A 72,089-nucleotide genomic window follows, 5' to 3' on the forward strand; every position below is an offset into this window, starting at 1 on the left:
GTACTTGTAAGTGTACTATTTCAGTACTTCTTGGGACTAAATTGGCCGTACACGTATAGGCTGAACATACAGGGTGATTCAAAAAGATTCATCCGATTTCAAAGCGCCGTATTTTTCCAGCCGTGAGGCGCAGAGGAACCAATCACAATCCAATTGTAAGAGGGGTTCATAGAGTTTCTGACTGTCAGTGGAAGATGGCTCCCTTCAGTCTGAGAGGAGATGAGACCCCTGATCAGAAAGCGTTCTGCGTTCTCCACTTCAATAAGAGTGAATCCGTCATAACTGTGTGATTTTCGTGGGCAGTGAAGCTCCAGCAGCTCAGAACGTTCGGCGTTGGTTCCACAACACTGGATGATCTCCGAAATCGCACTGAAAGAGCCGTGAGTGCAGCGACACCCGACACGCTCAATCCAGTATGGGATGAATCTGACTGTGGCGTTGATGTTGTCTGTACAGCTGGAGGAGCTTCAAACTGAGACCTTGTACAATTACATAATAAACTTTATGCTCATTTAAACCATTTACAGTTCACTGCATTGATCTGTAATGATTTACAAGGGAAATAAATCATTTTGAAATCGGATTAATCTGTTTGAATCACCCTGTACTGTAATACTTGTATACTCGTAAGTATAAGCCAAGTATACTGAAGTATAGTTTTGTTTAGTATATCTCTGATAAGTATATAAAAGTACACTGACTTTTAGTTTAGAAGAAGCTTACTAATAGCACCCTTGAATAAACTTCTTTTGTAAGGGTTCTCTGTATGCACATCCAGCAGTAATGTGAATAAGAACCTTCTTTAAGACCTGCTCATTAGAATATGAAGCCACGCCCAGACATTTCTCAGGTAGGTCTGATAAATGATCTTTAAGCCATGTTTAATTAAATTTCTATCTTGTTTTTTTTTTTCATTAAAACTTTGCTGGCTGTTTAAATAACACTCACTTTTAGTATCATACACACATTTTAATATATTACACTGTATTCACTGTGACTTTGATTGTTATTACCCACGACTACTTCTTCTTCTTCTTCTTACTATTATTATTATTATTATTATTATTATGACTATTAATGTTTTATTATTACTGTTAGTGTTATTATTATAACATCACTGTGCGCAGCAATCTCTATAGGCTGGTGCTCACCACAGTAACACGTGGCTTGAGAAACGGAGGGCTGTGATTGGTTACTGAGTTCTTAATAACACAGCTATAGACCGGCTGCCTTGTTTTTGCACCATTGGTGACATCACTTCCTGTCTCTGCTTCTTTCTTCTCAACTTCTCCAGTCTCTGATGCTGGCTGATGATTGCGTGTTGGAGGAGGTTCAGCACTGTGATTGGTGGAAAGGTTTGAGTTCTGTGCTTTGACTCTGCCCACTGCATTCCCACAATCCTCCTTGGGTGATTTTGGGCCGTTATCCTCAAAATGAATTTCCTCATAGATGCGCAGCTCCAGTCCTGATTGGTCAGAAAGACACGGCATGTGATTGGCAGATGGAGTCACGGTTGGCTGAGTGGGGGCGGAGTCTAACGGCTGATCGGCTACAGTGCTTCTGTAATCCTCTGTGTGATTTTGATTGGGCATTTCTGATTGGGCACTGTGGCTCCGCCCACCATCTTTATGCAACTCACCCTCAGGAACACTGGAGTTGTTCTGCTCATCTTCACTAAACGTGTGATTGGCTGGTTGATCTGAATGCTGATTGGCTGCAGTGGGAAGCGGCTGCTCTTCATCCTGAATGTTGATGGGAATAAACTCCTGCCATTGGCTGGTGGACAGAAACCACTCTGTCCTTTGATTGGTGGAGGCGGAGCAGTTTGAGTTGTGTTTCGCTAAACTCTGAGCTGCGTGATTGGCTCCCTGAGACTCAACAGTAAGTGTTGAAATGTGATTGGTGGAAGAACTCTCCACCTGAACTAAAGGAGGGTCTTCGGCTTCATCTCTCTGACACGCCTCCGCAGATGGGCGGGGTTTTAAGCTCCTGTTGCCATGGATACGGCCTCTGTTAGCATGCAGGATGGCAGAATCTGAGAAATACAGGAGCTGGAATGAAGACAGGTTCCACACAAAGAAGCCTAAACAAAAATAAGCACTGACTGCAGTACATGATCTGGGTTACACACCACACAGCAACAAAAAGGCTCCTGTATGGATGATTCTACTGAGCTGGTTCTGAGTTGAAACACATTTGGGTCTTTGAACTGATCTTGGACTTTAGATTAAAATCCTTTTGCTTTGAGTGACTCTAAACCTTAATTATGTTTATTTTATTATAACATGTGATTGAACATTCCATTTTGTCTCTACCAAAACAATCATAACTCTACCAAACTTCACCTTTGTGTTTTGTTAGTGACATGAAAACATGGTTTGACTTTTTAAAATTAAAGTCATGATAAATTTTAAATCTTTCAACTTCACTTTAAAAGAATAAAAAATATCTAAAAAAAAAACAAAGTATGTGTAAATTTAGTGGTTATGTTTTGGGACAGACACCTCCCAATAAAAAGTACCCTCCCTGAAAGTCTCTGACCCCTTAACTGTATTTCAGCTTCAAAACCGTCCTCTTTACTCTGTGCTGTTCCTCCCTGTAAATCCTCATCCTGATGCCCCTGTTGCTCTACAGTCTGGTTAAGGTTCTCTCTGTTTCTGCTCTGTTATCCCCTATTTGGCCATTTTCTTTTATATTTGTCTGTAATGTGTTACTTGTGTTCTGTTTGTTTGCCTGTTATTTTTAAGTTGATGGATTTAGTAAAGCGAGCTCGAGTTTGAGAATCATTAATAAGCGTTTCCGTAGTGATGACACTGTAATGAGCAGGGTATGTAGATACTGCAGGAGTGATGGTGAATACCTGAGTGTTCTCTGGTCTGGAGGAGCTTCAGAGGGTGAACTGCCTCCATACCGCTCGCCCTCGATGCACTGAGAAAGAGAGAGAGAGAGAGAGAGAGAGAGAGAGTTCAGAAATAAAGCTGTATGAATATATTTTATGTAATAATGTTATAAATAGTGATTGTCCATAAAAATGTGCAGAAATGTGTTCTCTGTAGAGGATGTATTCATTTGACAGAGAGTGTTCAAACTTTTGCGTATTTTAAATTAAAATATTTAATTAAAATATCATATATCATAATTGTTATTATATTCAGAAGTAAAATACAGAGATTAAAGCATGCAAAAATCGTCATCTTGGAATACCGGGAATGTTATGTTCCTCAGAAAGATGATGAGCAAAAAGCAAAACCAGGTTGCCCAGCAGCTCAGTGTCGGCACTGTGGTTCAAATTTACTGTCACCTCAACCAAAAGACCCATTTCAGCTTAATTAAAACACCGCAGAACATCACAGAGCTCCTCCAGCTTGAACCACACCTGCACACAGTCCTCATTGAAGGCTTCCTGAGGTCTACGATGAACACGATGCTCAGCATCATTCACATACAGGCAGAAACCAGATTCATCTGACCAGATAACACCTGCAAATTCAGCTACTTCCTTTACACTGTGGCACCCAAATACAATCACTCCTTTTAGCCAATCATTAACATCAACTTTCACACATGGATTGAGACATTCACTGCACTGTACCACCTTTTCTCAATCTATGAACCCCGTTGCACACTCTGCAGGTATTTATAGCCCCATCATCCTTGTGCAGCGCCATCTGCAGGAACCTGAAGGTATTACCACCTTAAACATGCAAGGTGACAAATTTTTTGCCCAGGGAGTTTTTTAACATTACCGTCTTAAGTTACAATTGTGTGATATTTCTTTTTGTTTTGATATTTAAAGTGTTTGTTAAAAAAGGCATGTTAGAGTGTGTGTGAGCCTGAACGCAGGTGTGTGTGTGTGTGTGTACCTCCTGAGTACTCTCTCTCTGATGCGTTCCACTCGTCTGCGTTTAGCGTCTCTGTGTTCAGCGCTTGTGTGTGGATCGCGCTCTGAGTGCTGCTGTATGAAACAAAAACACACTCTTTAACACAAACTGCAGTCGTTACAGTAGCAGCACATTTCACACACATTTATCTGAAGTTGTTAACCTGGACTGTGCAGAGTTCTGTCTGACGACGCATGAAATCACGTGAAAAATGAGAAGTCTGGCATCTTATTTTCTAAAGACAGACTACATGTAATAAGCATTCATAACAGTAAAAAGCAGCAAATGTAAGTGTTGGTCCAAGTCATATGACTAGAGTCTACACCTCTGCTCAGTCTGTAAGCCAGACAGAGCTCAAAACACTGATCGCCAGCAGCCAGTTGCACCAGCTGAACGTAAGTTTGATCGTAAGTTGGCTGTAAAGTCCATCCTAAACCTCAAGTTGAGAGTAGTTAGTTTAAAACGAGTGACACACAGAATTTCGGTTGCACCTCAAATAAAATAAAGTGATCGTAGATCAGAACACTTTCGCACAGAATGACGTTTTCACTCTGCAGCCAATCAGTAACAACAAAACAGGAAACATAACGCAGTGAAATCACTCGTATTTCTCTCATTTCAAGCCACATTTACTTCATTAAAGTGTGTCGGTCGTATCAGCTATAATTCAGAAAGAGGCTGAGGTTTACAGTAAAGTTGTGTCCTCAAAGCCTCCGTCTCTGTATGTGTGCTTATTCTGTTCTGCTGCTGGAATTGTTCCAATGTTCTAACTGGGTTCTCGTGCACAATATTTTAATGGCACTTTATCAATGAACAGTCGGTGACGTTATCGAGGCTGCTGCTAATGTAATCGTTGTTTGAATCTGCTGATGGACAGAAAGGTAATGTTAGCTATGTTAGTTTTATTTTTAAAATAATCTGTGTTATGTATTGTATGATAATGAGGTCAGCGTCACACACAGCCTGAGCTCTGATGGAGCTGCTCATATTGCTCTGAAGGTGTTGACTTGTGTGCTTGAACAGAGTCGGTCACCAAGTTTTGGAACAGCCCTGTAGAAAACTCAGTGCCGGACACAAAGCAGGACTCAGGGCTCCATTACTGCCTGTGTTGTGTAAATCTGTGGTATACCGAGAGGTATTTCATTTTCTTTTAAGTTTTCTCATCGATCAAATTGATCAGCCAATTTAACTGATTTTTACAGCAGAACTTACATCGACTACAGGGTGAGTGTAAATTTAAAATTATAACTTAAAGCTACTTTGAAACTATGTTACTCGGTGCAACCGGTTAAATTCTAGTAGCTCATAAACTTTAATGTAGTGGCAGGTTACATTCAGACGAGGCTACGATCAAACTTACATTCAGCTGGTGCCGCTGACTGCAGGTGTGCTGTTGAAGACATACAGCCAACAGTTAGAAGGTCAACATGTAGAAATAAAGCGAAAGTTACTTTTCCTAGTAACTAATTACTTTAATACGCAGTAATTGGTAAAGTAACTACATTTTGAAAGAAGGAACTAGTAACTGTAATTAATCACTAATTAAGTGTTTGTGGGCAGTGTTAGCCTCGTAACTCCGGTTCTAAACCAAAGAAGACAAATTTGGACACTGAACGTGTCTCAGCTGATCAACTAAATCTTGGCTCAGTAGAAATTGATGTAAATTACCCCCCCCCCACCTGAGCCTGGATATACATCATGAGTCGAGGGTCTCCACTCACTCGGCTCTCCCGCGGGTTCTCTTCAGGGGTCTCTGCTGTCCTCCAGTTCCCACTCTGCTTCTCCTGTTCACTCAGCAGCCGGTGGGGTGGGTTTGTGTTAGTTGGGGTCATCCTGGCGCCCGGTGCGGTGGTCAGTGTGTAAATCTGCTCGGGCAGAGGAGGGATCAGTTCAGGCGGGGGGTCCTGCACGCACACTCGCCGGGCGGTCAGAGACGAGGGCAGAACAGCGCTGACCACCCGAAGCACACGCAGAGGAGATGGCTGACCATCCCCTAGGGTGCGGGGCTTATCATCTGCCAGGGGGTGGGGCTTATCGTCCGCAAGGGGGCGTGGCTTATCGTCACGGTTTGGGGCTGAGCTTGTCTGATTGGCCGAGTTTTCCTGATGTTTACTCTTATTGGCTGATCTGTGGTCATGTCTCGGCCTCCTGTCCCTCTTCTCCACCTCCGTCATCATCCCCTTCTGACAGAGAGAGAGAGAGAGAGAGAGAGAGAGAACAGAGAGAGAGAGAGAAGGAGAGAGAGAGGGAGAGAGAGAGGGAGAGAGAGATAGAGAGAATGAGAGAGAAGGAAGACTTAACTTCTAATGCAGCTCTTTTAATAAAACGATAGTTCAACAAAAATTTAGGTTCCCCCAGTTTCCCCTCGTAGCCTGAATGTGGTCGATCAGCTGAGTCGTGTTTGGTGTCTGAAGTTTTCCTCTTTAGTTTTAGCTCTGGAGCTACGAGGCTAATGTAGCTAACAAGTGACAGAAGCTACCCATCGGTTAGCGTGGTGCTAACTGCATGTCTAAATCATCACATGTCTCAGACTGTGTGGAGGTGTTCAGTGTCTCTAATAGCCTTCATTCTGTGGTTTCTGACACTGTATGACTCACTGTGATCTATAAACACGGACTAAAGTACATTGTGATTCCTGTAGTATTGATTTCTGATTGGCTGTATTAAAAAGCTTAATTACCTTTAAAGATGGACCAGACTCCACCCATCCACAGGCTGAGTGAGCTTCTGGATATGACAGAGAGAGAGAGAGAGAGAGAGAGAGAGAGAGAGAGAGAGAGAGAGAGAGAGAGAGTTTTTCAGTAATCACTAATACGGTGTAGGTTAAAATATACACTAGACACTAAAACATAAAATTGCTATTCGATTATTTTTATCATCATTTCAATTTTACTATGATTTTAGTTTAATGAACATCCAGAATGAATTGTACTAGGACTTCATTCCAGATATTTAAATCTATTGGGATGTCATTTTGGAAATTTATTCTATTGGGACCTGATCATGAATATTAATTCTATTGGGCATTAATTCTATTAGGAGCTTATTTTGTACATTAATTTGACTGGGACTTCATTTATGATATTAATTATATTAGGACTTCATTCCAGATATAAATTCTATTGGAACATAATTTTGGAAATTAATTCTATTGGGTTAATTTTATTTGGACATTCTGGACATTCTATTGAGACTTCATTCTAGATATTAACTTCTATGAGGACTTCATCCCAGACATTAATTCTATTGAAACATCATTCTGAATCTTCTTTCTATTGAGTCTTCATTCCAGATATTAACCCTCTGGGGTCTGAGGGCATTTTCTTATATTCGCCTTTAAAAGCTCCTGCATACGACATAAACAATTCTGAATATTGATTCAATCAGCACCTCATTCCAGATATTAATTCTTTTGGGACTTCATTTCAATTATTGATTCTAATGGGACCTCATTCCAGACAATAATTCCATTGGGATATCATCCTGGACATCAATTCTATTGGGACTTCATCCTGGATTAGAGCTTCATTCTCAGTTGTTATTAAATCCTCAGCTGTTCATCGTCTGAAATGTCCTCATGTGTACAGCTCTGCTGACTGTCTGAAAGCTGGGCAGGTTCATCATCATGTGCAGATACAGTACCTGAGGTGTGTGTGTCTCTGAGTGTAGAGGAGTGAGAGGAGCTGCAGCTCGGAGGATCTAATGGAGAACTGCAGAACACCGGCTGAGAGAGATAGAGAGAGAGAGAGAGACAGAGAGAGAGAGAGAGAGAGAGAGAGACAGTGAGAGAGAGAGAGACAGAGAGAGAGAGAGAGAGAGAGAGAGAGAGAGAGAGATTCATCATTGAAATGAACTATGTAAATATTACAGTATGCATGGTTACTTTATGTAAAGAATGTATGTGATGACATTGCTGACTGTCTTTTATCTAATAAGTGCATGTTGATTAAAAACAACAATAAAAAAAAACAAATCGCCTTATCATGACTTTTTATAACAACCCCTTATTTGTAACACAACAGCTAGCTAAACCTGTCCTGGTTAAGGGGCGGGGCTGTGTAGTGTAATTAGTACATATTTTGTGAATTAGAACAGTATTTTTCATTATGCACACTGTACTGATACACAGTTAATAATAAACACTTTTTGACACAGAGTGAAGAAGCCAGCTGTCATTTAAACCAAGTCAAAATGTCATGATAAACGAACAAATGGATACAGTTTTGAAAGACCTGGGGTAAAATCTTTTTACTTAAATACACTGAAAGGTAAGAATGTTTTTTCTTCTCCTGTAATATTACTTTTTGAAATTCAGGAAAGAAGACTATGTATCTCCATTTTTGTCATTTTTTATATTTTTACATAAAGTCATAAGGCCAGTATATTGTGTCACAATTTTGTGAGAAGCAGACAGACAGAAATAATCGAAATTACACTGAATAAAATCTCATTGCATTAACTTCTATTCTAATAATACTATTATTATAACCTAAGAAGGTTTGTTCCTTCTCCTGGAAAAACAAGGTTTAATTCCAACAGCAGTGATAAAGAGATCATTCTACTGAATGATTACAATCTGCCCTCCCACTGTACTTTAAAAAACCAAGAGGAATTCATATCTTAGATATTTACAAGTATTATGTTCTGATTTATTTAACCCAATGTATTAATAGAGATAATAATAAGTTAAATATTTACATTATTTATGGGGTACTTTATTTGTATTTATTGTTTTGAAGTAAATGTGTCCCAAAGTCTGAAAATCAGTGTGGAACATTAAGAATCGTCATATTTTCTGCAGTTCAGCACTTTTTAGTGTTTTAGGGTAAAATATGATGATTTTCTGTGTGAACAGCTGTTCAAAGCTGTGTTTGCTGGTCATGAACTGCTGAGTTTCGGAGCTAAAATTGTCACCAAACAATCACTACTAAAACATTTGGTACAATTCGGTAGTTATGATTGTTTTGGTAGCGACAATATATATATATATATATATATATTCAATTTTCAGTCTGTTACAGTTAACTCTGTGGGATAAGTTGTAATATTTTCTCTCAGGCCCCTTTAATAAACGGTAGGCACTAGAAACAAAGTTTATGTTTTCTTCTGTAGCAGAGATGTATGAGTTATTGTATACAAATATTATTAATTTTGAATTTCACTCACCTTAGGACATGGCTCTGCCCACCCAGGCCTTAGCTCTGCGCTGTGATTGGTGCCTTGCAGGTTGTGAGGTAATGGTGGGCGGGATGGTGCCTCTGGCTCCTCCCCCTTTAGGATGTGAATCAAGTTTTCGTTAGCCTATCTGAGCAGCTGATTTCCTTTCAGCCCCTTAGACTGTATCTCTCTCCTCCATCATACTAACTCTCTTACAGTACAGTATACATCACACTCTACACAACTACACTTACATACAGGAAGCTCAACAATTATTGGCACCCCTCAGTAAAGCTGAGAGAAAAAGTGATAAAACTGAAAACTATGACATAAATCTTGATTTTTATTGTGGTAAAACAGAAGAAAACTTCTTTATTTCCAAAAGCCATATGACATCTATAAATATATACCATATGTAATAACCCCCACCCCCTACCCCACCTCCAAACCAGCTCACCATGTACTGCATGTTCTCCACAGGATGGACTGATGGGTTCTGAAATACAGGAGGAAGAACTGGGGAAAAGAGAGAGAGAATGAGGGGATAAAAAGCAGGTATGGATGACTAGCAGCTCCCGAGCTGGCTATATGTGTTCTTCTACTACAGCCTCCTGTTCCTCTACTACTGCCTCCTTTTTCCTCTACTACAGCCTCCTTTTCCTCTACTACAGCCTCCTGTTCCTCTACTACCGCCTCCTTTTCCTCTACTACAGCCTCCTGTTCCTCTACTACCGCCTCCTTTTCCTCTACTACAGCCTCCTGTTCCTCTACTACCGCCTCCTTTTCCTCTACTACAGCCTCCTGTTCCTCTACTACAGCCTCCTTTTCCTCTACTACAGCCTCCTGTTCTTCTACTACAGCCTCCTGTTCCTCTACTACAGCCTTCTTTTCCTCTACTACAGCCTCCTGTTCCTCTACTACAGCCTTCTGTTCCTCTACTACAGCCTCCTTTTCCTCTACTACAGCCTCCTGTTCCTCTACTACAGCCTCCTTTTCCTCTACTACAGCCTCCTGTTCCTCTACTACAGCCTCCTGTTCCTCTACTACAGCCTCCTTTTCCTCTACTACAGCCTCCTTTTCCTCTACTACAGCCTCCTGTTCCTCTAATACAGCCTCTTTTTCCTCTACTACAGCCTCCTGTTCCTCTACTACAGCCTCCTTTTCCTCTACTACAACCTCCCTTTTCTCTTGCTACCGCCTTCTGTTCCTCTACCGCAGCCTCCAGTTCCTCTACTACAGCCTCCTGTTCCTCTACTGCAGCCTCCTTTTCCTCTACTACAGCCTCCTGTTCCTCTATTACCGCCTTTCGTTCCTCTATTACAGCCTCCTGTTCCTCTACTACAGCTTCCTTTTCCTCTACTACAGCCTCCTGTTCCTCTACTACAGCCTCCTTTTCCTCTACTACAGCCTCCTGTTCCTCTACTACAGCCTCCTTTTCCTCTACTGCAGCCTCCCGTTCCTCTACTACAGCCTCCTTTTTCTCTACTGCAGCTTCCTTTTCCTCTACTACAGCCTCCTGTTCCTCTACTACAGCCTCCTTTTCCTCTACTGCAGCCTCCTTTTCCTCTACTACAGCCTCCTTTTCCTCTACTGCAGCCTCCTTTTCCTCTATTACAGCCTCCTGTTCCTCTACTACAGCCTCCTGTTCCTCTACTACAGCCTCCTTTTCCTCTATTACAGCCTCCTGTTCCTCTACTACAGCTTCCTTTTCCTCTACTACAGTCTCCTGTTCCTCTACTACAGCCTCCTTTTCCTCTACTACAGCCTCCCGTTCCTCTACTACAGCCTCCTTTTTCTCTACTGCAGCTTCCTGTTCCTCTACTACAGCCTCCTGTTCCTCTACTACAGCCTCCTTTTCCTCTACTGCAGCCTCCTGTTCCTCTACTACAGCCTCCTGTTCCTCTACTACAGCCTCCTTGTCCTTTATTACAGCCTTCTGTTTCTCTATTACAGCCTTTTTCCTCTATTACAGCCTCCTGTTCCTCTACTACACTGCAGCCTCCTGTTCCCCTATTACCGCTTTTCGTTCCCCTATTACCGCTTTTCGTTCCTCTATTACCGCCTTTCGTTCCTCTATTACAGCCTCCTGTTTCTCTACTACAGCCACTTGTTCCCCTTACTAATTAGCAGTTTTTGGCTTGATAAAGCTTAATGTGAGCAGACTAACTGTAGTGAACAGTTTACTTCTCACTTATTGGCTCGATTAAGGCTTAATAAGAGCTTTACATTATACAGCATTATGATGTTCCCTATTCTGGACTGTTACCCATACAGGAAGTGAATAACACTCACCCACTGGTCTCTGTAAGCCCAGCATGATCCTGAAACGGCTCCTGTTACCCTTCAGCCCACAGAGAATATCCTCCATCATCCACAACTGCCTCTGAGCCTGAGAACGCTCCTGAGGGAGAGAGAGAGAAGAGAGAGAGTGTACTGAGAATTCACTGCCCTTGTGATGTAATAGAAACCAACACAAATTAAAAAAATTAAAAATTCAGGACATATTTGGTACATAAAGTCATACAAATGTCACAAGTGGGCCTCAGGAGGAAAAAGGCAAGGTGTAAAAAAGTGTAGCGTATTTTCCCTTTAAGCTAAGAGGAACCAAAGGGGGTTGTTAGCTTGGACTTCAGAAACGTCACTATAGACAAAGCACCCAGACTGCCTTATAGAGACACTGAGAGAAGTGCTCTGCTGCCCCCTGCTGGGCTTAGTGACACAGGCTGCAGTAAAAGCAGTGATGATGTCATGCTGTTCAGGAGCAGTGTTTACCTGTGGAAGTCCAAAATGACAGATGTGCTGAAGATGAGATCGAAACACACACAACTCACTCTCCATCCGCTCATAGTCCACCCACACCCTCTCCATCTCCTGGAAACAGAAAGAGAGAGAGACGTACGGAGAGAGAGAGAACAGAGACAGAACACGAAGGAGAGAAAAGAGAGAGAGAGAGGGAGAGAGAGAGAGAGATTATGATTATAGAGAAGAACAGAAGGGTATGAGAACCTCTCCTGTGTCTCAGATCACTCTACTGTACCAGTGACACGTCACACATTCTGGCTCTGATGGTAATCAGCTCATCCTGCAGCAGAGTCTTCTGGGATACTTCCTGCTCTTCCAGCTGCCACTCGTCCAGCTGTAGACGAGTCATCTCCAGTGCAAACTGAGCACGCTCCTGAACACACAGTCAACAACCAGTGAAGAGCATTCTGGCTCTATTCAGTGACTCAGATCAGTTATCATATCAGTTGTTATTGGGGAATCACAGTTGTGGTTAGTGTATGACAATGTTTGGTTAGGGTATCTTTTGTGCCATCGGAGATATGATAGGGGTCTCATTCTCTGGGTGGGGTATCGTAGTCTCTGGTCAGGAAATCACAGTTTTTGGGTGGGGAATAATAGTTGTGTTGGGGGTATCACAGTCTCTAGGTGGCGAGTCACAACCATAGTTGAGGCACAACAGTCTATGGATGGGAATTATATTTGTGGTTGGCATGTCACAGTCATGGTCTCTCTCTGGTTGGGCAATCACATTTTTTTCGATTGGGGTATCACACTCTCTGGTTGGGGAATCACAGTTATGATTAGGGTATCACAGTCTCTGATTGGGCAATCACAATCATGTTTAGGGTCTCACAGTCTCTGGTTGGACAATCACATTTATGATTAAGGTATCACAGTGTCTAGTTGGGCAAACACAGTCTGTGGTTGGGGAATCACAGTCATGATTGATGTAATTCAGCCTATGGGTGGAGTATCACAGTCATGATTGAGGTATTACTTTCTTGGTGGGGTATCACAGTTTCTGGGTGGGGAATCACAGTCATGTTTGGGGTATTACAGTCCCTGTGTGGGGTATTACAGTGTCTGGGTGGGGTATCACAGTTTGTCGGTGGAAAATCACAGTCATGATTTGTGTATTACAGTTTCTGGATGGGATATCGCAGCCATGAATGGGGTATTACAGTTTCTGGGTGCAGTTGCAGAGTCATTATTGGGGTATTACTGTCTCTAGGTGGGGTATCACAGTCATAATTGGGGTATTTCTGTTTTGTTGGGGTATCACAGTTTCTGGACGGGGTATCACAGTCATGATTGATGTAATTCAGTCTCTGGGTGGGGTATCACAATCATGATTTAGGGTATTACTGTCCTTGTGGGGTATCACAGTTTCTGGGTGGGGAATCACACTCATTATTGGGGTGTCACAGTTTCTGGGTGAGATGTTGCAGTCATGATTGGGGTATCACCGTCTCAAACCAAACCCTAAACCAAACAAGCCCAGTGTACATTTAAACATTGCTTGAGGGTCTGAGTGATGTGATGAAGATGAGGTTACAAGCCTTTTCTGTTTTTCACAACCAATCAGACGTCTAAATTCTAAGTACAGATTTTACTGGATCCAGATGGCATTTAAAACTTGTGAGGTCTAGAACTGTGTCAGCCCACGTGGTGAACTGGGGAGCAACATGGCTATGTACGTCTTCCTGCGTGTGGTACAGTGTGGTACAGTAATGTAATGCCATAGGCCAGCTGGGTACATCTAAAGACTGTCTAACAGGAAAGGAGATGAGGGACATTGCTGTGTGTCTCACCTTTTCTGCTTGTAGGTGAGCTAGTTCTTCTGAAAGAGCCTGCAGCAGCTTATCACACCCACACAAACGAGTGAGCACCATCTGGAGAGGGACAGAGAGTGAGAGAGAGAGAGAAAGAGAGAGAGAGAGAGGGAGATCAGATCCTGAACTGTTATACAGAAATGCACAGTCAGTAACTTTCACTCTAATAAAGCCACCATTATTCCTTCACAAATTCAAGCGCTCCCCCCCAGAAGCTGTGGGTGTATTACTCACATCCGTGTCTCCCTGTAGGGCTGCGAGTGTCTGGCTGTCTCTCTCACTCGGTACATGCTGTATCACAGAGCGACAGAAACAGGCCATTAGGAGAGAGAGGCAGCACTTCATGCCCCACTAACAAGGCTTATGTATGTGATAGAATATACAGTAATGGAATAGATGTAACATGATCCCAATATATTACTTTCTGTATGGATTAAGATGAAAGAGGTCAGGTACATGCTTAGTTTCAACCTGCTTGCAACTGTCTCACTTGCAGCTTTCTGCAACTGATTAATTATTTTTACATTATGTACAGTAACATTAATTACCTACAATCCACCAACTGATGGCTACAAGAATCAATTTTTATTCAACAAAAATCCACCCTTGGGCTAACAAATCCTCCATTGGGCTAATAGAATCCACCCTTAGACCACTGTAATCTACCCCTGGGCTACAATCCACCCTTGAGCCACTGGAATCCAGTCTAGGGCTACAGGAATCCACAACCTAATAAAACCAAGCTAGCGTGAGTTTAGTGTAACTCTATCCTCCGTTGAGGTAAGGTGTCTACATAGCCAAGTAGTAACCTTGATATAATAACTTTAGCTTTTAGCTTGTTGTCCTCATTTGACAGATAATTTCTGTCGTTTGAGTAATTCAGTCTGTCCATTTCAATGATATTTGAAAAAAAACTATATGGCTGCAGTAAGATATTCAGCTTTCTAGGATTAACGTTATCTGTCTGCCTTCCTTCTGTGTTCACCAGCAAAAAAACAGAAGACAGGCAGTGGACAGACAAACAGACGGACAGTGGACAGACTGAAGTGGACAGTGGAAAGTACTATAGCTAGTGGATACATGTGGATGAACAGACAGTGGATGGATAGAGAGACAATAGACAGACAAACAGACGGACAATGGACAGACGGAAATGGACAGTGGACAGTTCCATAGCTAGTGGAAACATGTGGACAAACAGACAGACGATAGACAGACAGACAGACAGAAAAACAGTGGACAGATATACGGATGGACATCGGAAAGACAGACAGTGGACATTACCACAGTTGGTGGATATATGTGGACAAACAGACAGTGAACAGAAAGACAGTGGACAGACAGTCGATAGTAGCATAGCTGGTGGATACATGTGGACAGACAGTGGACAGACATATAGACAGTGGACAGTACCATAGCTGGTGTATAGATGTGGACAAACAGACAGTGGACAGACAGACAGATGGACAGTGGTCAGATGGACAGTGGACAGTACTGTAGCTGGTGGATACATGTGGACAAACAGACAGTGGGACAGACAGACAGATGGACAGTGGTAGCATAGCTGGTAGATACATGTGGACAGACATATAGACAGTGGACAGACAGTTGACAGTACCATAGTTTGTGGATAGATGTGGACGGAAAGTGGACAGACAAACAGACGGTCAGTGGACAGTACCTTAGCTGGTGGATACATGTGGACAGAAAGTGGACAGACAGACAGACAATCAGTGGACAGTCCCATAGGTGGTGGATACATGTGGACAGACAGTGGACAGACAGACAGAAAGACAGACGATCAGTGGACAGAACCATAGCTGGTGGATACATGTAGACAGACAGACAGACGATCTGTGGACAGTCCCGTAGGTGGTGGATACATGTGGACAGACAGCGGACAGACAGACAGGTGATCAGTGGACAGCAACGTAGCTGGTGGATACATGTGGACAGACAGTGGACAGACAGACAGGCGATCAGTGGACAGCACCGTAGCTGGTGGATACATGTGGACAGACAGACAGACGATCAGTGGACAGTACCGTAGCTGGTGGATACATGTGGACAGACAGTGGACGGACGGACAGACGATCAGTGGACAGTACCGTAGCTGGTGGATACATGCACACAGGCACGTGGCTGTGATGGAGCTGAGGATTGTGGTTAACTCTGGAGGGGGGCAGTGGGGGCAGCTGGTCCGAGTGACTTCCCTGCAGAGACACAAACACACACAGCCCAGCACACAAACAGACAGACAGATTCAGACACAGACAGATAGACAGACAGACAGATATAGACAGACAGATACAGATAGACACAGACAGACAGATTCAGACAGACAGATTCAGACACAGACAGACAGACAGATACAGACAGACAGATACATACATACGGACAGATGCACACAGACAACATCATAAGATCACAATACAGCACATTCAGACTGTACTACACCACCTTAAATTACACACTGAGAGTGTGTGTCAGTGTGTGTGTGTGTGTGTGTGAGAGTGTGTGTCACTGTGTGTGTGTGTGTGTGTGTGTGTGTGTGTGTGTACCTTGACTGCGGATCTGCGGAATGCTGGATAACACTCAGAATAGTCCTACAATTCAGACAGACAGACAGACAGAGAGACGAGAGACAGAGAGAGAGAGAGAGAGAGAGGTGTATCATTAACAGTACTGTGAGAGTACAGGGCTGTTGGTGAAGTAGAGCCATGATGGGGGTCTGAGTGGGGAGAGTTTGTGCACCTCCATTAAAAACAATGGGTTTAAAGTTTTGGATGATGTGCAACATCATCGTCCAGATGTTCGGTGTGAACACATTTTCATTCCTTACTGTAATCTGAAATGTGTCATAACACAATTCATCCTGCTGTGTTGCAGCAAGAGGGCGCTACAGTAGCCATTTACTCATGCCTGGACCAGAGAGACTGAACACTCATCTTCCTCAGAGTGATTCAGCAGAAAAAACAGAAATTTATTACAGAATACCAAAAAAATGATTTAATGTAGATATAGAGCTACTGAGATACTCAGGATTTCAGAAAAATGTCCACAGTCAGAGTTAGTGCTGTAGTTACAACCACTAAATATGAGTCTGAGTCAAGACCGAGACCTGGACAAATTGAGTCTGAGTCAAGACCAAGACCTGGACAAATCGAGTCTGAGTCAAGACCAAGACCTGGACAAATCGAGTCTGAGTCAAGACCGAGACCTGGACAAATCTAGTCTGAGCCAAGATCAAGCCTTGGGCAAATCGAGTCTAAGTAAAGAATGAGATCTGGACAAATCGAGTCTGAGTCAAGACCAAGACCTGGACAAATCGAGTCTAAGTAAAGAATGAGATCTGGACAAATCGAGTCTGAGTCAAGACCGAGACCTGGACAAATCGAGTCTAAGTAAAGAATGAGATCTGGACAAATCGAGTCTGAGTCAAGACCAAGACCTGGACAAATCGAGTCTAAGTAAAGAATGAGATCTGGACAAATCGAGTCTGAGTCAAGACCGAGACCTGGACAAATCGAGTCTAAGTAAAGAATGAGATCTGGACAAATCGAGTCTGAGTCAAGACCAAGACCTGGACAAATCGAGTCTGAGTCAAGACCGAGACCTGGACAAATCGAGTCTAAGTAAAGAATGAGATCTGGACAAATCGAGTCTGAGTCAAGACCGAGATCTGGACAAATCGAGTCTGAGTCAAGACTAGGTAAAAAATGAAATTTGGTTGTGGTTCATTGTACATTGATTATGATTCACTGTACATGATCTATATGAATAAATAACACTGCTCACAGTTGGCTCAGAGATTTTTGGGTGAACTATGGCTTTAAAGCGGAGTGAGAGAGGGAGGGTTTAAATGTCTCTCCTTTGCACTGTGAAAATCTCTGCAAATGAAATGATCCTAAATCTAGCTGATATATCAAGTATTCCTCACTGTGAGACTGTTTCTAGATGTTTTTACCAGCTTTTAGTGAACGTTTCTGTTGAAATTGTTTTACTGTATTGGCAGAGAAGTTGACTTATTGCAAAAAATAAAGAAATGAGAAAAAATGATGAAAAACACTGCCAATATTCTCACAACAATCTCACCTGGCTGTGCCACCTGTCTGAGCCCTGTCCATTGCTAGGAGACGGCGGAACAGCTGATTGGCTGTCCTGAGGCCGCATGTCGACCCTGCCCACCGGGGTGTGAGGTCGCGACCCATAATAAGCCCTCGGAGTGGTAGGGCATGAGGCCTGGGTGAGGGGAGGAGGGAGCAAGTGCTCTTCAGCTGTCCGGTCCAGGCTGAACGATCGAGCTCGGGTTTCAGGAGCGCTGGACAAAGAGACAGAGAACCGGCGATAAAGTCACACTGCAGTTTAAATGAATTATTTCACACTATCTGCTGGTTAACTGGCATAATTCATACTAAAATATGAAATATGGTGATATATTGCTTTCAAATATATATGATTCCACTTATATTCAACTTATCTTATATTTGTCACATATGGACTTATATGGCAACTTACTTGCATTTTAAAATATAGGACATATTTTAATATACACAAACATATGTGTAGCACATCTTTAACAATAAATGTCATTTAGCTTAATATTATATAGTATATCGCTGTGGTTGGAACAAAACCTCATATCTCCAAAATGGTAACTTTACAGGAGAAGGAAAAAACATACTTTACTTTTAATGTAAGTCAATGGAACCGGACTTTTCTCCAAGTAATTCTGGGCTGTTTCTTTTGGTCTATTCATCATGAAATTTACACACAATGTAAAGAGCAACAGGCATTTTCAAATTATGTCAAAAACTGAAAAATGACTAAAATGGAGATACGAGGTTTTTTTCCGACAACATAAAGTTTTATACGTCTTGTTTCCTTCATGCTCTTCCTAATCAATTCAAAATTAGTTTGATAGCAACATAACTAAACAGTAAAAACATGTACATTGTAAGCAATACAGTAAAATCATTAAAATATCATGAAATAGATAAAAATATTGTTCCTGACACATTTAAATAATTTAATGTTTAAAAGATATTATAAACAGATAACATAATAACTAATACCTGTACTAGGATATATTTAACCATGTAACAGACATGTATGTATGATCCATATATTATACATATGTTTCCACACCTTTCAGATATGCATGTTTGGTCCCCATGTGTTATGCATATATGTCAAATATATGACTGTTATGCAATGATATATATGCCTGATCCATTATGAAATATGAGCATCTATAGCAATATATCAGATTTCTGTATAAGTTTACTGCTGATAAAAAAAGAGAAAAAAGAATGTTGCTATTCTGCAACATTGGATAAAACTGGACACAATCTATACATAATATTGTATACCCTGAATAAAACACTGCCGGATTAAACAAAATCAATATTAACAAAATCAATGTTTACATAATTTCATAAAAAAAAGTTTAGAAAATACAAAAAAATAAAATAAAATGATCCCTCCAGACTCCACAGCAGCCTCTGCTGCCCACTCTACTTTTAAAATCTGAACAGATTATATGGGCGTCTCACGCTATCAGACTGTTTTTTGCAGATTTTTTGGGCGACTGAAATATTGGTGATCCACACTAATCGATTAGGGATCACACACTACTCAACTTTTCAGCTGTGGCTGAACCGAACGGAGCTCACTGAACTCGCGAGAACTCTCGCATTCTCTCGTTACTCAGAGATGCAGATAAACAAATGTGTGTTGCTGCTGCTGTTTTCTCTGTCGTTTGCGCTGAAACAGTAAAGAAGCAGCAGGTAAACATGTTAAAATGAAGATCATGGATTTAAAAATGTGATCAGTTGGTATTTTTTAGAGTTTTAAACGTACATAAACTCGGTTGTGCCTTAAACTCAGCTCATTAAAAAGCTTCGCTCCACACGTGAGAGACTTTTCACCATTTTTCTTTGTTTACTTGCTGTAATTTCTTCTTTTGTGCTCTCAGTTTTCATTGGCTGTTGCAGGAGTCTGTTCAGACTGAGTCATTGATCAGTTTATACTAGATTTCACTCAGAGTCGGGTTAAAAAAATCAAACATGTTTGATAAACTCTGGCTAGTCTGAAATGCGATCGGGAATGCTCAAAGATCCATTTTCATGCTTAAATGGTTCTTTGCATGGTAAAATGTTTTCTCAGACTGATGGAGAATGAGATGTATATGGTTCTACACAGCACCAACAGGGGTTCTGCTATTGTTATGATGTCAAGCTTGTAACAATAGAAGAACCCTTCTTCTCCATCAATCTGAAGAACAATTTCACCATGCGAAGAACCCTTTAATAAGGCAATTTGAATTTGAAACATTAGTGTTGCGCATTGTTTTTTTGTTGTTTTTGCAGAAAAAAAAACACAAACAAAATTGATGCTTTTGTCATTTTTCCAACATCTATTGTAACTCATCATAAAAATATGTAACTCATAATTTATTAGATTATTGTGTAAACTGAACGTGTAGTGAAACAACAATAAGAGTTATTTTTACAAGTTAACCTTTTCTAGATCACTGTACCGGTACTGGCACAAATCGTCCAGCAGTACGGTGATACAGTACACTGTGAGAAAGCTTAAAAGCTCAGGATTTAAAACCCACAAATCATTTTATCATCCGTTATTCACAGCCGTTACGATCGTCCCATTTGCAACATAAGCACCAAATGAGCAAACGCTAGTAAATCTGCCAGATACGGGTTGTGCTGAGGCTCGATTGTGTCTGTAAAATGGAGGAGGCCAGCAAACCTAGAGAAATAGGCACTGATCAGTTTAGAGATCTATGAGTCAGGAGGAAATAAACTCCTCCATTCTAGACTCTGTTACTCTGTGTCAGTAATTCATACAGTTATTCTGACTAAAGGGGAAAAACATGAGAGTGTAATCTTTCAAATGAAATCAAGATCATGACTGTAGCCCAAAGTATGTGAGAACAGCGCCCCCTTTTACTTTGGGTTTGCCATTACAGGTAAAAACTTGAAAAAGGTGTGACAGTCATGTTCTGTTTATTCTGCAGGGTTTTGTTACTCTTTCTCTAAAACAGGGGTTCTAACCTTGTCTGAACAGCAGTGGACCAGACTGGACCAGAGTGGACAACTGTACCTTCAGTCCAGAGTTATTACTGTCATTTAGTTTTACACTCGATTTACATTTACTTTGTCCTCTATTTTACCTCTGTCTCACTCTGTGTCTCCCTCGCTGGTCTGGAACATCCCCTGGTGGCCCCTCCGATTGACACATCTCTGTCTGACCCCTGCAGGCCTGTGTGGAGCCCAGGGTGGCCCCGTCCACCGACTCACTGCTGCCCCCTAGCTGAGTGAAGTCCTGGTAGCTGGTACATCTCCTAGCAACAGGTCACCAACATCAGACACATTATACACATTATACATATTACACCAGCAATATTAATACATCATTTATATCAAACACAGGGCATATCAAAAATAATATACTAAATTCCTGATAGAAGGCTTCTTATTCTTTAGCATGCAGTATGTCCTGTATACAGTTGTATGGAAGCTATTTCTGCCAAGTAAAGGAGGAAAAAAATGTTTTTATCTGTTAGTCAAAACAATGACTTACTTTCTCAAACCCATTACTTTGACAGTGTATCTCAAAATCTCACAAAAATAAGTCAGTGTTTTGAGATATTAGGTCAAAATTAAGAGAAAAAAGTAAATATTTTAAGATAGTAAGTCAATTTTTCAAAATCAATTAGCATTTTGACACACTGCTGCCAGAACAAGATTTTCTTTTTTTTGACCCATCTATTGTAGTAGCCGCAGCAGAATATGAGACTGTCATATGAGCCCACAATGCGCCTGTATTTAACGTTCAATTTACTAGGACTGCAGCCACAAACTGCATGCAGTTCCATCACTAACTGCTAAGTCGTGAGTTGGAGTTTAAAAGGAGCAGAGAAATAAAGGAGCTGTAGAGATTTTTATTAATATATATATTGTATAAATTCATATATAATTGCAGCATGTGCAAAAGTTTTGCCACCCTTCCAACTGTAAAATTTCAGAACTTAATTAACAGGTTAAGAGTTATCATCAGGAATTGTCAGCTGATCACAATTCCAGAACGTATTATATTCTCTGACTCTTTAAACATTGTGCTAACACTGGTGGGCTCCTCTGGTGGGCTCCTCTTAGCAGCTGGATAAAGAGCCAAAAAAGCTAATCGATGCCAACTGAGCAGAGTAAGGCTTTAAAAAATTTTCCACGGTCTGAAATATCATTAATAAATGGCAGTTAAAGGGTACTGTGGAAGTCAAGGAAACTCTCAAATAGAACTGCTCATATGCTGACCAGAAAAGGCAAAGCAAAACCCCCACATGACAGTGTAAGGTCTGTAAGAAGGTTTATCTGACACATGAGTAGTGATGCACTGTTCTATTGTGCAGCACTGTAGCACAAACATGATCTGTGACCTCATCAAAAATGTGCTTGAAGTATACAAAACAACATTCTGATAAGCCAGAAAATTCGGAAACAAGTTGTAAGAAAGGGAACTCTTTGGCCACAATCACCAAAAGTATGTTTGAAGAACAAAAGGAGCAGCATTTGATGAAAGGAACACAGTGCCAACTGTAAACCATGGGAGTTGATCTATTATGCTTTGGATTTGTGTGGCAGCCAGTGGCTTAGGAAACACTGCATCAGTAGATGGAAGGTGGATTCCACTAATTATCCCTAAAGTCTGGAAGCAGATTTGACTCAATCAGTCAAGAAACTGAATGTGAAAGGATTCCGGCTCTGCAACAGGACAATGACCCAAAACAGGCCTCAAAATCCACCATGAACTACTTCAAGAAATGCAAGCTGAAGCTTTTGAAATGGCCCTCACAGTCCCCCAACCCGAACATCACTGACAATCTGTGAGTAGGTTTTAAACATGCTGAACAAACAAGACGGCCCAAGAATATCAAGAGTAAATTAAACAAGATTAGAAAGCTGGCTTTAAAAAGCATTTGCAAGCTGTGATATCTGCCAAAGGGGCTGTTTACTAAGTACAGATTTAGTAACTTAGAGTGTCCAAACTGTTTGCACATGCAGCAGTTACCAATTTATTATTTTCTATTTTTAAGCTAGTCAAATATAAAGTAATTGTGTATTAACATTTTCAGAAAAATGTTATTTTCAAAGTTACACTCAAAGTAATTAGTCAAATTTATAAAGATCTAAAGGCTTATTCTTAAATGAGTGAAATGTAACCCACCAGAAATAAAAATAAATTACAAATAATAAATACATAAATAAATAATGGATTGAAAGCTGTGATTGGTGCACCTGTTGATGATGCCGTCTGTCTCCATGCATGCTGACTGGCTGAGAGCTCTGACCCAGCCCAGCATGTCCTCCTGCGTATCAGCACTCAGCAGATAGGAACGCATTCCCTGATGAACCACCTACACACACAAACATTCATATATACATACGTACATACATACATACATACATAAGTACGTTCATTTAGTACTCATATTACAACTTACTGTTTAAACTAAATGGCCCGTGTTTATCAAACATCCCAGAGTAAAACACTGATCCAAGATGAAGAATCATTAGTCCATGTAATCCTGTTCAGTTCTATGTAAAAGGCATGAACTGATACTGAATCAGCATTATTACCTGGAGGAGTTTGATAAATATGGGCCAGTTTCTCTAATTTAATTCTACTACTCTTCAGTTCATGTATAAATTCATTATTGAGCTACAAACTCAATCATATCTTCACTCAAACCTCATATCAGTCACATACTAATAGGACTTATATCTCTCCTGCAGGACGAAAGTAGTCTCACTCATAGGAAAGTGTATAAGGAATATTTAATATAAATTCACCTCAGAAGAGATTTCTATCTCTTAGTTTCATTCTGCATTCAACAGGTGAGTACATTTCTCCATAAACCCCATTTACACAACCATATTATGTTGCTGATAACATTAGTTTTACTTTTCCAGTTCACACCCTCTCCTTGGGTGAGGAGACTCTAAACTCAAAAGCTGTACAATTCTGCACATTTCTTATTATAATCATGAGCAGAAAAGGCAGTATTACACACGTCTGCATGTGCATGGTTAGAAATTGATTTTAAGGTAGTGTGATGTGAATTTGAATGGATCTACAGGCTAGGGGTTTCCAGTAAAGTGGCCAGTGAGTGGAAGTACATGGTAGATGTTTCTAAAGTGGCCAGTCAGTGAAAAGCACAAGGTGGGTGTTTCTAATAAAGTGGCCGGTTGGTGGAAGAACAAAGTGGGTGTTTCTAATAAAGTGGCCGGTTGGTGGAAGTACAAGGTGAGTGTTTCTAATAAAGTGGCCAGTCAGTGAAAAGCACAAGGTAGGTGTTTCTAATAAAGTGGCCAGTTGGTGGAAGAACAAAGTGGGTGTTTCTAATAAAGTGGCCGGTTGGTGGAAGTACAAGGTGGGTGTTTCTAATAAAGTGGCCAGTCAGTGAAAAGGACAAGGTAGGTGTTTCTAATAAAGTGGCCGGTTGGTGGAAGTACAAGGTAGGTGTTTCTAATAAAGTGGCCGGTTGGTGGATGTACAAGGTAGGTGTTTCTAATAAAGTGCTACCTTAAAAGCGTATTTCCGGTTCCTGCACTCTCTGGGAGAGCAGAAGAGGATCTTATAGCTGGGGAGAGGAATGCTGCCCAATACACACTCCTCTCTACTGTCTGAGAGAGAGAGAGAGAGAGAGAGAGAGAGAGACTGTTTCAGTGAGTGAAGTAGCTCAGTGCTGTCTTTTACAGGGAGCTGTGCTGACTACCTTGTACACTCTTTCACCACTGCACTGTCTGTACAACCAGCATGAGGAAAACAACTGAGCTCCGTCCCCAAACTTCACAAAGCATTACTTTATTAAAAATTCACCAACAGGAACAGCATGAGCCCATAAACATACACACTGTCCACTGATTTACCTTTATAGTAGAAGAGACAGTAATCAGAGAGAACAAACCACCTCCTCTTCCACAGCTTTAGGCCTGCACTGTCCTACACAGAGAAACACAGACACACCGAAACACAGAGAAACACAGAAACACAGAGAAGTGTCATTGAAGGAGGCCTGAGATTACTTTAATACTCAAAATGACCTATGCTTCAGTCTTTATTAACTCATCCTGTTTTTTCCTGTACACACACATATATCACTGTTGTTGGAAGAAAACCTTGTGTCTCCAAAATGGTAACTTTACAGCAGAAGGAAAAAACACACTTTACTTTTAATGTAAGTCAATGGAACCAGACTTTTTTCAAGTCATTTTGGGTCGTTTCTTTTGGTCCATTCATCATGAAATTTACAGAAAATGTAAAGGGTAACAGGCATTTTCAAATTATGTCAAAAACTGAAAAACATTACAAATGGGGATACGAGGTTTTCTTTCGACAACGATATGTATATATACATATATATATATATATATATATATATGCTATTACTATTGATTATTATTAATGAACAATTATGAGTGTAACTCTAATGTGTTTATGGTAATCTGTTGGATGCTGATCCTAAACGGTTGAACAGCAGTGTGGATCCTGAACTCACTCGTTTAAACAGCCAGCCTCTGATCACCACGGGGCAGTTTGGATCTCTCTTCACCGCTCGGCATCTTTTACCAAACGTCTGAACCTTCTCATCACCCTACACACACACACACACACACACACACAAACACACACACACACACACACACACACACACACACACTACATCATTAATACAGTTCTATACAGTTCTAGAGAGAGGACTTTCAGGACTGTGTGTGTAGAAGTGGAGTGTAATATGAATCTGACTGTGTATAATAGCCTGATGTCTGCATCAGCCAAACCAAATGTTCAACATGAAGAAAAAATATTACAACGCAGAAAAGAAATAACATGAAGAAAACATAAGAAACATTAGAGCTGATTTACAGAAACCTCTAAATCACAGGGAATTCTGGGTATGGGTATTTACATTATTTTAGACTGAAATTCTTCTGTTTATTTAAGAAATGTAATAATTAAGACCTAACAATTATATCAGTCCATGAAGTTTTCTCTATTTTTTGTCTCCTTAAAACTGGTAAAGTCACAAGATCTTTCTATTAGTCTGTCCTTAAAATGTCTGGATGTATGTATGTATGTTTTTTGTACATGTTTGTATGTACAGTATACATGTATATATGGAAGTGGGTGCTAGCAGAACATTAAGATCTACCATGAAAGACACAGGTAGCCAGTGAAGCTTTCAAAACAGGAGTGATATGATCTTTTTTTTGTTGTGTTGTTTTTGTTATGATGCTCCTGCGTTTTGTACGAGTTGTAAAAGATGTTTTGTTTTCTTAGGAAGTCCAGTAAGAAGATCATTACAGTGATCAACTCTGCTGTAACAAATGCATGAACGAGTTTCTCTGCTTCGCTCTGAGAGAGAAAAGGCTGAACTTTAGTGATTTTCTCACATGATAAAAGCTGCTTTAGTGACTGTTTACATGCAGATCAAACAGAGCTCAGAGTCTAAGATCACACCCAGGTTTCTACTGCAGGTTTGGATTATGAAGCTAAAGAGCCGAGATTCTCATAAAGCAGCTTCTTCTCAGTTTTAGCACCAACAATCAGCATTTCAGTTTTTTATTATTTAGTTGAAGGACATTTGGTGAGAAATTGACACACAGCTGGTCAGTCTGTCTACAGAGTCTTGATCATCAGAAGAAAAGGAAATGTATAATTGTGTGTCGTCAGCATAGCTATGAAAATTGATACTGTGTTTCCGAATGACATCACAGAGAGGTAACATGTACAAAGAGAAAAGCAAAGGCCCTAAAACTGAACCCTGTGGGACTCCACAAGAAATGTTAATTTATTAATTAATGATTTCCCAGTGAAATCATCAAATATATGTACAGTATGAATGTTTGTATGTACAGTATGTATGTATATATGTATGTACAGTATGTTGGTTTGTAGAGTATGTATATTTGTATGTACAGTATGCTGTGTAAAGTATGTTTGCATATATATGTAGAGTATGTTGGTATGCTTATAACAGTATGCTTATATGCACAGTATACATGTTTGTATGTACAGTGTGTATGTTTTTATGTACACTATATATGTATGTATACAGAAGTGAGTGAAATAGAGGGAAAAACGCACCCTGTGTCTGGATGCTAGTGAGGATATTGTGGTAATGCTGGATGCCTGACTCACCCTGTCCTGATCATCCATCCTACAGAGAGAGAAAGAGAGAGAGAGAGGGAGAGAGAGAGAGAGAGAGAGAGAGAGAGGGAGAGAGAAACAGACAGAGAGAGAGAGAGAGAGAGAGAGAGAGAGATGGGGTATTGGAAACAGATCAATTATGTCATGACTGGGCATAAACAGATAAAACATGTTTAGATGTAAGCTCAATTGTTCAAACCCTACATTAAGAGCAATATTTTCTAAGATCATAGTGTAAATTAGATTTTTAATGATTAATCATGATTTGCATTGCAATATAGACTCGATATATTACTCCTAATTCACAGCCAAGAAACCGACCCTAAACTGCAGTCTGAATTAGCTGCTTTGCTCTCGTCTCTAGAACAACATCAAAATAAAATACTGTAAAATTCACCAAAGAGTGACAAGAGACTGTGGGTCTGAAAGGATGTGTAGTTGTCAAGAAGCCTCACTGAGAAAAGGAGACAGACACATCAAACAAAGAAGCTGAACAGTGGACTGACCACCCCAGAGTCCAGACTTCAACACTACTGAATGTGTTTGACTACTTCAGAAATCCTGAATAAATGCTAACATTATAATCCTGAATAAAATTGTAAAAAATAATCCTGCATAAACTCTTAAATTATAATCCCAAATAAATTAGATAATTATAATCCAGAATAAACTCTTGAATTATAATCCCAAATAAATTATAAAATTATACTCCTAAATAAACTCAAAATATAATCCTGAATAAATGATAAATTATAATCTAGAATACATGATACAATTATAATCCTCATTAAACTGTTAAATTATAATTCTGAATAAACTCTAAATTATAATCCTTAAAAATTATTACATTATAATCCTGAATGAACTCTTAAATTATAATCCAGAATAAACTCTAAAATTATAATCCTGAATAAACTCCTACATTATAATCCTGCGTAAACTCTTAAATTATAGTTCTGAATAAATGATAAAATTATAATCCTGAATAAACTCTTAAATTATAATCCAAGATAAACATACTGAGATCCTGTCATTTAGACAGGGTCTTTTAAGGGACGTCCCTGCTCGTGTTACAGCAGCATGGCTTCATAGTAAGACAGTGCAGGTGCGGTAATGCAGTGGTAAACATGCACCTGTCCTGAATTTTTTGAATTTGGAACATGTTGCAGGCATCGGAGTTAGATCAGATAGCGTACATATACAAACAGAAACACAATTAAAAAGTTATGTTAATAAATTGTACTGTTTTCAGTTGAATACAGGCCAAAGCAGATAATTGCTGTCTGTTTTTCTGTCCCTTTTTCTACTGTCACAATTTTTTGGAATCAGGTTTGTTTATAATTAATGTAGATCTAGAAACAAGAGCGAAGGAGCGACTGCACTACAGTAAAAGCTGAAGTGTAATTTAAATCCATACAGTGAAGAGTTTCATGCACAGCGTGTTGGAGTAAAGAGTGTGAGTGTAGAGTCGTGTCCATGCTGAGAGCGGAGTCTAGGTGAATGTAGCGTCTGTAACACTGCTCTGTTAGTAATCTGCGCTGTCTGCGCTTCACTCTGACAGGACATGCATGTGCTAACCTGCTGTATGAAGCTCCTCTCAGCGCTCGGCTTTAAACGCTTCCTCTCACAACGCTCAGGGTTTTAGGAGTTACTGTACGTTACTGTATTCCACACTACAGCAGCAGCACGAGGGGAGTGAGGTCACTCAGCCCAAACACGCTCTCTCACTCTCTCACTCTCTGATCTATTCTGAGTCCTCAGCTCAGACTGACAGGTGACAGGTGGGTTACCATGGGAATGTGGGTGGGGTCAGTGGGTCCAAAGAGACAAGGAATGGCAGGCATGTTTGGGAGCGTCAGCAATGAGCTATCTACACACACCAACACTTGTTTTTATACATTACCAAGATATGGGCGTCAGAAACATATGTCCTATGTGGATTATATATGTGTATACACATTTATGTTCCATGTGTATTATATATGTATTTAAGTACTACCTATACATAAGAATAATGTACCATATGCATTCCATGTTACATGCTGCTTTTCTAAAAACAAGTTAACACATTGTCTGCACTGAACAAACTACTGCAATAGTACATATATATGTATATATATATATATATATATATATATGTGTGTGTGTGTGTGTGTGTGTGTGTGTGTGGGTGTCTGTCTGTGGGTATGTGTTATTTATCAATGAGCAAAAATATCAAATCAGAGTGTACTACAGTACAAGTGTTATTTAAATGTAACATATGATAATATATACACTCATTTAAAGTATGATTCCTGTAACATGTTTCACAAAAATTTGGGACAGGAGCATATTTACACTGTGTTACATCACCTTTGCTTTAACAGCACTTAATGCATTTTTGGGGACTGATGACACAAAACTGATCCGGTTTAGAAAGAGGAATTTTTTGCCATTCTTCTGTTATACACGTCTTCAACTGCGCAACTGCACAGTGCTTTTATTATCATACCTGGCTTTTCATAATGCACCAAAATTTCAATAGGAGACAGGCAGGTCAGCACCCGCAGTCTCTGTTCACACAGCCATGCTGTTGTAGCACGTGAGGAATGTATATGTTTCACATTGAAATGAGCATGGACATCCTTCTTTTAGTGGTGCTGTCACAGATGTGCAGGTTACCCAGTAACCCCCACCAACACCATGACAGGCGCTGGATTTAGAACTTTATGCTGGTAACAATCTGGAGAGTCCTTTTCTTCTTTTGTCTGGCCATTATTTCCATACACGTCATTTCAGATGAACAGTATCATTTCAGATGAACTCAAGCCCAGAGAAGTCGGCGGAGTTTCTAGTCGTTGTTGATATGTGACTTCCACTGTACATAGAACAGTCTTAATCTGCATTTGTGGATGCAGTAATGATATTTATTGATAATGATTATTGATTATTGATAATGGTTTGTTCAAAGTACTCCCAAGCCCAAAGTATTTGTCAAAGTACTCCTGGTGCTCTCTATCACAGAAGCATGCTGGTTTTTAATGCAGTGCAGTCAAAGGTTATGTGAAGTTAATTGTGGTTTTTGGTCTTTTCTCTGGATTCTCTGAGTCTGTTGATGATATTATGTGCTGCAGAGGATGAAATACCCAAAATCCTTGCAGTCCCTTGCAGAGGAACATTGTTCTGTTGGATATTTTGCTGCATTTTTGGTAAAGTGGCCTTGACCCATCCTCACTCTTAAAGCGCTCAGCCTTTGCTGGACAGCCTTTTACATCCAAGCATGAGTGCATTACCTGTCTAAGACGTTTTTAACATTTCACAGTGTTTTGAGCCTTAAACTGGTCCTGTTCCATTTTTTTAGGAACATGTTTCAGGCATCAATTCTCAAATTTCTGTTTTCTAATTGAGTATTATGTATATATGCACACACTGTAAAACTGCTAAATACATGGTCAAATATATGTTAATGTCTGTTACAAGCTTCAGATAAAACATAAGAAACAAAAGAATGTCCATGTTTTTGTCTATAATGGCCAAAAAATGTTTACCAGCGTTAGCAAGGTGCTAAGACCCGATTAGAAACCATTAGTTACCATTATTGTAAAGGTGGAGTTTGATATTTATGGCCTGAACTGAAGGCCTCGCTCTACTAGTCACAGTTCAACATCGGTAATAACACTATGTTCCGTATGTGTAGAGTGAGAGGGAAATTATTCAGACACTTCTGTTTTTGTTATTTAATATACTTCCAATGTCTATAGTACGATATTTCGACACTGTTAGAGCACATGGGCTCCTATTCATAATCATATCTGTGATGTCATCACAGAAACACAGCTACTGTCACTGTACCCTTACATTGTCATCAGAGACAGACAGAGAGAGAGAGAGAGAGAGTGAGAGACAGACAGAGACAGAGAGAGGGAGAGACAGAGAACAATACTGCATTGATAGTGTGAGTGTTGGTATGCTGTGGGAGAGAGAGAGAGTGGGTGGGTGGGTGGTGTAAATGTCTGTAAATGTCTCTAAACTCTCTCTCTCTCCTGTATGACATCACTTCAGAGCTGCAGCTCACTGTCCTTTTGAACTCAGCTCTCATAACTTCATTAATATGGCCATGTTTATCATATTTCTACAGTCGCTGCTGAGGCTCAGTGCCCCACACTGCACCCAGATAGAGTAACAGATACGAGGACGCTCGCTCTTCGCTGAGTTTTGCTGTTAGCGATGTTACAGTTAAGTATTTTCATGGTATTATAATGTACATTCTTGAAAAAGATGGTTCTTTGAGGGTTCTTTAGTAAGGACAGTGGTTCTATATAGAACCGTCAACACTCCAACAACGCTTTGCATGATTAAATTGTTCTTTGCATGGTGAAATGGTTCTTCACATTGATGTAGAATGTGTTGTAAAGGGTTCTATATAGCACCAAAAAGGTTCTGCTATTGTATACAAGCTTGACATCGTAACAACAGCAGAATCATTTTTGATTCTATATAGAACCATTTACAACACATTCTCCATCAATCTGAAGATCCGTTTCACCATGCAGAGAACCATTTAATCATGCAAAGTGTTCTTTGAAATCTCATGGCTCTACAAAGATGCATTGTCTATATTAAAGAACCCTTGAAGGTCATATTTTTAAGAATGTAGTCAAAAAAGATCAGTTCCATGATGGTAAGTATGTGGTGAAAACTACCTATGGGAAAATAATTAGGAAATATGAACATCACCTCTCACGCATGCATTTCATTCATCATATTGCATTAGCTTTACCCTCACATATCAATTTGAAACACTTTCTTTATATATGAACAGAATTTTTTCTTTTTTTTAAAGGTGTGAGGTGAAGTCCAAAATCCCTGTATAAAAAAAAAAAAAAATAAAATAAAAATAAAAAAAATAAAAAGATTTCATCTCTTCTTCACCATTTAAACCTCTATTACATGAATTAGGAGAGCAGTTATTTAAAAATGTTTGATTCAGTTTTCTTGTATTAAGTGGGCCTGATGAGTAAAATTAAAAATATAATTTTTTTAGTAATACATGCATGGCTCCTGTTGGTGTACATTGCCTTTAGGGAACACTGTGCAACAACAGAAAGGAATAACACAATGCATTATGCAGGAAACCAAGTGTTTGGAACGAAACTGAGTAACAAGTCAGTTTGTTGATCTTTAAACATTATAAATACTAAAAAAAAAAACACAGAATAATTCAATTTCATGCCATTTTCAAAGAAACCATAGTTGCACAATATAACCTGTTGTTTTGATTGTTTCAATGAGTGACCATTAGAAGGCCCCTCACTATTAACTCTTTCATCATTACTAAAAATGGGGTTTGTTGCCCTGAGGCAACGTTGTGCATTAGAGGTGTAAATTATTGTAAACAGTAGTCTAATTCAGTGGTTCCCAGCTTAGTGCACATTTTTGCTCCAACTCAATTTGCAACACATAGGGAGGAAGGAAAAATGTGGATCATCTGGGGGCCCTGAGGACCGGTTTGGGAACCACTGGTTTAATTTATTTGTTTATTTTTTTAAATTTAGCTAACTTGATATATTTCAGACTGACCGATTTTCCCTAAAATCTCTGAGCTTTATGATATCATCGTGTCATCATCAGAGTGTCTGAGTGAAAGAACACATAGTAGAAAAACTACTACACATAAATTTAATCTCACTGGTCAGTTAAGTAGGTTTTGAAACTTAATATAGGCAAGACCGCCTACTTTAACAGAAAAGGACAATCTGACTGACAAGCAAACCAGCCTTACCTTCAGCTGTTCCAAGCATAAATGTCTTCCAATCAATCGGTTCTTCCCATAATGTGTCCAAAATCAGAGCTTCAGTTTTGTGATCTGGGCTTCAAGTGAGAATTGAAGCTTGATTTGCAAAATAGAGCCTTATTTGTTTTCCTTGCTGACCAAGGTTCTCTCAAAATTCTTCATCAACAAAGTTCAAAGGCATCATTTTTTTCCTGTCTTGCTTTTTTCTTGTCTGGCTTTGACATCCACGGGAGACCACAGAGGAGACCACAGCCTGGACAATCATGAGCTTTGTTTGTAGAGACACATCATTACTTTTGAAGCTTCATCCTTGTTCTGCTGAGCACCAATCTGCTTCTTGACTGTTTGATCCTTTGTTGTTAAGAACTGATCTGAGTAGATAAAAGAAAAAATCCACCACTTCCACATCTTCTCCATCAATAGTGAAGTTAGCAGTCTTTCCTGTTCTCGTAACTGAGGTGTGAAATGCAACGTGGTCCCAAATTACCTCTTGGACGCTGATTTTCTCAAAATCAAAATTCTGGGGGGGTCTCTGAAAATAAACTTATTATGACAGTGTTCTGTCTGTTAGGGGGAAACAGACATTCAAATACAGATCTGCTTCACCCACAATCAGCTTCTGTCTCTGGTGTTCTTAACTAACTAGAGCTGCAGCACTGCTCTGCCTCAGGGTGGCGCTGTAGCAGACTGGCTCACCCAGTTGATCCTTCATAGTCTAGAAACTGTAACTCTGCCCGGATTCCTCTGAAACACTTTACAATGAGCTGCAGCAGATCTGTAAATCTGGTTAGTGAGTTACTAGCCAGACAACATGGGACCCCAGGATACCGGGGGGGATTTCACACACTGGTCATAACCTTTATATTGAGACAAAGTCCCATCTTTACACTCTCATAAGGGCCTTCAGCTCTTCTTGATTTTCTGCTATGAGTGTTGTATCACCCACACGTAGAAGGTCATGTTTCTTCCACCGATCTCGAACCCTCAGTCATTTCCTTCCAGTTCTTCTTTCATTCTATGTTCTGCATACAGGGTGAACAGGTGTGGTGACAGTGGACAGCCTTGTCTTGCTCCTTCACCAATGTGGAACCAGCCTGTTTGTCTATTTTCTGTCATGTCTGTGGTTCGACCTCTTTGAAGAACCAGTTGTGTAAATAAGATGTTCAACTGTGCAGAACCTTTTTAAAGAACCATTAGTTCTGTAGGTTTAAACCATTAGTTGATGTAATGTAAAAGTTCTACATCAACTAATGGTTTCAATCTAGAACCGTACATCCAAGCTAAGAACCCATAAATAACCATCACTGGATTAATCTATCAGTTTGGAATAATGAACAAACAGCAGCAAATAAATAATATAGAGTAGTTTTACCCCGTCTGACGCCGTCGGCCAAAAGCACTGTCCAGCTCCATCCTTTCAGAAAATCGCTCTCAATCTCTCGCTCTTCCCGTCTTCTACCCTTCTCTGTCTGTCTATCTATCTATCTATCTATCTATCTATCTATCTACCTACTTACCTGTCCCGTCTTTCTTGATCACTGTCCACTTTCTGCCCTTCTCTCTCTCAATTTAACTTTCTTTTTCCTCTCTCTCCCTTTATCTATCTATATCTATCTATTTCCTCCTGTCTTCTCTTTCTCGATCACTCTCTGCTTTCTGCCCTTCTCTCTCTCAGTGTAACTATCTCTCTCCGTCTCTTTCTTCTCTCTCTCTGCACCTACACTCTCTGTAGAGACTGAATCTCTTTCTTCCCTAAAACACTGGCCTCTCTGTGCTCCTCTCTTCTTTCCCTCCCTGCTCTCTCTCTCTCTCTCTCTCTCTCTCTCTCTCTCTCCCTCTCTCCCTCTCTCTCTCTCACGCATGCATACATCTCTTTTGGTCTCTTTGTTTTTCTGTTAATAAGGCCGAGGCTACAGTGAGAACAGCAACGTGAACTTTAATTTCATACAAATTATACACCAGTCCAGCACAACGGCAGCTTTTACGGACTGGACTTTTATTTTGGACACCGTGTGTTTCAGTGGTGGAGTATTGATGTTCGCTCTACTCGGCCACTTTATCAGAAACCCCTTTGTTTTGTAGCTCCACCTTGTGAAAAAGAAGGAGACTTAAGAACATCAATATCAGAGAATACTGATACTGAAGAGAATACTAAAACAATATTAGATTTCATTGAAATTGTATGGAAATACACCTAAAATATATTTCTCTGCCGTTTGTGAAGAGCATGTTTTAAAGTAACACATTTTTAATTATACATTATTTTGCTGTCAGGAAATACAAATGCATTTCTTAACATATTGAAGCATGCTTAAACAAAAGTATGTCCATAAAATTACATGTATTTTTTTTAGTCACAAAGCATATTATTGTTATTTTATATATGTAGTATATTATTTTTAAAGCAGTTCATTTGAACTAATGCTATATTTCATTTTAGTTGCAATATTATTCACTAACTATCGGTCTAATCTGGGTATCAGTTTACCGAAGTGTTTATATTTAAAACATATTCAAGTGTAGTTTGTTTGTGTCTTTACAATTACATAAGTTAACATTACGACTTTGTATCAGTTCTATTGGAATGCTATTGTAATTCTATAGCAACTCTGTGGCAGCTCTATAGGGACTCTGGCAGCTCTCTAGGGACACGATGGCAGCTCTATAGGAACTCTATGTCAGCTCTATAGGGACATTATGGCAGCTCTATAGGAACTCTATGGCAGCTCTATAGGGACACTATGGCAGCTCTATAGGAACTCTGTGGCAACTCTATAGGGACATTATGGCAGCTCTATAGGAACTCTATGGCAGCTCTATGGGAACTCTATGGCATCTCTATAGGAACTCTATGGCAGCTTTATAAGGATGCGATGGCAGCTCTTTAGGAACTATATTGCAGCTCTGTAGGAACTCATAACTATGATAACTATGATAACAAATTAAAGTATCCCAGGATTGTACGGATTAACAGATTGACCTTTACAGTCCAGGCAAGTCTGCTGCTTCTGTAATATGAAAAAACTCATTCTGTGGGTTCTCCAGTGTGGGTCAGGGTGTGGAGCTCTATCTCTCTGTCCTTCAGAAATCTAGCACCCTTAATCACTGTACAGCTGTTCACTGAGGCCATACTGCAGATCTTCCCAGCTCGAACAGCTGCAGAGTTCTTACACATGTTAGTGGGAGTGTCCTGCTATTGGTGGTCTAATGTTACAGCTGAGATTTCTGAGGACACTCAGATTGACCTCCTGTCCATGCTGGACATCATCTGGACCGCTATATCTGTCATGCAGTTTTTAGTGAAACTGAAAGAGGATAAAAACTCATTATGTAGTGGTTAACGTGATGCACTGTAAGGATAACAAGTTTATTGACTTTATTTATACCACCTTATTGGGTTTAATAACATTATTGCATGCATGGTTATTAACTTCAGTAATGCAAAATAAATGGGTGTATTACTTTATTAATGATTGCATCAATGTGATGCTTTATTAACAGTATTTTTCTTTTGATAATTATTAATTAATTATGTTGTGATTTATTAGTTCTAGGTAACTAGGTAAAAAAAAATGTGTAGCGCTCTGAGCATGTTGGCCAGGCTTTTTCAGAAATAGTCACTGAATGTGGTGTTTTTAAGGGCCTACATGGCTAATATTAGCACTTAGCACTACTGATGTTGTGTTAAGGGCTACCATAGAATGGAATGGAAAATCCAATAAAGTTTTAATGTCGATATCTTTGCTATTTGTTATTAAAAAGTACATTAATAAAAATGTTACATATAAATGATTACCTGTCATTATTACAGTAAAGAATGAACCTTTTTCTTTTTTCCTACTGTTTTATCCCTCTGTGTTTTGAAGTCATTCTCTCTCGATGTGTTCATCTCTTCTTAAACTCTCCTTTAAAGGCTCCTCATATATCATGATCCTCATATGTTTCATATCTAAATGCTCCGTTATCTTCAGCACTACTTTCCAAAACCGCTGCAGCAGCTTCAGCAGCTGTAAACTCTCTGCACGCCGTTTCACATGAGTCTCCGATGTGGACTGAATGAAGAATGAAGGGTTTCCGGCGTGATGGTCAGTCCTTAGTGATTTCCTGCATGTCCATCGGTCAGTTTCACACAGAATGTAGACGGACACGCGAATCCACCAGTTCCACACGGTGAGAGGCAGATGACGTGTATCTCAGCCCCTCTTCATAGGCTCATAACTCCGGATGTGAGTCGGAAAGATGGAATGGAAAGGGCGACTCTACAGATTCAGGAACTGTTTGAACTGGATTTCTGAGCTGGATCATCACAAAGATACACAAACAGATACAGAAACAGAGAATTTGACACAAGGGCAAGTTTGAGGACCCCAGAGGGTTAAACCAATAAAAAGAGCTCTTCCACACAGAATTCTTCCAAGTTTGAAAACTACTCAGAGCACAGTTTTATTACACACTTCTATAATCTAAGAATAGCTCAGCCAGTTTACACTGAAGTCCGAACAGTTACTGAATAATGAGCTTTAGTATGTAATACGCCTGGGATTTTAAGGGGTCAAAGCAGCAATTAAGCAACTTTTTTCCTGTTTACTCTCAAAAGTCTTCACCAACACCAAAGTTCACAGGCATCAATATTATACCTGTCCTGATTTTCACTGTCAGCTACACAGCTTTCACACTCATAAATAACCACAGAGGAGACTGCAGCCTGGACAATTCTCATCTCTGTAGAATGGGGTTCTCTGCGTATTCATGTTTCTATACAGAACCTCTGTCCTTACTAAAGAACCCTTGAAGGAGCACCTTTTGTAAGAGTGTAGGGCAGAAGGAAGAACGTGGATTGTCTGTGGGCCCTGAAGACCAGTTTGGTCTAATCTATTTCATGTTTTTTTAATTTAGCAAACTTGATAATAATAGCTAAATTACCCCCTGTATACCCTGTTTCTCATTCATCTACCTCAGACTAATTTAAAGACTTTCACACCTGTGTAAATGTGTTGTGACAATAAACGCGACTTGATTTGATTTGAATATGTATTTGAGAATATTTTTTTGCCTTTTCTGTAAAATCTCTGGGCTTAAATGATATCCTGTAGTCATAATCAGCTAAAACAGAGTGCCTGAGAGAAAAAACACACAGAGTAGGCAAAGTAGTTGAGGAAGACTAGGCACAAATATAACTTCACTGCTCAGTTAAGTAGGTTTTGAAACTTAATGTAGACGGGACTGCCTACTTTCCCAGAGAAGGACAATCCAGCTGATAATCCAAACAGCCTCACCTTCAGCTGTTCCAAGCATAAACGTCCCTTCCAGTGGATCAGTTCTTTTCATAATGCGTCCATAATCAGAGCTTCAGCTTGGTCACCTGAGCTTTGAGTGAGAAGTGAGGCCTGATTTGGTCGAAGATCCTTTTAGTTTGTTCAAAGATATCAGTTTTCTTTCTGTTCTGCTACACAGAGAAGACCAGGACAGTCCTGATCTTAGTAGAGACTCATCATTACATTTAAAGACCTTTTCAAGCTCCTTCATCCTTGTTCTGCCGACAGCTGATCTGTGTCTTGTTTCTTGACCCCTGGATTGTTTGTTGTAAAAATCAATCTAAGTAGGCAAAGCTGCCCACCACTTCTGCATCTTCACCATCAGTGGTAAAGTTAGAGGTTCTGTCGCCAAAACCTCTGTTTTCTCCGTACGGAGCCGAAATCCCATCTTTTCACTCTGTTCTTTAACTTTATTAGTATAAGGGCCTTCAGGTCTTCCTGAGTGTTGTACCATCCACATATCAAAGGTTTTGATTCTACACTTAAAAAGAACAGCAGCAGGAATCAATCAATCATCATCATACTCTACAATGATGCATCTGAATTTCCTAATATCTGTATGAATTAAGAATGTCAACACAATCTTTGTGAAAAGTAATAAATGACTAAACTGGTCTGATGGTTTTAGTTAGTCAACATGAACAGAGTAATAAAGAAAGAGCACAGAAAAAGAACATGAACCTTAAACTGAAATGTTGTGTCTGTATCTGTAGTGTCTGGAACTATGTGTGGTGATGTTCAGTCACCACTAGGTGGAGCTCCTGCTCAGACAGACAAGGAGCCTTCTCACGTCGCTCTGCTTTAAACTGCTGCACATGCGCTTTATTACACACACTATAATGTACTTAACCACTTCGCAGCCTCTCACACTCTCCTGTAATCAGTACATACACGCACTGAAGCTTGTTGTGTGCAATATATATATATTTTATAGATATGTTTACATTTATATTGATATTTGCTGCTTAATTCTCTTAGTTGTACATGCTGTATATGTGTCTCAATACCACAGTACTTTATAGTATCTTTACTGTCTCCTTCTCAACATCCTTTCACTTTGTTTGATTTGTCTGATTTCTATATATATATATATATATATATATATATATATATATATATATATATGCTGCTGTTGGGGCAACACCTTGTATCTCCATTTTTGTCCTAGTTTGAAAAAGGCGGTTGCCCTTTATGTTGTTCCAAAATTTTATGATGAACAGACCGATATATTCTATATATCTTTGATATATTCTAGATATCTTCTATATTTATTTTATTGACACCTGCACCAAGAAAAATTCCATGCACACCTGGAAAATAAAGGTTCTGATTCTGACAGAGAGAGAAAGAAGTCAGACTGAACTCAGTAGATGGGTCCAGCTTGGCGGCAGAAGAGCCAGGTAGAGTCGTCTAACCTCGTCCTTCAGGAAAGATCTGTTAATGCAGTGAAATACTGACCAGAGTAAAAGTAAAAGCACCTTTCCAAAAAAACAAGTACAAAATCAGCTTAAAAACTACTTAAGTACTGAGTAACTGTTCTTTGTATCTGTTTGTGGCCATTTTGTGCATTTTTCCATTGTTGTATTATGTGCAGGTACATGATTGGCCACTCGGGGGCGCCTGGGAGTGTAAGAGGTTCTGTGAACATTTCTCCTGGTTGAGGTAGGGAGTTGGGGTGACATGTATCTTTTTGTTTCTTCTGTTTTTAGGTTTAGATAGTTTTTGTTTGTTATTTTGTCGAATGCTTGTCCCTGAAGCTGTCACCTCAACTTTTGAAGCTTTGAAGAAAATAAACCTGTCATTTTCTAGTTTAAATGGTGTCCAGTGTCTGGTCTGGCAGCAGGTCTGGGGAGAGAGCCCACTCTCATTGTCTGTTACGGCCTGACCCTAGACTGGGTTGTAACAGAACTGGGGGATCGTCCATTCTTGACTTTGTCCAGAACTGCAGTGGAACCTCTTAGTACATCCAGCATCTATCAGCAGAAGAACTACAAGGCTGACATCAGTTGCTCTTTGAATTTTTCATTCCACTTTAAATGCTACTGCTTCAGACAAGAAGCTGATGAGTGACAGGAACTGAGGATTGCACGTCTCTGTTCTTCTTCTGGTCTAAAATAAAATGCTGAAGCTCCAGAGTGAGAAGAGAGACCAACAATAAAGCAGAACAGCAGCTGAACCAACACAGCAGATCCACATTAAACCCAGAAAACAGAATTAGGACCTGAATGTTACTGACTGAAATGGAGCTGAGGAATAACTAGATTACTTTCTAATTTGCTTGAGTAGAAATAAAAGTATCATCATCAAAAAGTATTCAGGAAAGTACAAAACCATCAATCGCTCATATCACCACTGTTTACAAAGCTACCTATATCTTTTGGTATAGATTTGAAATCTACAACACCATTTCCAAAAAGTTGTGCAAAATATAAATAAAAACAAAATGCTAAGATGTGCAAATCATTTAAACCCTGTATTTAATTGAAAATAGTCCAAAAACAACATATCAACTGTTGAAACTGAGAAATTTTATTGTTTTTTGAAAAATATTTGCCCATTTAGAATTTGATGCCAACAACACATTCCAAAAAAGTTGGGACGGGGTCAACAAAAGGCTGGTAAAATTAAGTAATTCTCAAAGAAAAAAAACACCTGGTGGTTAATTGGCATCAGGCCAGTAAAATGAAAGCATTCCAGAGAGGCTTTCAGAAGAAAAGATGAGGAGGGGTTCACCAATCTGTGAAAGACTGCACCATCAAATAGTGCAACAATTCAAGAAAAACGCAAAGAACTTCTGCTTTTCATCATCTACGGTACATAATATCATTAAAAGATTCAGAGAATCTGGAGAAATCTCTGTATGTAAGGGACAAGGCCAAAGACCAGTATTTGCTGGCCGTGATCTTTGGGCCCTCAGGCAGCACTGCATTAAAAACAGATATGATTCTGTAGTGGAAATCACTGCATGGCCTCAGAAACACTTCTGAAAACCACTGACTGTGGAAACAGTTCATCACTGCATCCACAAATGCAAGTTAAAACTCTGAAACAGAAAGAAGAAACCAAATATAAACAGGATCCAGAAACGCTGCCACCTTCTCTGGGCCTGAGCTCATTTAAAATGGACTAAGGGGAAGTGGAAAAGTGTCCTGTGGTCCGACGAATCAACATTTGAAACTCTTTTTGGAAATCATGGACACTGTGTCCTCCGGGCTAAAGACCACTCAGCTTGTTTTCAGTGTACAGTTCAAAAGCCAGTATTCATGATGGTATAGGGGGCATTAGTGCACATGACATGGGTGATGTGCACATCTCTGAAATTAATGCTGAATAATATATACATGTTTTGGCAACATATGCTGCCATCCAGACGACGTCTATTTCAGGGAAGGCCTTGATTATTCCAGCAAGACAGTGTCAAACCACATTCTGCATGTATTACAAGAGTCCGGGCGCTAAACTGACCTGCCAGCAGTCCAGACCTGTCACCACTGAAAACATTTGGTGCATAAAAATACAACAAAGGAGACCAAAAGAAAGAAAGGGGAATAAATAAAATGAGTCGATGCTTTTTAGGCTTCAGTGTGGAGTACACACATAAACACTTTTTTAGATACTGCATTTCCATATTATTTTGAGGAAGAAAGTCACTGGATGAACTATCGGTGCAGTCAATTCAAGAGGCAGCTGAACAAAAATTATTAGAGACTCATCCGAAACCCCCCGTGTTTGAAGAGATTTCTAAATAAATGTCTGAACGCGGCCGCAGGAGAACGAGGCTGCAGCGTCAAAGAACAGTTAAAAGTCTGAAATCCGAGGACGCGAACCAAAGAAGTGACCGCGCCCTTTTTACTCGAACACATTCTGGGTGATGAGCCCAGCTGTCAGTCAGTGAAGCTTCATGATGGCTCCTGTGATGCTGGTGATTAGCTGCGTGAAGCAGCGTGACACGTTTTTCTTTTGAGCATGTGGGTCAGTTTAGGAGCTGATCTGTTCAGACTCGGATTTGTTGGGAAAATCAGATTTGGGCCACTTTTACCTGCTGTGTGAACGTAGCCTAAGTCTTAAGAAAACTGATGTCTTAGTCATTCCTCATCTATAAAACACACTAATTACTTTCTTGTCTTTCAAGTCTTCATGTTAAGATTTGACCTTGACTTAAGAAAATATATCAAGACGTCTTGTCTAAGACTGTCAAAACGTCTTCGGGCACAGTGACAGTGATTTTTTTTTTTTTTACAATGTAGTGGTCAGATAATGACCTACAGCAGGTCTGTCCTCTCACAGTGTGTTTAGGTTACCAGAGAAAGGACTGAAAGCTGATACAGACAATAACAAGCAGACACCAATAAACAGGTACTTAATCAGGTCATAAATAGCATATAAAAGACCGTATGACTGATGCTCGTCTGCCCACATACTAACGATTCCTGACTAGAACACAGGTTCAGCTGGGTCACTCCGCCGTTAGCTTTTCCTGGCCTTCACAACGAGAGCTTTCTCTTTTAATTTCTCTAATACTTCACAATGCAGGACTTTTCAGTTAGCCAGACCAAAGTCAAGCTATCAATCATTCAATCAATCAGTCAACGTTTATTTAAGCTCTGAGTACATTGAGGGAGACCCTCATTTACAATGTAGCCGAGCCAATACAGAAAACAGGAATTAAGAACTTGGAAAGTAAAAACATTAAAAAAGCTAAAACGTAAAGGTAATCATAGTGCTAAAATTAAGAAGTATTAAATAAATAAAAAAAACAATTAATGAAATAATAAAGAGATAGAAGATGTAATACAAATTGAAAAATAAATAAAAGGGAAAAATGCCCTTTACCAATAGACTGGATGCTGCTAGGCAAAATTAACACACTGATTTGAAAGGATTGGTCACATTTTCTCCCTAGTCTACACCAGTAGATCCCCAGGTCTGCTCCCTAGTCTACCCCAGTACATCCCCTAGTCCGCTCCCTAGTCTACCCCAGTACACCCCCTAGTCCGCTCCCTAGTCTGCCCCCAGTCCATTCCCTAGTCTACTCCATAGTCTGCCCCCAGTCCATTCCCTAGTCCACTCCCCAGTCTGCCCTAGTACATCCCCTAGTCTACTCCACAGTACATCCTCTAGTCTGCTCCCCTGTCTCCCCAGTACATCTCCTAGTCTGCTCCCTAGTCTGCCCAACAGTTAGTAGAATCCCTAATCTGCTCCAGTCCATCCCCTAGTCTGCCCCTTGTCAATCCCCTAGTCCACTTCCTAGTCTGCCCCCAGTCCATCCCCTAATCTATCCTCTAGTCAACCTTCTAGTCTGCCCCTAGTCCGTTCCTGGGTCTGCCCCCAGTCCACCAACTAGTCCACTCCCTAGTCAACCTTCTAGTCTGCCCCTAGTCTATCCTCTAGTCAACCTTATAGTCTGCCCCTAGTCCACTCCCTAGTCTCCCCCTAGTCAATTGTACATTCGTTAGACTGCCCAATAGTTAGTACATCCCCTAATCTACTACCAAGTCCATTCCCCAATCTGTGCAATAGTTAGTGCAATCCCTAATCCGCCCCAGTCCATCCCCTAGTCTGCATCCTAGTCCATCCCTGAGTTTGCCCAGTAGTTAATACATCCCCTAATCTGCTACCAAGTGCATTCCCTGGTCAGCCCCCTAATCCATCCAGTGGTCTGCTCCCTAGTTCATTCTCTAGCCCCCAAGTCCATCTCTCTGGGGCACTGATGACCAGGTGGGGAACTACTACTCTAGTACATCTTCTAGTCTGTCCCTCAGTCCTCATCCTCTAGTCATTTTACTAATTTGTCCTTTAGACCATCCCATATTCTATCCTCTGGTCCATGGATATTGAACTGGGTTCTTCTGGGCCCAGTTCTATGGAGATTCCCTGATTTTCCAGTCACATTAAAGCCTTGCTAATTAGCTGATGAATCAGGTTAGCTTAATGAAGCAGAACATTAATCTCTGTAGAGCTATTTTTAGTTCTCTAACTCTTCCACTTGTCCATTCTCTGGTCCGGCCACTTGCTTTTTTCACTTTTCTTTAAATTTGCCAGCAACAGAAATGTTGGTCTGTACTCAGCATTGCAGTACTAGTTGTATTAGCTGCTGCCTCACATTACATTTTTGAATACGGCTAAATCGAACCACATGTTTATATTTTCAGAGTTGGTAGAGGTGGTACTGAAAACAAGGCACTTTATAGTATACAGTGTGATAAAGTGTTTATTTAACAAAAATATTACAGAAAATTATCCTATAATACCTAAACACAATCATATTCAACAGTGCCAACCTATTAAGCATTAAATAAACACAAAACATGCCAGTTTAACAATGCATTAACATAATGTTGGACAAAATAAATACATTCAAACAGCGTACACTGTAGAACTGGATACAGTCATAAAACACTGTAAATTCTCAGAACAGTCTTTCCAAACAACTTTACACTGAAATTCAAATAAACGTCTGACACACAGCTTCCAAGGAATCACACTATATTATAGTGTTCTTAACTTTGCCCCACCACCACCACCACCACCACCCCAACCCCTCCTCTTTCACTCCTCTTTGGGAAGAAGCCTACAGGACGACTGTCTGCCCACCCAGAATCCGGGCAGTGTTTTCTCTTTGATGGGGTTTTTGACTCTGTGCAGCAGTTTGACCTCCTTCTTCCCAGCACTGCTCCTCTCCACAGCGTAGAAGCAGAGTAACCCAGCAGGCTGGTCCAGGTACACGCCGATGGAGGAGCACTGAGGGACCTGCAGCTCCTGCTCACAGGGATGGAGATATGACGACAATACGATATCACTTTAATGTTCTCCTGATCTCTGCATTCCCTTTCAGCCTGTATATGACTTTATCACCTCGTCCACTGTCTGTTTTTCTTTCTTCTTTTCTTTCTGTCTTCTTTTTCAAATCTTTCTTTTTCTTTCTTTCATTTCCTTTCTTTTTCTTTTTTGTCCTTTCTCTTTTTCTTTTCTTTCTGTCTTTTCCTTCTTTTTTCTTGTCTTTCTTTCTTTCTTTTTCTTTCTATCTTTCTTTTGTCTCTTGTTGCTTTTCCTTTGTTTTTCTTCTCCTCATGCAGTTAATACAGTCTGAACCTCTTACAGACTCAGCTGAGTGTAGTGTAGATGATCTCAGTGAGAGATGCTGTTTCTCATTTTCATCACTTTTACACTTTAGACATTATTTTAGATCAGATGGAATCAGATGGTGGAACCTTCTCACAGTGTGACGTCCAAATGCCACAGCTGATGATGTCATAATGTCATTGAATCTGATTGGCTGAGCTTGTTTAAAGGGCTTCTACTGCTCTCTGCTCTCCCTCTCAGCCTTTAAAAGGCTTTAGAACCTCATCTACCATCTTTCTTTCTTTCTTTTATTATCTTTGTCCTTTTCTTCTTTTGTTTTTCTCTTTTCCTTTCTTACTTTTTCTTCTCCTAATGCACAACTCAACCTACTTAGGGCACAGACTCCATTCAAACATTGTTTTGTAGATAATTTCAGGGGCAGGTTTGTTATCGACTTTTTATTTCATGAGTTTTATATTTACAATATTTGGTCTCACTTTATTTAGATAGTCCCCTATAGATCATCTACAGATGTTCAAATTGTTAACAAACTATCTGCTGAAACTCAGTTGATTCTAAACAGTGGTGGGGTTAGGATTAGGGGTAGGACCAGAGTGAGGGTTAGGTTTAGGTTTTGGGTTGAGGTTAAGGTTAGTGTTAGGATTAGGGCAGGTTTAGAGTAGATGATTTTGATGGGGGCGTGTGTGGTGGTTGGCCTTGGTCAGGGCATGTGCGGTGTTTGCATGGGGTTAGGGGCATGTGTGCTACATGGTTGAGGGCGTTCAGGAAAATGATGGTCAATTTAGTAGATATTTAATTTAGTTAGTGTTGAAGTGCTGCTTATACCCATGATATTCAGAAGAGCTTATTGTGATGTAATTTATCATGACAGTGTCATCCCATCATCATATCACCCACCCCTACCTGGTTAACTCCTTTGTGCCAGGCGTGGTAGGACGACCCAGCCCAGCCCAAACTCCATGAACCCTCGTTCTCTCCAAAACCACAGGGGCCATCGCAGTTCCTCCTGCCCTCGCTTTCATATGCCACCCCGATCATCACCCAGCCTGAATACTCCACCTCCCAGTAACCCCGAGACCCCCACAGCCCCTCCTTACACAGCACCTGCAAACACACATCCTGCTTTAAACTGCAGTCACTAAACAATCAGCAGTTTGTGTCTGATTGTGAAATAACCATGACAAAGTGGGACTGAAAAACTGACAGTGGAAAAATGGAAAATCAACTGTCACGTCTGTTAGCTAGCCGATTTAATAAGATATGAAGTGTAGAAACTGTTAAAATGATCATTCTGGATCTTCAGCACTGCTTCATGAAGAACTGCTCCTCTGCTGAATGACTGTTGGAGATGGAGCTGAACTGAACAGAGTGTTTGTCTCTTACCTGAGGGGAGTGTTCATATCTCTCCGGTCTGTCCAGGTAAGGACACACCTCGTCATTCATCCGTGACACTTTAGCCCCGCCCTCCGTCAGCCACAGGAGCTTATTGGCTGTCCGCTCATCCATAGAAAGACTGACCCAATCTGAAGAAGGCAAAAACGTCACATAGACAAGATGCAGGGGAAAAATATGTAAGAGAGACAGAGACAGAGAGAGAGACAGAGACAGAGAGAGAGAGAGAGACAGAGAGAGAGAGAGAGACAGAGAGAGAGAGAGAGAGACAGAGAGAGAGGAGAGAGAGAGAGAGAGAGAGAGGGAGAAAGAGAGAGAGAGGAGAGAGAGACAGAGAGAGAGAGACTCACGTTTGAGGAGCTCTGTTCTGCATGTGGGCTCTGGGATGTTAGCATCATAAACTGGTGGTTTCTCTACACAAAGAGACAGAAAGGGACAAAATAATATAGCAAATGATTCTAATTTAGCTAAAAATGTTTAGTGACTGTATAAGGTTTAAATGTTTAGTATATCATGATGTAATGCAATAAAGTTACCACAGACGTTTTATAAATGGATGATAATTGCCTTTTATAGGTGGTTGGTTGGGGTTAGGTTTGTGTGGTAGATGGGTGCATGTAGTAGGGCATGTGTGGTAGACGTTTGGGATGAAAAGCTGAATATACAGCCAAAAATATGCTTGAGTGAAAGTAACAAAGCGTCAACACCAACACACTGAAATACGTCAGGGTAAATCTTTAAACAGATAGAAGATGAATCAGAATCAGCTGTGCAGTTTAGTTTTGCAGTTTCACTCACAAGAGGAAAATAAAACAGTGAGAGGTCGAGTTTAAATAAAAATATTAGGAGTAGAAAATAGGAAGTAACTTCAATAATGACTGAGTAAAGGACAAATCTTCCAAAATAATACTCAAGTACTGTGAGTACATTTACTCACTGCAGGTTCAGAGAGAGTGTGAGAGAGTTTCACTCACCAGTGAGTCTGTTTCCAGCTTTGGTCCTTCTGCCTGAAAGAGAGCATGAAGAGATTTTACTGGGGTTCAGTATCAGAAATCAGCTGAGCTCTGGAATCTACTCAACTCATCACTGTCACTAATGCAGAAATCATAAACACACCAAAGATCAGAAACCAGGGACAAAAGACGTTAGATTTTTGTCTGAAAGGAAACAGTAGCTAGTTTGATAACATTAGCCAAAGTCGGGGCTACCTGCTTCAGGATGCTTCCACACTGTTATCTCTCAGTAAAAACAGGTAATGGAGTTTATCTATAGAAGTTACACTCATTCACTGTTAACACTCTGGGGTCCAAAAACTCGCTCACGTATCAAATATCGTTTCTATATCTGTGTCTGTATCTTTGTGATGATCCAGCACAGAAATCCAGTTCAAACACTTCCTGAATCTGTAGAGTCACCCTTTCCATTCCATCTTATCACGAGATCATACGAGACTCACATCCGGAGTTATGAGCCTATGAAGAGGGGCTGAGAGTTTAAGAAGATATGAACAAATCAAGAGAATGACTCCCGGAGGGTTCATGACAGCTCAATGGAAATTCAGCAAAGATTCAGGACAAGAGTGTAACAATAAGGAAGCAAGCAGACAGCACAGGGTAACATTATCATAAAGTAAAGTTTAATTTATTATAATAAATTACAAACTAATTTAAAGCTTTATTTCTGATTTTATTTGAGTTGTAGAGAATCAGTGTAGAAGACTGAAGTTTGTCTCCTGCCAGATCATAAACAGCTGAAAGTGTGACACATTTAGACAGACAGACAGATGTACTTTACTGATGGCCAAAGAAAAAAATTGGGAAGAAAAAAAAAAAAACAGAAATACATCATCCTTATAAAATTTATACTGACCAATCAAACAATAATGCTCAAAATATCTAGAACTGACAAAAACAGAGAAACAGTGCAGGAGCTTCTGTTGTGCAGAAATATTCATGAGATAGAAAACTTCTTATATTTAATATGATAGTAATGTCTTGAAAATAGTAAAAAGGGCCAGACATTTAAAGAATAAACACATTAAAGACATTAAAGTGTTAAAAAAGTTAACAAATACATTTTATTAAGGCTTTTTATGTGATTAAGTTTGAACAACCTGGGTCTTTAGCTTGTGTTAACTTAATTTCACTTACAAAATCAACAAAAGATGGAATTTGGCTGAGGCACTCAAACTTCTGCACACAGCAGTAGGTGTATGTATCGTAAAGGTGAAGTTGTACCTGGCTTTCTGCTCTCAGGGAGGATTCTAGCGGTGGTTGGCATGTTCAAGGTTCTTTGGAGGTTCTTTAAAGCTTCTTTGAGGTTCTTTAAAGCTTCTTTGAGGTTCTTCAGGGTTCCTCAGGGTTCTTCTCGTTTTTCTCCTGCACAGAAAGAGTTTCCCTCGTGGTGTGTGCCGGGCAGTGGTTGTCCGGTGGTTCTTATATAGCCGTATAGCGCCGGGCTTGTGTCCAATTGGGCCATGGGGATACACACTTCAACCATATAAAGATCTGATCACACACACACAATAACTGTATGAAGATCTTATCACTTACACACACTCAGATATTCAGCTATATAAAGCTGTGATCACACATTCAGGTCAGGATGGTGGGGGTCAAACTCATAAACAGCACATGGTCATAAACATGTCTGTTACCATAAACACCTTAAAGGATTTTATGTTCCATGAAAAGTTAAATATATAAAAAATAAGTTTACAAATATATTAAAAATAAAAATATATACACACACAGACCATATATACACCTGCTAGTGGTTTGGTGGCTTGTTGAGGTGAGGAGGCTTGTGTTTATCAGTAAGTATAGAGCTATACTGCCTGGAGTTTTAAGTCCTTTCAAGGTCTTCTCTTTTCACAGACCATCTATATCGGGCAGCAACAATGTAGGGCGATGTCAGCAGAGGACAGAGGTGTGGACTCGAGTCTTAGTACTTGGATTTGAGTCATGAGTTTAATGACTTAATCAACTCCAAAAAATCAAAAAAGAATTGTGACTTGACTTGACTTGAGCATCCAATGAGTGTGTTTACATGCATTTAATAATCTGATCATTTACAGATTTCTGCAGTTTTCTGATTATTAAGTGGTCGTGTAAACAGCACATTCTGATTTCTTGGATTAAGATAAATCTGATTAATAAATCTGATAAAGATAATGGGGTTTCTCAGTGCCATAAACTCTCACTCTGATTTCTTTCATTTCTCTCAGTCTGAGCATGTGTGAAAACAGAGCGCCATCCCAGAAACTGCAACATTTAACACAGAACCCGCGAGACCAACACAGCACTTTTGGAGCGACGCTGAAACTGAATACACGCTCGACCAAATGAAGGGTTTAAATACTCTTCATCTTCTAGATGATGTTTGATCATATTTTCAGCTAAAGTGGCGATGTTTAAAAAAAAGCCACTCATGAAGTTTGAGTTTTACCTTACGTTTACATCACGTCTAATTCGGTGAGTTTACTGGCTGGCTGTAAAGCAGAAATCTGATTACTGCCTGATTCATGTAGACCTGGAGTTTCCCCATTATCTGATTACTCAAGAGCATGAAAACATAATGAACCAGTCACTGACAATCTGATTTTCTGAAGTTATCAGATCATTAAGTGTAAACACACTGAACCAGTTAGTGACACAATCTGATTTTCTGAAGTTATCTGATTATTAAGTGCCTGTAAACACACTTACTGACTCAGACTTTGATTTGGACTCGAAACATATGACCAGAAAAGAACTTACCAGGCAAACTTACCATTTTCATCAAAAGAATCTGAGCTCTCTCCATTTCAACGATTTGAATGGCTTCTGCAGTTAAACAAGCGTAACATTCACCACGAAGCTGAAGTTGACTTTTTGTTCTTCAGCTTGTTCCACCTAAGTGGCAGAACAAGTTACATTCTGGTGTCTAAACACTGCAGGGTTTAAGATGGAACTGAAAAGTGGAAGAAGAAGAAGCCACTGTTAGCTTTGTACATTCACCATCACTTTGCCTACTTGTAAGTGTAAATGTTGTTCAGCGCAGTCATTTTGATTTCTGTAGTTTGTTGTTTAAATTCAAGTAGAACCAGCTGTTGTTATTAGCTGAGTTAGTTTTAGTGCTGAGCCAGTTTATAAGTTAATCCTACTAAAAATGATCATCTTCAAAACTAAAGTTTTTTATTAAATTCAATTGCATTAAACCTGAACTTCCACTTATGTTATAAATGACAAACTGCTGCTTATATAATTGGACTCGAATTTCTCAAGTGATGAATTTGATGACTTGAGACCTGACATGAGAAATTCGAGAAAGACTTGCGACTTGGACTTCGATTCGAACACCAATGACTCGGACTTTGGCTTCGACTTGAGCCTAATGACTCAGAAAGACTCGAGACTCAAAGTGGAGGAAAAGTGGAGAGTCAGACTGCAGACGGGACTCTACACAGCCATTTACTGTTCATGTGAATGGATTAGTTTCCTGCCGTAAATCTGATACAGCAGCATCGTCAGATGTCTGTCACTGTGTTTATGCTTGGCTTATTTTATTTCAGAAGATGAGTGAAGCATCAATGGACCCAGTTCACCGCTTAGAGTGTTACTGGAGAAACTCACCAGGAGAACTGACCTTTTTCCTCATGGCAGCAAAAATAAAGAAACACAGTGTCTCTGTTTGACTGAATTTAACAGCTTCTGCAGGTAAAACAAGCACAACATTCACCACGAGGCTGAAGCTGACTTGTTATTAGCCAGCTTCATATTCAAATTTTCCGTTCCACCTTAAATGGTGCATCAACCGGGTGCTGGAACGTAACTGCTGCACCATTTCAGGTGGAACGGAAAATTCAAATAAGAGCCTGGCAAAAAGTCAACTTCAGCTTCGCACATTCAGCATCACTCTGCTGTCTTTACTGTGAACTCTGTTCAGTCCGGTTGTTTCAGTTTCTGTTGTCTAAATTATATTCAAACTAGTGGTTGTGTTTAGTTGACTGAGCTTGTTTTAGAGCTGTAGTTTTTATTTTGATCCTATGTGCTCAATGTTCCCAAAAACTCTCCTAAATTATCTTCAAATGTATATTTTTTTTAAATTAAAGTTCAATAGAACATAAAATGATGTTTGTGTGTAGATGCTGCTCTTTGTGTATAGCATTATATCATTATACTAAGGCTAAAAAATAAATAGCCATACGCCACTAACCTGCTGTCATTAAAGGGCTGTATTACTGTTGCCATCATTTTTGACTTGAATTGAGACTTGACTGTCTTGACTTGGAACTTGACTCGGGACTTGAGTGTCAAGACTTGAGACTTACTTGTTACTTGTGACTTGTTTCCACCTCTGCCAAAAACAGAGCAGCTTTTTTGTTATCTGTAATTATAAAATGTGCAGCTAAAATAATACAAATCTTTAAACATGTTTTTTTTAACTAAAATAACACATTCCCAATTTCTAGCTGAAGCTATGAGCACTGAAGCTCAGCTGCACATGAACTCAGTTGGGTTTGGTGTGGAGTGTCGGTTCTCAGTATGCAGGGTCAGTCAGTAAAGCGCAGTGTCCGTCTCTGTTTATATCTCTGAATAAACGCAGTCGGCATCTCAACTGATGAACACCACCATCTACAGCACTGCAGGGTGCGTTATATTTACACAGTGCATGGATTATCAGGTGCCATGTGACACATCAACTACTCTTCAAAACAAGCTCCTCGTCATAACAATATTATTCATATTTTATTTATCTTTAATCCGAATCTGCTTCAAGGCTCTTTGATGTGCTATTGCATCTTTGATTTTCTGTCTAATAGAAAACAGAGTGTTCAAATGAAGAGTGTGGTTTCCACTCCTCGAATTCCTAATGCTGGTGACCCCCCAGGGCTGTGTTTGTCTCCTCTATTATAGCAGATCATGATTTGATCAAATTGTCCAGATTTGCAGATAATACGACATTAGTGAGATTGGTATCACAACAGTGAGCACACAGGGACGTGATCAGAGCCTTAGTAGAGTGCAGAAGGGTGAAAGTTCATTCTCTCTGGATTTGTTCATCTCTTCTTAATCTCCCCTTTAAAGTCTCTTCATATATCATGATCCTCATATGTTTCATATCTAAATGCTCCGTTATCTTCATCACTACTTTCCAAAACCGCTGCAGCAGCTTCAGCAGCTGTAAACTCTCTGCACGCCGTTTCACATGAGTCTCCGATGTGGACTGAATGAAGAATGAAGGGTTTCCGGCGTGATGGTCAGTCCTTAGTGATTTCCTGCGTGTCTATTGGTCAGTTTCACACAGAATGTAGACGGACACACGAATCCATCAGCTCCACACGGTGAGAGGCAGATGACGTGTATCTCAGCCCCTTCATAGGCTCATAACTCCGGACTTAAACCTCAGAGACTTGAGACTTGACTTGGACACTCACCTCAGAGACTCAAGTCTCGACTCGGACTTGAACCTCAGAGACTCGACTCAGACTCCCATCCCAGAGACGCAAGTCTTGACTAGGACTCAAACTTTAGAGACTCATCTCAGACTTGAACCTCAGAGACTCGAGACTCGACTCGGACTCTCACCTCAGAGACTGGAGACTTAACTCGGACTCTCACCTCAGAGACTCAAGACTTGACTCGGACTCTCCCATTAGAGACTTGCCTTATACCTTCACCTCAGAGACTTGAGACTTGACTCGGACCTACACTTCAGAGGCTCAACACAGACTCTCACCTCAGAGACTCGAGATTCGACTCAGATTCTCACCTCACAGACTCCAGTCTCGACTCGGACTTGAACCTCAGAGACTCAAGACATGACTCAGACTCTCCCCTAAGAGACTCGCCTCAGATTCTCCTTTAAAGGCTAAACGCTGTGGATGGTGAGTGATGGTCTGGAGCACTCCACTACTTGAGGCTGATGTTCTCAGTAGGTCTGTCTGACTGCTTTTGTTACAAAACCCAGTAAAACATCCAACTTCAGGCTTATGATCCTGTAGTAAGTTTGGTACTAGAAAAATGCCAACCATACACACCGGTCAGGCGTAACATTATGACCACCTCCTTGTTTCTGCGCTCATTGTCCATTTTATCAGCTCCACTTACTGTATAGGTGCACTTTGTAGTTCTACAGTTACAGACTGTAGTCCATCTGTTTCTCTGATACTTTGTTAGCCCCCTTTTACCCTGTTCTTCAGTGGTCAGGACCCCCATGGACCCTCACAGAGCAGGTACTATTTGGGTGGTGGATCATTCTCAGTTCTCAGCACTGCAGTAACACTGACGTGGTGGTGGTGTGTTAATGTGTGTTGTGCTGGTACAAGTGGATCATTCTCAGCACTGCTGCTGGAGTTTGTTGATCGGGTGTGTATGTGTGTGTGTTGTGTGTCTGAGGAAACATTTCATTTCACACACACACACACACACACATATATATATATATATATATATATATATATATATATATATATATACATATATATATATACACTCATTTTCCCAATCAGTATAACTTGTTAAAATGTGTGAGCTAGTGTGCCTTTTCCTGTTTTATGATAATGTTGTTTTTATCATTATTATTATTATTATTATTATTATTATTGTGTATGTGTGAGTGTGTGTCCCCATATACAAGGTCAGTGTTCTATTTTAAAGCAGGTGAATGACTAACAACTGTACTCGTCTAAAGCAATAAAACATAACACCCATGTGTAGAACCAGGCACTGATGGAACCGTGTGAAGGAGAGTATATGAGGACAGGAGGATATGAGGACACCCTACACACACACACACACACACACACACACACACACACACACACAGAGACACACAGACACCTGCTCTATAGGACTCACTCCTGTCATCAGGAAGATCTACTGCACCGCACTCTCTGTATACACACTCACTCACGGTAGCTTAGAGCAGTATGTACAGTATGTTCTAATGTTGGTTCTCCGCAACAGATACATTTTCAACAACATCATCATCATCTGGACCAGGGTGTGTGTATGTATGAGAGAAAATGGGTCAGTGGGTCAGAATCTTCACCACCAGCCCAGGGTGATGGAGCACACACATAGCTTTGAGTCACATCCATTTCAAACAGAGAATCAAATTGTTGTGCCAGAATAACTGCTCATCACTTAAGACCTGAGCTTTATTAGTCCATATATATCATAGCCAAAACCCAAAACCCATAATGACCACTGTCCCTTTTCACAAAATGACCACTTTACCGTATAAGGGATCAATAATAATAGGATAAATAATAATAATAAAATTAGCTCAATAAATGTACCTCCCTGATTATGCAAATATTAGGGAACCCTCTTAAAGTTGGTTCTTTAGGGGTTGTTTATTAAAGACAGTGGTTCTATATAGAACCACGAACACTCAAGGAACCAATTCTTTGCATGGTGAAGTGGTTCTTCAAATTGATGGAGAATGTGTTGTATATGGTTCTAACCTTTTGGAAAGGGTTCTGTATTGCACCAAAAAGGGTTCTGCTATTGTATATGAGGTCAAGTTTATAACAATAGCAAAACCCTTTTTGATGCTATATAGAACCATGTACAGCAGCTGAACAATCATTTAAGCATGCAAATTGTTCTTTGATTGTTCATGGTTCTGTATGAAACCATTGTCTTTACTAAAGAACCCTTGAAGAACCACCTTTAAGACTGTAACAGACTGAGTACTACGGGTGTAACAATTAAAGAAATAGAGGGCCTAAAACAGAGCCTTGTGGAACACCATATTTTACTTTTGTATGAACAGATGATTGGCTGTTTACTTTCAGGTAAGATCTGAACAAGTAAAAAAAAACTGTTCCTGTTACTCCTACGCGGTTTTCTAGCCTAACTAGTAAGATTAGGTAAATTCATTCAGTACAGTCATTAGATTGTCACAGTGGATTACTTTTAAACATGAATCACTTTCTTATTCCTTCAAAAAGACAATGTAAACATTCAGAACTAAGCAGTGAAGGTGAGGAGAGTGACATGTATGTTTGGATGACTATAGTGTAATGAACGGTAGTTTAGGAGCTGAAATGTATTACACTGTACAATTTTTTGGTTCTTGTCCTTTTTTGGTATGTTTGGTATGTATGAAATATGCTTTTCAGAGTGAGCAGTGAGAGCTCGGCAGAGAGGAGGAGAGACGGAGAGCCTGGAAGTGTTCAGTCTTAAGTGTTAAGTGTTGCCACATAATGTAATTCTTAGTACTTACTTTTGTTTCTCACAAACTGACTGGTCATCTTTACAGCTGCAAGGACCACAACACCACGATGGTACCATGACAACCACTACAATCTCACTTCTGGAAAAAAACTAAAACACTATTTTATTGTGTCATTACACAGAACTAACTAACTTTCTTCTTAAATCCCACTTACACAGTTTTGACAATGTTTCTGACTCACCAACGCTCTCTTATGTGGGGTTTGTTCTAAGGTAAGAACAGAATCTACACACACTCAAGAGCACAAAGGTGAGAACAGTTCTGCGCTTTAAGATCACGTCATGAATCTGACGTAGACTTTTTTTCAGAACCTAAAAGTGAAGACGTACCCTTGATGGCACCACCACAGTGATGACAGGAGCACCACCCTAGTGACAGTTTAGTACCATTTTTCTGAGAGTGTGGGATGATGTCTTGTTCCAGACACAAATAGCATGAAGGTATCTTGCTTGGTTCATTCTGCTTCTTTGTCAGAAATGTAAGAAAGTGGTTCATCTTTTCTTTACTGGATGCTACATACTTAAGAAAAATGTTCTTTAGTAAAGAGAATGATCCTATTTAGAGCAATCAGTTCTCTATAGAACCATATCACTGCTGTCGGAACAGTTTTTGACATAATTTGAAAAAGCCCTTTATTTTGTGTCAAAATGTCATGATGAACAAACAGAAATACATATTTTATATATATAATTACATGTAAGTAATTGTGGACTATTTCTGTTTGTTCATCATGACGTTTTGACACAAAATAAAGGGCTTTTTCAAATTATGTCAAAAACTGAAAAACAATAAAAATGGAGGTGTAAGCTTTTGTCACAACAGCAACCATATACAACACATTCTCCATCAATCTGAAGAACCATTTCACCATACAGAGAACCATATAATCGTGAAATGTTTCTTTGTACAACCCTAATTCCAAAAAAGTTGGGACACTGTGTAAAATGTAAATAAAAGTAAATAAAAACAGAATGCAATGATTTTCAAATCTCATAGACCCATATGTTATTCACAATAGAACACAGAACACATATCAGATGTTGAAAGTGATACATTTTACCATTTCATGAAAAACATTAACTCATTTAGAACTTGATGGCAGCAACACATCTCAAAAAAGTTGGGACGGGGCAACAAAAGGCTGGAAAAGTAAGTAATAAAAAACAGCTGGAGGAGCAATTTGCGACTAACTCACATGACTGAGTATCAAAAGAGCATTTTAGAGAGGCAGAGTCTCTCAGAAGCTAAGATAGGCAGAGGTTCATCAATCTGAGAAAAACTGCATCTAAAAATTGTGGAACAGCTTCAGAAAAATGTTTATCAATGTAAAATTGTGAAGACATTGGAAATCCCACCATGTACAGTACATAATATCATTAAAAGATTCAGAGAAATCTCTGTACGCAATGAACAAGGCCGACAATCAATATTGGATGCTCGTGATCTTCGGGCCCCCAGGCAGCACTGCATTGAAAACAGGCATGATTCTGTACTGGAAATCACTGCATGAGCTCAGGAACACTTCCAGAAATCACTGTCTGTAAACACAGTTCGCCCTGCAATCCAAAATGCAAGTTAAAGCTGTATCTTGCAAAGAAGAAGCCATATGTCAACATGATCCAGAAACGCCGCCGTCTTCTCTGGGCCAAAGCTCGTTTAAAATGGACTGAGGTGAAGTGGAAAAGTGTCCTGTGGTCAGACGAATCAAAATTTGAAACTTCTTTTTGGAAATCATGGACACTGCATCCTCCAGACTAAAGAACTCCCAGCTTGTTATTAGCACACAGTTCGAAAGCCAGCATCCATGATGGTATAGGGGTGCATTAGTGCACATTGCATGGGTGTCTCACACATCTGTGAGGACACCATTAATGCTGAATGAAATATACAGGTTTTGGCAACATGTGTTCCCATCCAGACAGCGTCTCTTTCAGGGAAGGCCTTGATTATTTCAGCAGGACGATGCTAAACCACATACTGCATCCATCACAACAGCATGGGTTCACAGATGAAGAGTCCAGGTGCTGAACTGGCCTGCAGTCCAGACCTTTCACCAATAGAAAACATTTGGAGCATCATGAAACAAAAAATTCAGCAAAGAAGACTCAGGAAAAGAAGAGGGGATGCTCCACAATGGTAGACATGGCCCTGTCCCAGCTTTTTTGAGATGCTTTGCTGCCATCAAGTTCTAAACGAGTTAATGTTTTTCATGAAATGGTAAAATGTCTCACTTTCAACATCTGATATGTGTTCTATGTTCTATTGTGAATAAAATATGGGTCTATGAGATTTGAAAATCATTGCATTCTGTTTTTATTTGCTCTTCTGTTTTTACATTCCCTACTCCCATCCCAGTTTGCACTGCTTTCCATGTGTCTACTGAATAATAAGCCCCAGAATGCCTGTGAATTTAAGGGGTTTAATAGGTCCTTTTTACATTCGTATACCAGTTGAAAGTTACAAAGTGTTCTCAGGTTTGTTCTGTTTAAGCCAATGTTTCATATTTACATTAAAAACTTTGAGTTTATTTTATGCTTTGATGTCTAAAGGTTATATATATAACATAACTGTATGCCTTTAACTGTAAAAGACGACTGACTGTGTGCTGCTGTTCTGCAGTTGTTGCTGTCTGATTGCCTGGTTACACTCCACTGTTTTCCTGCTTTTTAATAAACTGGCTTTTTACTTCTGGGGCACAATTGTTTATACACTTAAAAAAGCTTTAAGCATGAAAATTTGACAAAATTATTAAAACTCAACAAATTCAATTTTGCTTGTATTTCACAGTGATGCCTCTCATTGGTTTCTGATCCATCTCTTACAAAGCCTGTTTATATAACCACACAGTGGGTTTAATTGCTGACAGCCTGCTTTGAATTCACTGATTTTGTGATGTAACAAAAAGCAACACATTCACATGCTGTAAAGAAATGTTGGAGAAGGAGTTGCATTTTTCAGATTATGAATAAGTTGAGCATAATAAACAATAAACTAAAGCTGCATACATCTGCACACAATGAATCAAATTTGAACCCTCTTCTGCATGCTGGTGCCATATGGCAACAACTACGTTCTCTAATTTAAAGGCAGTAGAACAAAATCCATGTTTTATTATTTAATTGTGGAAAAAGGACCTTTTACTTTAGATGGACAGATACTTGATGACATCACATGACCTGTGTGCGCTCCCTTTTCCATGGACACTTAACACTGAGAAGGTCATGAGGGAGTCTCAAAGTTGACCAGTTGTTCAATATTAATACATATGAATCTGTGCTGAGATGTCACTCTGCCCCTGGTGGTGGAGAAGGTGAACTTCAGGGCTCAAATGCCACCACAGGCTGCAGTGACACAACAGCACCAGCAGAAGGCAGTGCACAACCGAGCAGAGCACCACTGAACCCACTGAAGAGTTTGAAGACGAGATAACATTTATTTTTAAAGGGGAACTAAACTGTTAGAACTACAGGAGCAGAAAGACGGACCAAAATCATTAATTAAGGAGACTGAAGGAGAAAAATGTAATAAAGAACACAACTCAATTACAGTTATGTTTAACTATACTCTTTCTGTTTTCTGTCTCCACTCCTTTCTCTCTTACTCTTTCTTTCTGTTTTGGAATGTTCAGTCTGATCATGACTGGTGTGTTTGTGTACAGCTTTTTGATTGGACGTTCGATTTTCATACAATCTTTGTTAAATGACTACTTTCCCATAGGAGTGAATGGGGTGCCAAAGGTTGTGCATCCAGCTCAAGTCATGTTGATACTGTCCACATGTTGAAGTCCACTAGCAACACCCTAGCAACCACCTGGGATACAATAGCAACTACCTAGCAACTACCTGGCATACCATAGCAATCACCTGGGATTCTATAGCAACCACTTTTCAACACCTTTGCAACTACCTAAAATACCATAGTAACCATTTAGCAACACCCTAGCAACCGCCTTAGCAACTGCTTATGCTGTGCAATCACTCTGCATTTTCTTAAGGAAATGCACTTTTCTAGTAAATGAAGAAATTTCATCGGTCTATTTATTGATATACAGTTTTTTGTGTGTTTTGTGGATCATTCTGTGCTGTGTTGGTGAGAGGGTGTACTCGGCTGTGGTTTGAGGGGTCTGAGGGGGTCTGTTTCTGGGTGTGTGCAGTTGCTGAGGTACGCTGTGTGGTGGTGTGACTCTGGATAAGCAGGAGTGGAATTTTAAAGCTCATTTTAACATGGAGAGAGAACTCGCCCAGCCCTGCTCTGCAGGCCGGATTTGTTGTATTTCAATACAATTTAATCTTTGCAAAATTCTAGATTTTTTTTTCTATGGGCTTTGTGTCTCGTAAGGTGTCTTTTTGATAAATTATTGGTTCCCATAGTTCACTGCCATAAAAAAATATGGGTTTAATTACATAATTGCATATTTTTAGCCACATTTAGTTTTGGGGAGTTAAATGTCTTCATTGATTGTTTAATAGTGTAATATACCTTTATTTTTTACCTTTATTTTTTAGCTTTTTCTACCAATGCATTCATTCATAGTCAAGTCACCTTTATTACTAAAGCAAATTTAAATGACAGCAAGTGTCGGCCAAAGTGCTGCACAGTGGTATCAACTAAAAATAACCACTACTGACCAGTCAAAACTGCAATACATTCAAAAAGGAAAATAGCACACATATAAAAATAAATCAAATGGAAAAAACAAACTAAGACAGAACAGATAACTGAGCGTCTAGTCTTTAAAATGACTGAGTTGAAGGAAGCTACCTCTACCAACAGCGTTAATATGCTTCTCCAAATGAGCAGAATCAAAAGTAATGCCACGATTTTTACATGGCTAAGTACATTAGACGGTAATGGCTCCAGATCATTGGCTCCAATCAGGATTTCCAAAAATGATAATATCTGTTTTGTTTTGGTTTAGGTTGAGAAAGTTCCTACAGATCCAGTCTCTCTGAAAATCAATGAGGCACAGACAGCCATTTTCACCCAGTTTAAGCAGGAGGTAGAGCTATGTGTCATCTGCATAACAATGATGGAGATTATGTACTTCTGAATGAGGGGATCAAGGGGGAGCATGTATAAAGAAAACAAAATAGGGCCCAAGATAGAGCCCTGAGGTAACCCACAAGTAATAGGCTCTGAGGAGGAAGAAAAGTGACCCATCCTGACAGGAAAGGTTCTACTTCATCGGAGACCAATGTATAGGTCATTAGATACCTTAAGAAGAGCAGACGCAGGTATGGCGTGCTCTGAAACCTGATTGAAATGTATTCTGCATATTATGAATGCTCAGAAATGAAAAAAAGTGAAAAAGACAATCTTCTCCAAAAAGTTCGACAAGAAAGGTAACTTAGAGATTGGTCTAAAGTTGTTGAGGACCGCTGGACCTAGATCAGACTTTTTTAAAAGAGGCTTGATGACTGCATGTTTAAAACAAGAAGAAACTGTGCTGTTTATGAGACGCTATTTATTATGAACTCTGACTCATAGTCCTGCTAAAGTTACCAGATTAATAGTCCTAGGTAATTATATCCCACAGTGAGCTCTAGTGGGGTTCTGCCAAAGGTGAAGGGGAACTTTGATTTGCGTGGTCTTGAAAAATCATAATGTTGGTTTTGTTGATGTTTATGTCTAATGCCCAATTGTGACAGTATTCCTCTAGCAGGGTTATGTGCTGTTGCAGGGCTTGTGCGGTAGAAGCTAGGTGGGGGTGGTCAGTAGGGTGGGGGTGCCCACTGTCACTCAGGTGGTGTGTTTGTCACAGTGTTTTTCACAGTGAACAAGAAAGTATCTCTCTCTGCTTTCTACCTCTCCTCCCTCACTCTTTCTTTTCTCTCTGCTCGGTCTCTTTTTTTTTGCTCTGCTCTCCATCTCTCTCTGACTCTAACATTAAACTCTACTGTCTGATCTCTGTTACGCTCTAAACTCAGAACACTGTGACTCTTTATGCTGACAGGAAACTTTAAATCTACAGTGTGCAGTTTCCAATTTTCATCACTGGCGTCCAGTGAGAGACAAACAGTGTCTGCATGTTCCAACCAATGACTGTACACATCATATACATCATTTATAAACACGTCATGTCATATCACATATATACACACAACCGTTAACTTCAACAGCAGTCAGCAGTCAGACTGGTAGAGAAGTGTTCTGTCTGTGTTGGTATCTGTGATAACCCCATGGTTTTTTCACAATAACTATCATTCGACTGAGTTGTGGTTGTGAAGAAATGACTCTCTTCATGCTGGTGGGTAGTCTGATCCCTCCGCTCTGTTCACCTTCACTCTAATAAACGGTATCACTATAGCTCAGCTTTGGTGGGTAGTCTGATCCCTCCGATCTGTTCACCTTCACTCTAATAAACGGTATCATTATAGCTCAGCTTTGGTGGGTAGTCTGATCCCTCCGATCTGTTCACCTTCACTCTAATAAACGGTATCATTATAGTTCAGCTTTGGTGGGTAGTCTGATCTCTCTGGTCTCTTCACCTTTACTCTAATAAACGACATCATTATAGCTCAGCTTTGGTGGGTAGTCTGATCCCTCCACTCTGTTCACCTTCACTCTAATAAACGGTATCATTATAGCTCAGCTTTGGTGGGTAGTCTGATCCCTCCGATCTGTTCACCTTCACTCTAATAAACGGTATCATTATAGTTCAGCTTTGGTGGGTAGTCTGATCTCTCTGGTCTGTTCACCTTTACTCTAATAAACGGTATCATTTTTGCTCAGCTTGGGTAGCTAGTCTGATCTCTCTGGTCTCTTCATCTTTACTCTAATAAACGGTATCATGATAGCTCAGCTTTAATGGGTAGTCTGATCTCTCTGGACTTTTCACCTTTACTCTAATAAACGGTATCATTATAGCTCAGCTTTGGTGGGTAGTCTGATCTCTCTGGTCTCTTCATCTTTACTCTAATAAACGGCATCATTATAGTTCAGCTTTGGTGGGTAGTCTGATCTCTCCGGTCTGTTCACCTTTAATCTAATAAACGGTATCATTATAGTTCAGCTTTGGTGGGTAGTCTGATCTCTCTGGTCTCTTCATCTTTACTCTAATAAACAGTATCATGATAGCTCAGCTTTGGTGGGTAGTCTGATCTCTCTGGTCTCTTCACCTTCACTCTAAAACGGTATCATTTTAGTTCAGCTTTGGTGGGTAGTCTGATTTGTGTCAAAAGTGAAGATCTGTACTTTAACAAAATAATTAAAATTAGCATAGCACCCACCCATTCAGCCTACAGCAGTTTAGCTCCATCCATTCAGCCTACAGCAGTTTAGCCCCACCCATTCAGGCTACAGCAGTTTAGCCCCACCCATTCAGCCTACAGCAGTTTAGCCGCACCATTCAGCTACAGCAGTTTAGCCCCACCATTCAGTCTACAGCAGTTTAGCCCCACCATTCAGTCTACAGCAGTTTAGCTCCACCCATTCAGCTACAGCAGTTTAGTTCTTAGTCCTAAAAGCACAGTGAAAAAAGCAGCCTATTTAATTCTAAAAGATAAAAAAAAATAAACATGATCATGTAAAAATTTGTTATGGCTTTTTTGTGTACATAAATCCACACAAATTATATAAGGGGTTCTCTGTGGAAAAAATACAAGAAAAATATTTAACACTGTGGCTAAAAGTGTTCCTCTAAATGAGCTCTCTGAGAAGCTCAGGGCAGTACAGTACAGAGTGAGAGTCCATGGGGAACGTATGAGAAATGATACGTTGTTTCTACTCTGAGAAGCTGACTCTCTTGGGGAATTTGAGGGTGGGGCATGGCTGGGATGGGAGTCAGAGGCTCCCCAAAGTTTACTGTGGGGGTCAGAGAGATTACATGGCACTCACAAAACACCTATGACTCTGTTTAAAGTTAGACTGAATGATGGGTTCAAAACAGCTCCAGCCACTCCACTCCTTCTGACATTACTATTAAAACACTAACCCGAGTGTCCATTTTATCAGAAACCCATACCATGCAGGAGAACTTTCAGCAGCACCTCTGCACATGATATACTCATACCTTACAGATAAAGGTTCCTAAATGGTTCTTGGCAAAAACCTTTACATTATGTGGAGGTTCTTTAAAATTTTTAAATTGTTCCTCACTACCATACATTTCACTTACAAACATAATATATCCTGAAAGATTCTTTAAGGAAATGGAAGTAGTTCTTCTATTCTATTGCTGCAAATAGCAATTTTTGACACATTTATAAAGAGATGCCAAAAGTTATGGTGCTGAGATTTGTTCACCACTCAAATACAATATCTGGTGTTTCTAATGAAGTGGCAGTTAGTGAAAGGTCAAGACAGGTTTTTCAATAAAGTGGCCAGTGAGTGGAATCACAAGATAAGTGTTCATTCATTTATTCATTCATCACCACTTCAACCACTTCATCCAGCTATTTTTGTGGTAGCAATAGAGAAAGCAGAGAATCCCAGATGACCCTCTCCCCCACAACTTCTTCCAGCTCATTCTGGGGAATCCTGAACTGATCCCAGGCCGACTTGGAAATATAAATCTTCCAGTAGGTCCTAGGATGACCTTAGATTTGGCCGTGCCTGGTAAACCTCCATAGGAGGCGGCCAGGAGTCAGTTGCCCGAATTACCTCAACTGGCTCCTCTCAATGTGGAGCAGTAATGGCTCTACTTGGAGCTCCTCCTGGATGACTGAGCTCCTCACCCTATCAAGTAGAGTGTAGCCACCATCCTGTGAAGAAAGCTCATTTCAGCCGCTTGTATCGGCGATCTCATTCTTTCGTCCAAAGCTCCTGACCATAGGTGGTGAGGGTGAGGGTGGTGATGTAGATCAACCGGTAAACAGAGAGCTTTGCCTTATACCTCAGCTCCCTCTTCACCGCTACAGTCCGGTACGGTGACTGCATTACTGCTGCCGCCTGTCCCAGCCTGTGGCCGATCCCACAATCGCTCTTCCCATCACTCATGAACAAGACCCTGAGATACTTAAACTCTTCCACCTGGGGAAGGTCCTCTTCCCTTACCTGGAGTGGGTATGACAACCTTTTCTGGACAAGGACCATGAACTCAGACTTTGAGATGCTGATCCTCATACCAACCATTTTACACTCAGCTGCAAAATGCTCCAGTGAGCCCTGGAGGCCTCCATGTGATGGAGCCAAAAGGACACATCATTCACAAAAAGCAGAGATGCCACTTACTGGCCTCCGCACATAATGCCCTCCTGACCTTGGCTACACCTTGACACCCTGTTCATGAATAACACAAGCAGGAGTGGAGACAAGGCACCACTATGGCAGAGTCCAACACTCACACTGAACGAGTTTGACTAAATTCTGAGTATATGGACACGGTTCTCACTCAGAGTGTACAGAGACCGAAAGGATTGAAGTAGTGGCCCCATCATCCCATATTTCTGGAGGACCTCCCACAGAATATCGCACATTGCAGAGGCATGTCAGCCATGATGGCCCCACAACATCCAGAGCCTTAAGCATTTCCAGGTGAATCTCATCCACATCTGGTGCTTTGCCACTGAGGAGCTTGCCAGCTACCTCAGTGACCTCCACCAGGGAAATGGAGTCTGACACCCCAGAAGATTCTGGCCCTGACTCCTATCTGCAGATTCTGGAGTCTTCCGAGCCAAGCAGATCCTAAAGGCCCGATTTTTCAGGATGATGGCCTTCCTCACCATTGGTATCCACCAAGGTGTGTTTGGGTTGCCACCTTGACAAGTACCAACAAGCTTTTGGCCACAGCTACCCCTGACCCTGGTGATTGAGAAGAATAGCCTGCCTGATCTAAACAGGACTGGTGAATTGTTATTGGACCTCTGTGCTAGTCATGGACTGTCCATAGTGAACACCAGGTTTGAACACAAAGATGCTCTAAGTGTTCTTGCTGCCAGAGCTCCTTGGGTCCAAGGTCAATGATCCACTTTGTTGTCATTTCATTTGACATTTGACCATTTATTCTAAACATCTGGTTGAAGAGAGGTGTTGAGCTGTCAACCGATCACCATGTGGTGGTGAGTTGGATAAAATGGCAGGGAGGACTGGCGGTCAGACTTAGTAGACCCAAGCAAATAGTGAGGGTGTGCTGGGAATGACTGGCAGAGGCCCATGTTCGGAATGATTTTAATTTTTCTCATGTGCCAGAGGAGGTTGGGGACAAGGAGTCTAAATGGACCCTGTTCAAAGCCTCCATTGTGGAAGTGGCCAGGCGTAGCATAGGCATTTCTTGTAAATGTTTAAAATAAATATTTATTATTGTAAAGTGAGTAAAGTGTAAGTGATAGGCAAGTGTAAATTAAAGATGTAAAGTGAGTACTGAACCATTTCCCTGCTAAGTTAGGACAGTAATCACTCCAGATCTTATTTCCAGTCTGTCTGAGAAGCTTCTCTCGGACAGTGGCTGGAGCTTCACAGGGAGAACTGTTCTGGCTAACTAGCATAGTGCTACATTCTGGGACAAATCTTGCAAGCCTGAACAAGATCTCTATGCGATACTGTAATGGTGATGATGGCGGTTTTGGATGTTTACAAAGGGAAATGCACACAAAGTGAGAGAGAGAGGGAGGGAGGGAGATGCTAAGAGAATAGTTGAGGGAAAATGGAGAGACGCTAAGTGATCTCTTGTAAAGCCGAACTTAAACTCGAACATCACAACACCTCAACAGGGGCTCAGTGACAAGTTCACCTCTCACCACGTCATCACGTCCCTCTCACTCCCACACATACAGCACATAGCCCCTCTGTGTCTCTCTCTCTCTCTAAATTTTCTCCTTGGCTTCTCTCTTAGTGGTTTCGTGTGTCTACCCATCTGCTTGTGTCCTGACCCCCCCACCTCTCCCTGCACCCCCCTCACTCCGAGGCATCTCACTCAGACCCCCTGATCACTGAGAGTGTGAAAATAAAAAGGGTAAAGTGACTGAAGTGCTCAGTTGACTGAGGACGAGTGAGAAGAACCCAGCAACATGCCCGAGCCCAAAGGTACCAGCTACTACTCACTATTACTATCACCGTCACATTATAGCATATAGGATATATTCTTCTTCTTCTTATTATTATTATTGCTATTATTATTACTGTTGTTTTGTTGTTGCTGTTATGTGTTTAATATTACATGGTTATAATTAGTTATATAGTTATTGCCAAATAATTTACACTTTAATTTTTTGAACCAACAATATTTCAAGGGTTTCCCTTCAATTTTTTCACATTTTCTTTTCACATTCAAAATCAGCACTATATTATTATCGTACCACCTTAATAAAGATATAAAAATGTGTTTTCCATTAAAGCCAGCTGTTATTATTTTTACAAATATTTTATATGCAAGTTGTACATACAGTATTTTGGAATTAAACTCTACACTCTCAAAAAAGACAGTGCTTCAAGGGTTCTTTAGTAAAGACAGTGGATATATAGAACAATAAATACTCATAGAACTATTTCATGCGTAAAGGGTTCTTTGCATGGCGAAATGGTTCTTCAGATTGTTGGAGAATATGTTGTATATGGTTCTGTATTGTACCAAAAAGGGTTCTTCTATTGTTACAAGCTTGACATCATGACAACAGCAGAACCCTTTTTGGTGCTATATAGAACCATTTTCAAAAAGGTTCTGTACAGAACCATATGCAGCGCATTCTCCATCAATCTGAAGAACCATTTTACCACACAAAGAACCCTTTAAGTGTGGTCATTTGAGTGTTCATGGTTCTTTTTAGAAAAATTGGGTCTCATTCATCAACCGTTCTTAAGAAGAAATTTATTCTTAAACCCACTTACACAGTTTTCATGAAGGTTCTGACTCACACATGTTCTCTTATGTGGGGTTTGTTCTGAGGTAAGAACAGAGTCTACACACACTCAAGAGCACAAAGGTGAGAACCGTTCTGTGCTTTAAGAACACGTCATGAATCTGACGCAGACTTTTTCTTAGGACCTTTCTCAAGATCACACTTAAGAACAAACTTAAGAAGATATTGGGGAATGAGGCCCAGTGTTCTTTACTAAAGACACCTTGAGAAACCATCTTTAAGAGTAAATCATTTCAAATTTACTTTACAATATTACCATTTTTATTGTTACAATAAGAAGAAAAGAATATTGTTGGCTTAAAATTACAGTGCAAGTTATTATTATTACTAATATCAGTAATAAATGTGTTATTATCTTGAATATTACAGTATTGTCATCAGTTATGATTGCCATCATCAGTAACTGCAGAAGTTAATCGCTATTGTAACATTTCTAATAGCAAACTTACAGTAATCAAGGCTACAGCTTACTTTGCATATCTAGAACTGCATGATGGAACAGCGTGGCTCAGGAGCCCCAGCCTGTTCTGACTGACTGTCTCAGCATTTGGTTCATAACTGAAATCCAGGGGAAGTTTGGAAACATCAGTTTTCTGTTTATGAAGATGTTCTAATGCGCTACAGGTCTGGAAGGTTCTCTCTGGGGTTCAGTGGATGTATTTCAGTTCTCCTGAAGCATTATCGCAGATCATGGTGAGGATGATGATCCTCAGAGTTCCTACGGCTTCTCGCATTTACTGCTGATTAGAGCCTTAAAGTGTCCAAGACACACATATCAGTGTTACAGAGAGCTGAAGGTCAGGAGCGGAGAGCTTAAGGCAGTGATATCGGAGAGAGGGCGTGGCCATGTGGGGGCTAAAGCCAGTCATCCCAGAGTCTCAGAGCTCATAATAATCAGAAGGGGTTGTTAGCTTCTACAGTTCTACAAACAAACAAACAAACAAACAAATAAATAAATAAATAAATAAAGTAGAGAGTCATTAAAGCTTAAAAGGTTCTTCACACTCACAAAAAACCTGTTGTATGAAAACACCATTTACAGAATCATCTACTGAAAGGAGCTTTAGGGAACCAAAATGGTTCTTGTATGGCATCACTCCAAAGAAGCCGTTTTTGACATGTATATCTGTCTTGGTTACGGAATAATTTATAGTAGATACTGAATAATTCATAGTAGATACTGAATAATTCATAGTAGATACTGAATAATTCATAGTAGATACTGAATAATTTATAGTAGATACTGAATTATTCACAGTAAGCATTGAATAATTTATCATTTCCTCAATAATTAACGTCAGAGTTCGGCCTCCTGCAGGGCCAGTCCTGCTGGACGAAGTGGATGTTAATGTTCTTGGGCACTAAACTGCCCATCAGCTGATCAGACCCCTGACATCATTCCTCTGGCTGATAAATGGGGTCAACATATGACTTTCATTACATTAACTTTCTGGAGTTCTGCTAACGGCTAAGAGCACACAGTGGATCTGCACTGGTAAAGTAAGATGATCCACTCAGATAACATCTCCTTACCGCACACACCACACACACCACACAAACCACACACCACACACACCACACACACACCACACACCACACACACCACACAAACCACACACCACACACACACCACACATACCACAAACCACACACACCACACACACCACACAAACCACACACCACACAAACCACACACCACACAAACCACACACACACCAATCAAACCACCCACCACACACACCACACACACCACACAAACCACACACACCACACAAACCACCCACCACACACACCACACAAACCACACACACCACACACACACCACACAAACCACACACACCAATCAAACCACCCACCACACACACCACATAAAACACACACCACCACACACACCACACAAACCACACACACCACACACACCACACACACCACACACACCACACACACCACACATAAAACACACACCACACACACACCACACAAACCACACACACCACACATACCACACACACCACACATACCACACACCACACACACCAATCAAACCACACACCACACAAACCACACACACCACACACACACCACACACACCAATCAAACCACCCACCACACACACCACACAAACCACACACACCACACAAACCACACACCACACAAACCACACACACCAATCAAACCACCCACCACACACACACCACAAACCACACACACACCACACAAACCACACACACCACACAAACCACACAAACCACACACACCACACATACCACACACACCAATCAAACCACCCACCACACACACCACATAAAACACACACCACACACACACCACACAAACCACACACACCACACACACCAATCAAACCACGCACCACACAAACCACACACACCACACACACCAATCAAACCACCCACCACACAAACCACACACACCACACAAACCACACACACCAATCAAACCACCCACCACACACACCACACAAACCACACACACCACACAAACCACACAAACCACACATACCACACAAACCACACACACCAATCAAACCACCCACCACACACCACACAAACCACACACACCACACAAACCACCCACCACACACACCACACAAACCACCCACCACACAAACCACACACCACACATATATGGATAATATAACATCATGATTAATAGAGCTATGGCTTCTAAAGATTAGACGATATTAACATTGACATATTAACAATTTACTATAAAATTACCTTCTTTTAAAATGACCTATTAGTACCTATATATCTATCTATCTATCTATATATATATATATATATATATATATATATATATATATATATATATATATATGTGTGTGTGTGTGTGTGTGTGGTGTGTATATATATAGTCCCTATGAAACGTTTTTACTGTAAATATATATACACTCTCTATCTTTACTACAGCAGCTCTAGGATCTGTCAACAGTTCCTGTCCTGCCGCTGTGTGTTTGGGGGGTGGTGGTGGGGGGTAAGAGTGGGTATTAAATGTGACCTTTACTCTCATCTACCCAGTCTGACCATCTTCACCCTCCTAAATTATCACTGAGAGTAGTTTGAGCCTGTCAGGTCAGACTGCAGACCCCAGCCTTCGTAAAGTGGTCACCCTGTAATGTGCTGAAAACTGTCTGACTGTAATAGACGCCCTCACCCTTAAACACACACACGTAAACCCCTCACACACACACACGCAAACACACACACACACACACACACACACACACGCAAACACACACACACACACACACACACACACACGCAAGCCTAGGCCCCTCACACACCCCTTTGCTCCTGAACAGCTTCATCAGTTTACGCCACCCTGTAAACATCACTGTCCATCTGGACATCAGTAATGTTTTAAACTAGATGCTAAAACTGTAATATGGCAAAACTCAGACACAGCACTTCCACAGCACTCTGTAAGACTGTGTGTAAGGCTGTGTGTTGGAATGAGCATGAAGAAGAACGTTTTCAGAAGGAGAAGTACGGCAGTGCACTGGTCTTCCCTCAAAACTGAAGATTTTTTAGTGACTCTGGAGTCATGCAGTCATTTATATCTAAACTACTACATCCACCTTAAAACTGCTGCCTCCACTGCTACTGTTACCACTGGATCAGGACAGCGTTAGAGGTGGATTTAATGGATTTAAGGTGGAGTTAGTATATGTGAGGTGGATTTCAGATAGATGTTTTATGTATAAGGTCGATCTAGTTGTTTTAAGGTGGATGGAGCCGTTTTATAGAGGAGGTAGTATGTATGAGGTGGATCGAGCTGTTTAAAGGTGGATGTATTAAGTACAAGGTAGATCTAGCCTTTCGACCGCTGTCGGAACAAAACCTTGTATCTCCAAAATGGTAACTTTACAGGAGAAGGAAAAAACCTACTTTACTTTTAATGTAAATTAATGGAACTAGACGTTTTTCCAGGTAATTTTGAGCCGTTTGTTTTGGTCCATTCATTATGAAATTTACACACAATGTAAAGAGCAACAGGCATTTTATATTGTCAAAAAATAAAAATCGACAAAAATGGAGATATGAGGTTTTGTTCCAACAGCAGTGACACGTAAGATGGGAGGTACTATGTATAAGGTGAGTATAGCAGTTTTAAGGTGGAGGTACTATGTATAAGGTGAGTATAGCAGTTTTAAGGTGGAGGTACTATGTATAAGGTGAGTATAGCAGTTTTAAGGTGGAGGTAGAATGTATAAGGTGGATATAGAAGTTTTAAGGTGGAGCTAGTATGTATAAGGTGAGTATAGCAGTTTTAAGGTGGAGGTAGAATGTATAAGGTGGATATAGCAGTTTTAAGGTGGAGGTAGAATGTATAAGGTGAGTATAGCAGTTTTTGTCTCAGAAGAATTCTGCTTCTAGCTGGTTCACCAAAATTACACTTTGATATAATGGTGTCAAGTAGGACTTAAAAATGATTGAGTATAATCTGAGACTGAGGCAGATGTTAACAGATCAGTAATCAGATCAGTTAATCAGTTACTCTTCCACAAGGTGCTAGGTAAGTTAAGCACTTGACCTCAGGGGATATAGCAGTTTTAAAGTGGTTGTAATAGCTTTAAGATGGATGTAGCAGTTATTAAG

The 72,089-nt window shown here is 40.3% G+C and overlaps 3 protein-coding genes across 12 annotated transcripts in view; 1 reads left to right on the top strand and 2 right to left on the bottom strand.

Moving 5' to 3' along the window:
• Positions 1-901: 901 nt before the first annotated feature.
• Positions 902-34,431, bottom strand: si:ch211-234p6.5. Of its 7 annotated transcripts, none has more exons than XM_036580809.1 (23): positions 34,030-34,431; positions 26,876-26,894; positions 25,233-25,328; positions 24,604-24,676; positions 24,257-24,357; positions 22,969-23,087; positions 20,847-21,017; positions 17,750-17,975; positions 16,216-16,260; positions 15,763-15,867; positions 13,889-13,945; positions 13,634-13,714; positions 12,076-12,213; positions 11,811-11,909; positions 11,331-11,439; positions 9,496-9,554; positions 9,048-9,152; positions 7,524-7,605; positions 6,562-6,608; positions 5,603-6,064; positions 3,864-3,955; positions 2,861-2,928; positions 902-2,035 (listed from the first exon to the last, which is right to left on the bottom strand). In XM_036580809.1, the coding sequence occupies exons 1-23, from the start codon at positions 34,068-34,070 to the stop codon at positions 1,134-1,136; spliced, it is 3,297 nt and encodes a 1,098-aa protein (XP_036436702.1). In that variant the 5' UTR covers positions 34,071-34,431; the 3' UTR covers positions 902-1,133. The 7 variants fall into 7 exon arrangements, with proteins under 7 accessions (XP_036436702.1, XP_036436686.1, XP_036436677.1 ...); XM_036580793.1 differs by having other exon boundaries at positions 3,864-3,952; positions 26,822-26,894; XM_036580784.1 differs by having other exon boundaries at positions 6,562-6,605; positions 26,822-26,894; positions 34,030-34,430.
• A 9,833-nt stretch (positions 34,432-44,264) lies between these two features.
• On the bottom strand, positions 44,265-48,868 carry LOC118813250 (tripartite motif-containing protein 16-like protein). Its single transcript, XM_036578482.1, has 6 exons — positions 48,685-48,868; positions 47,422-47,454; positions 46,798-46,860; positions 46,439-46,578; positions 45,959-46,159; positions 44,265-44,731 (listed from the first exon to the last, which is right to left on the bottom strand). The coding sequence occupies exons 1-6, from the start codon at positions 48,725-48,727 to the stop codon at positions 44,522-44,524; spliced, it is 690 nt and encodes a 229-aa protein (XP_036434375.1). The 5' UTR covers positions 48,728-48,868; the 3' UTR covers positions 44,265-44,521.
• Positions 48,869-66,527: 17,659 nt separating this feature from the next.
• The window catches only part of mybpc2b (myosin binding protein Cb), a 57,938-nt gene continuing 52,376 nt past the window's right edge, over positions 66,528-72,089 (top strand). The window contains exon 1 of one of the 4 annotated variants that reach the window (XM_036580863.1): positions 66,528-66,637. In XM_036580863.1, the coding sequence (XP_036436756.1) occupies positions 66,622-66,637 (16 nt within the window). In that variant the 5' untranslated portion in view covers positions 66,528-66,621. The remainder of the gene's footprint in view (positions 66,638-72,089) is intronic. The other 3 variants (XM_036580848.1, XM_036580839.1, XM_036580856.1) reach the window with 3 other exon arrangements.

The sequence above is a fragment of the Colossoma macropomum genome, unplaced genomic scaffold (assembly GCF_904425465.1).
Source record: "Colossoma macropomum unplaced genomic scaffold, Colossoma_macropomum, whole genome shotgun sequence".
Lineage (NCBI taxonomy): Eukaryota > Metazoa > Chordata > Actinopteri > Characiformes > Serrasalmidae > Colossoma > Colossoma macropomum.

What these genes read in the sequence shown, in the direction of transcription:
- LOC118813250 (XM_036578482.1), bottom strand. Translation starts at nt 48,727, where the DNA reads ATGCCAACCACCGCTAGAATCCTCCCTGAGAGCAGAAAGCCAG. An exon ending in CCCTGAGAGCAGAAAGCCAG is followed by an intron (nt 47,455 to 48,684) that starts GTACAACTTCAC and finishes GCTCTCTTTCAG; the next exon opens with GCAGAAGGACCAAAGCTGGA. An exon ending in GGCACAAAGGAGTTAACCAG is followed by an intron (nt 44,732 to 45,958) that starts GTAGGGGTGGGT and finishes CCCTGTGAGCAG; the next exon opens with GAGCTGCAGGTCCCTCAGTG.
- si:ch211-234p6.5 (XM_036580775.1), bottom strand. Translation starts at nt 34,070, where the DNA reads ATGGAGCTGGACAGTGCTTTTGGCCGACGGCGTCAGACGGG. An exon ending in GAGGCTGGCTGTTTAAACGA is followed by an intron (nt 24,677 to 25,232) that starts GTGAGTTCAGGA and finishes TTCTCTGTGTAG; the next exon opens with GACAGTGCAGGCCTAAAGCT. An exon ending in CCCTACAGGGAGACACGGAT is followed by an intron (nt 13,715 to 13,888) that starts GTGAGTAATACA and finishes GTCCCTCTCCAG; the next exon opens with ATGGTGCTCACTCGTTTGTG.